The 72089-nt window shown below is 45.6% G+C and overlaps 3 protein-coding genes across 3 annotated transcripts; 1 reads left to right on the forward strand and 2 right to left on the reverse strand.

Annotated features, from left to right (window-relative positions):
• The first annotated feature begins 10907 nt into the window (after positions 1-10907).
• On the forward strand, positions 10908-15154 carry LOC109765378 (serine/threonine-protein kinase rio2). Its single transcript, XM_020324166.4, has 13 exons — positions 10908-11227; positions 11324-11370; positions 11849-11919; positions 12008-12121; positions 12465-12640; positions 12732-12820; positions 12917-13034; positions 13449-13522; positions 13601-13648; positions 13737-13896; positions 14203-14328; positions 14463-14528; positions 14606-15154. The coding sequence occupies exons 1-13, from the start codon at positions 11144-11146 to the stop codon at positions 14894-14896; spliced, it is 1464 nt and encodes a 487-aa protein (XP_020179755.1). The 5' UTR covers positions 10908-11143; the 3' UTR covers positions 14897-15154.
• A 69-nt stretch (positions 15155-15223) lies between these two features.
• LOC109765379 (MLO-like protein 15) lies at positions 15224-19108 on the reverse strand. The gene is made up of 13 exons (XM_020324167.3): positions 18106-19108; positions 17972-18029; positions 17540-17733; positions 17127-17243; positions 16973-17027; positions 16749-16840; positions 16581-16655; positions 16411-16499; positions 16214-16263; positions 16095-16135; positions 15792-16001; positions 15618-15685; positions 15224-15500 (listed from the first exon to the last, which is right to left on the reverse strand). The coding sequence occupies exons 1-13, from the start codon at positions 18721-18723 to the stop codon at positions 15227-15229; spliced, it is 1941 nt and encodes a 646-aa protein (XP_020179756.2). The 5' UTR covers positions 18724-19108; the 3' UTR covers positions 15224-15226.
• A 25857-nt stretch (positions 19109-44965) lies between these two features.
• LOC109765376 (uncharacterized) lies at positions 44966-47583 on the reverse strand. The gene is made up of 3 exons (XM_020324165.4): positions 46955-47583; positions 46590-46858; positions 44966-46055 (listed from the first exon to the last, which is right to left on the reverse strand). The coding sequence occupies exons 1-3, from the start codon at positions 47205-47207 to the stop codon at positions 45345-45347; spliced, it is 1233 nt and encodes a 410-aa protein (XP_020179754.1). The 5' UTR covers positions 47208-47583; the 3' UTR covers positions 44966-45344.
• Positions 47584-72089: the final 24506 nt, after the last annotated feature.

Consider the following 72089-nt stretch of genomic DNA (forward strand, 5'->3'; position numbering starts at 1 on the left):
AGCATAGCAAAGTCATAGCAACATCAATCTCAGAACATAGTGGATACTAGGGATCAAACCCTAACAAAACTAAATCGATTACATGGTAAATCTCATCCAACCCATAACCGTCCAGCAAGCCTACGATGGAATTACTCACGCACGGCGGTGAGCATCATGAAATTGGTGATGGAGGATGGTTGATGATGACGATCGCGACGGATTCCCCTCTCCGGAGCCCCGAACGGACTCCAGATTAGCCCTCTCGAGAGAGTTTAGGGCTTGGCGGCGGCTCCGTATCGTAAAACGCGATGAATCCTTCTCTCTGATTTTTTCTCCCCGAACACGAATATATGGAGTTGGAGTTGAGGTCGGTGGAGCAACAGGGGGCCCACGAGGCAGGGGCGCGCCTAGGGGGCAGGCGCGCCCCCACCCTCGTGGACAGGTGGAGGCCCCCCTGACGTGGATTCTTCTTCCAGTATTTTTAATATTTTCCAAAAATAAGTTCCGTGGAGTTTCAGGTCATTCCGAAAACTTTTATTTCTGCACATAAATAACACCATGGCAATTCTGCTGAAAACAGCGCCAGTCCGGGTTAGTTCCATTCAAATCATGCAAGTTAGAGTCCAAAACAAGGGCAAAAGTGTTTGGAAAAGTAGATACGATGGAGACGTATCACGAGTCGCCGAGCTTCACCGTCCGCCTTGGGCCGCCCCGTTTGTCTCCATCACGGGCTGTTCGTGCCTCGCCGGCCCGGCTCGCCGCCGTTGAGCCGCCCGCTCCGAGCCGCCGTCGTTCCTGCGAGCCAGGCCCGCCTTCGAACCGGCCGGTTTTTGCCGTCGCCGCTTCGGCCTCGCTCTGAGTCACCAGGAGGACTTCGCGTCGAGTCGGTTCAGGCCGCCGTCGTTTTTTCTGCCAGTGTTTTGAGCCGCCTCTGCAAAAGCTGCCCTTACTTTCGTCTTGGCCTCGCTCCTTCGCCTTGGCTGCACCAAGCCACCACTCGCCACCTCTGTGGCGAGCTACCGCGCCGAGGCCTCCCCCGCCGGCAGCACCCTTGCTATCGCACCACCTCAAACAGCCTGCCGCGAACACTTCCGGGTCGCTGCCTCTTCGTCGAGCTTCAGCGACCATCTTCTTTGCCTGCAAACTGGCCGAACAGCATGGCCCAGCGCTACATGCAAGAGGCCGCCGCCTTGCCGCATCGCCTCAGCCACAGCGCCGCTCAAATCACCTAACTCCGACCTACCGTGCCTTGCCCCTTCTGCCACGGATGCGCCGAGAGCCGCCAGCGCCGGGCCGGCCCCGCAACTGCCGCAAGTCGCTGCTGCAGACTCGCTGTGAACCGCCAAGATACCTCCGCCTCGAGCCGCTGGCCGTCTCTACCTCATACCGCTCAACCCGCTGGCCTCTGAGTCCGCCGGATTGCTGTCAAGTTGTCTAAATCGTCGTTCCTACGGCCTTGTCTCTGCCGCTGAACCACCGCGGCCTCTGCTCGCGAGCCGGTCATTACGCCTTGCTCCATTCAAGTCGTCCGCACCTCTACCGTCGTTTTACCCCTGTGGTGAGTCGCCGAGCCACCACGGCCTTGAGCCGCCACTTCAAGTCGTCTGCGCCGGCTAGCATTGAGCCACCACGGGCTTACTCGGCCGCGGACGCACCGGGCCGCCGCGGTCTCACTCAACTTTGATCCAACCCACCGCACCTCTACTCCGAATCGCTAAAACGCTGCTTCGATGACGTTGTTGTTTCCAATCCGTTTCTGATCTGAGCGCCCTCGCTTCGCCGTTTCTGCCGCGAGCTGATGCGGCCCCACTCGCCTGATGAGCCTCCATGCTATGAGCCGCTGCACCGCCTCGTCAAGCCGGCCGCGCCTGAGTCGCCACCGCGGTCGCTGTCTCCCGCGGCCTCTCGGCGCCCTGAGTCGCCACACCGCGGGGTGCAACCCGCTTCACCGGCATCATCCGTGAGCCGCCCCGCTTCGCCGGAGTCGCCGTCCCCACGTCCTGAGTCGCTTCTCGTCTCCGCCAAGTCCTGTTGCCATTAAGTTGGGTTCGCCTCCGTCGAGCCATCCGACTCTGCTGCCTTGACCCGCCATGGTTCTCCTCGAGCTGCTGAGCCACCCGACTCCTTGTGAAGAAAGGGATAAGAGAGACTGGTTGGAAAGAAAGTCAAAGTGGTCAAAGCGCTAAAAATAATTACCTGGAGGATTTTTCTGAGCCGTCCGGTTTCCGCGCTTAAGCCGCCACCTCCACCGCAGCCATGAGAGAGTGGTTAAATTGCACTTAAAGTTACTGCAGGTGATCTATGGACGCTATATACGACTCATTTTTCGTCCAGACAAATCAGGTGAAAGCTGTCCAATCACTTTTTATTGATACATTTTTATTTTCTTCAAGAACAATTACTCTCGTTTGTGCAATTTCTTATGCAGAACAAGTCATCATTACAAAAGAGGCCATCAAGCTATGGCCCTTGCTTACACCGAATGGGTCAAAGGACAGGGTCAATTATAACCCGCCGAGATTCAACATATTCCAGCAATCCACTGGTCATATCATGGTCAAGCATGGAGAGTCTCAAGCCAACTCCTCGAGTAGTCTTAAGACTCGGGGGGCTACAATGACATGACTCAACAAATCTTGCCAGATTCAGCAGGCTCAAGAACTCCGGATCATTGGAGGGAAGATAACCCGGTTCCGGAGGCTGCTGCCATATTGATGAAAATTTAAAGGCCGTCAGAAAATTTCCGGCTCTAAATGAAGATTCTAGTTTAAAAACCGGTTCAAGGGAAATTTATCTACCACAAAGCTTCGAAGCTCTCAAATCCGGTTCAAAATCCGGCTCAAGGGAAAATCTATTTCCCACAAAGCTCTGAAGCTCTCAATATCCGGTTCAAAATCCCGGTTCAAGAAGAATTTATCTCTTGCAAAAAGTTAAAGGTTGCCGAAGAGGACCTGTCTCCATGATGCGCGGTTCAAACATGGGTATCCTGCCTTATTGGCTTACCATATTATTGATCACTTGGGGGCTTCCTGTTCAATCATAGGTCGTATTCGAACCAAAGAGAACATAGCTGTCGGTACCCTCTTGATCGGCGCAATGCCAAACCCACTAGGGGGCTTCTTGATCGTATTCGAATCATAGCTTAACCCCTTTTGGGTCCGACTTTGATCGTATTCGAATCAGAGTCGTTAAAAAACTCTCAAGGTCATTTGGGGGCTTCCTGTTCAAACATAGGTCGTATTCGAACCAAAAAGAACATAGCTGTCGGTACCCTCTTGATCAGCGCAACGCCAAGACCACTAGGGGGCTTCCCGATCGTATTCAAATCCTAGCTTAACCCCTTTTGGTCCGGCTTATTGATCGTATTCGAATCAGAGGCCTCGCTTTTTTCTCTTTGTTTGACTTAAGTTTTTTTTAAACAGTCTTTTGGGTTTGTCTTGAGACTTTTTGTTCATATCGGAAGCATATATGTGGTTTCGATTAACCCGGCTTGACTTTGGATGATAAGTCGCCATCATATGAAAATCATAAACATTTGGAAGTTTTGACTTCTAAAGATTGGGTTATCACCCTTACTGCACAGGTATCCTAAACCGGCAGTACGATTCAATATCACAGGAACTGGTTTTCCAAACCGGATTATATTATTCAAATCTTTAATAGCCAACATGGCTGGATTTTTATTATGGTTATCAATAGCCAATATTATGATGGAGGTCTTCAAAGTCGCTTCAGCGCAATGGTTATTATTTTATTAATGGACATGATTTATTTTTACAATGGAGGGAATAGTCCCGAGTCACTGTAGGCTTACGACCCGGCACTTGGGGGCTACATTATTCAAATTGAGATTACATCAAATATGCAAGTCCCATGTCACTGCCAGCATGCACCATGGCACTTGGGGGCTAATGTAAAGTCATTTTTTGATCAACTTATTGAAGACCCGACTCATCCCGTTGTAATGAGCCGACCCTTGGGGGCTACCAATTGCTCCTGTCAAAAATTCAAGGTACACAAGCCTCAGTCCATTATATTGAAAGATCCACTACTCAGTTGGTAGAGTACAAAGCTCTTAACCTTATGGATGTGGGTTCAAGCCCCATGGTGGAGATTACATCATATGATGTTATTATCAATGAATTATATACAAAGTCCCAGCTCAGTATTATCTTACTGAGCCGACCCTTGGGGGCTACACGTTGCTGCTCAAGTATACATGATCATATTTACAAAGTCCTTGCTCATTATTGCATAATGACCCGGCCCTTGGGGGCTACAAGTGATATGAATATAATGGAGATCTACATCTTCAAGCCGGCTGAAAATCAGATGAGTATTTCAAGGCCAATATTCTTCACAATATTTTTCTGTGAGAAATCAATGTCAGCAAATTGATTATGAAGCTGGTATATTGACCCGGACTTCCCACAAGAAGGAAATGACAAGGACTTAAGGATGATCAGGTGCCGGCTTACAAGAGTTCTTAACCCAGAGCATAATCTGTCAAAATTGTTCTTGTGTTTGTTTTACAGGATCAGCTTAACATGGATGAATCCAAATTAAACTGGGGGCTAATGTCAGGGATATACCCCGCGGTGTGACCCGGCCGGAGATATAATCCGGCTGGGATTTGATGTTTCATTGGTGACCCGGCAGACTATAAGCCGGCGGGAACAGTTAAGCAGGTTAAGCCGGCGGGAACAGTTAAGCAGGTTAAGCCGGCAGACACAGTCATGTAAGCCGGCAGACACAGTCAAGCATTGTAAGCTGGCAGTCACAGTCATGTAAGCTGGACAGTTAAGCCAGACAGTTAAGCCAGATTGTAAGCCGGCTTACGTTAAGAAGCCCAAGACGTTAAGAAGCCCATGGAGAGAAGCCCATGGTAAGACGTCAAAATAGATTAAGTCCTAATCCGAGTTTGACTCTACATGTAACCCGCCCCTTCAACTTATATAAGGAGGGGCGGGGCACCCCAAGAGGAGGGCAAGAAAAGAATCATTAAGGCTAGACACAAAGAGAGGAGAGCCGGATTTACGGCGTCTCCCTCATGAGCATAATGAGACCTAGCCACAAACAGCATGTAGGGTTATTACCAGATGATGTTTCCCGGGGCCCGAAGCTGTCTAAATCCTTGTCTTATGTGTTGCGTCTCTCGTCCTGATCAACCCCTCTCAAGCTACCACATAGATGTGTTGGCCTCACGACTAAGTCCTCACACTAGGACATCTGCCGTGATAAATCCACGACAGAGATGGAAGAACTGCCCAAAAGCTATACAAGGGCAATATCAAGGTCATGTTAAGAAGTCCACCATCATTCTTAAAGCACTTGCATCACAAGATCTCTAAATTTGACACTCTTTATTTGGCATGCCCAGGTCTCACAATGACATCAATGTGTTGCAGCGATCACCATTGTTTGCCAGGGTGACTAAAGGGACCCTCCTTGCCACTATACTGTCAATGGGCATGAATACAACATGGGCTACTATCTGGTTGACAGTATCTATTCTTCGTGAGCTACCTTTGTCAAGACCATCTCTGACCCAATTGGTCAGAAAAAGTCCCACTTTTCGCAAAAGCAAGAAGCGGCTAGAAAGGATGTTGAGAGTGCAGTTGGAGTTCTGCAGGTACGTTTTGTAATTGTTTTTGGACCTGCTAAACAATGGGATCCAAAGACCTTGTGGGAGGTGATGACATGTTGTGTGATCATACACAACATGACCGTGGATGCCGCCGTAGGTCTTGAATTTGAGAACATGGATGATCCTATTGAACTTCTAGATCAAAATCCGGCCACATTTGATGAATTTATTGAAATACATCAACAAATTCGGGATCGAGCAACCCATGAATAACTGAAGATAGATCTGATTAAGCATCTCTGGACGGTTAAAGAGGACAACATTGTTGAGGTGTAATATTTAAATTAGAACTACTGTTGCATTTGAACATTTTGTTAGCTAAGATATACGGCTATTTTGAACGTGCGGATGTATGTAGATTTTTTTTTTTAAAGTTGGGGGCCGATGTATTCGGGTAGTTTTGGATGGCCGGCTCCCACATCCATGTCCGTGAACTGATCCTCTCTCTGTCAACGGATGCGGTGTCCGGTTTGCATTCTAACATAGCTTACAAAATGGTCTTATATTATTGGACACACGGAGTATTTTCTTTCTTGTTTCAACGAATGATTTATGGATTCGACTTGATAAGCATAAATACCGTGAGGTCTCAATTGACATTGCCGGAGTTCAAGTGATTACAAAGTCAAAAAGTAGTCCTCTCTTAATTAATCCTAATAATTCTAATCTTAAAAAAAGGTTCACAGTTTGTACTACAGGCTAGATCTGGTAACAGCCAGCTCTGACCGACACGGAAAAGAAAAAAAAATGCAGCCTCCCTACAAACAAGACGAGCCGCCGACGACGACGTTGTTGTGGGCGTCGAGCGGGACGAAGGCCAGCGCGGCGAGGACGGCGAGCAGGCAGACGGGCACGAGCAGCAGCGAGAGCGGCGGCGGGGGCAGCGGCGGGAGCACGAGGGGCAGGAAGGCGAGCGACGCGGCCACCCAGAGGAACACCATGAGCAGCTGGATGGTGAAGCAGCCCGGCGGCGGCGGCGTTCTCTGGCAGCTCTTCGGCCCCCCGCGGCGCTGCGGCTGCTGCTGCTTCTGCCCCACCGGCGCCGGCGGCATCTGCATTCGCCTACGGTGATCAGAGGTGCCCCTCGCCGCTCTCCTCTCCATCCTTGTAGGCACAGGGATCGTATGAGAAGCTCAGACCAACTGACGGACCACTTCCTCCGATGGTTAGACTATGCGACGAGGGACTCTCCGGCCGGCCAGTCGGACGAGCTCGTCGTAGCCGCGGCACGGCTTCAGCGGAGGAGGGAGGAGGCTGCGATGGATTGTGCGTCTGAGAGAGGAAGGAGGCTGCGAGCAATAGAAGGGGGGATCGAGCTGGTGGTTGTTCAACGGCTTTATTAGTACTAGTAGGAGTAGGATCAAAGTGGGGCGGCTGCTTGCTTCGGGGCAGGTTCGTTGAACAACGTGATGGCTAAGCTGCTGCATGTTTTGACTGGACTCGGGCTCCCTCCCTGGTCTCCACCCCCAGCCACGCCCAACCTCGGATGATCGTACCCCCGTTCCCATGCAAGCACACGCACCGGGTCGCGGCTCCGTACGGCGAGATCGGGTCGGAGATCGCGTGCGGCCGGGGCTGTTGACGTCCAGATCTCGGGGCAGCAGGTGCAGCGTATGTGGAGGAGCCAGTGGATGCATGTGGGGAGCATGGAATTCCAAGTGCGGCGGGACGGATTAGCGGCGCATTAAGACGTGTTGGTTGAGGGGACGACGCACCTGACCAAGTGCGTGCAGTCGGCGGTCGCCTTTCCCGTTCCCGATCTGTCGCCGCCGGCCGTCCGACAGCTTGCCCGCGTGCAGGTTCAGTGTCCGGGGGCATGCGTACGGCGCGGCATCGGTGTGCCTTCCCTGTCGCCGCCGCTTTCTACTTCGGGACGCATGGATGAGCGCCGACGCATCGTCGTCATCGATCGCGAACCCACACGGTTGTTGGTGGCGTGTTAATCTAATTGGCTGATTAATTGGGGGAGACAGCATGTGTTGGTAGGGAAGAACACGTGCTGATTGCAGTAGGCGACTCGACTGAAGATTGGAGCGACGACGTCAGCTTGCACGCACGGGCTTAAGCGTGTATGCATGCATGCTGAGCTGTCATCTCGTCTGCGTGTTCGGGGTTTCAAGCGTCTGAAAAGTGTGCGTGCGTGTCGCATGGACTTTGCACAGTGAAGACAATCGCAAGTGACCAGCAAATCAATAAATCTTATGCATAACTTTTTTCGAGAGCACGCAAATTGCGTAAACTGAAAGAAGAAGAATCTTACTCAGAAGAAGAAGAAGAAGAAGAATCGCCATGTACGAGAATAGTTCGTCTTCGAAAATATATCATGCGCATGCTGATATGTGCTAGTGACATCAGAAGCCTGACCATATGTATCCAAGACGATTCGTCTAGAGTACCTTTTTCTTTTTTGCAAATTTCTCGTCGAAAGTCTTTAGTACTGCACTTTATGCTCTTTATTTTTAGTCACATTCTTTGACAGTGACTTGACGGCGCCAAAAAGTATATGCCCAAGAGAAAGGAGGACGTTCGCCTGGAAACGTAACCTTGGTGCCATCCAACGAACATGATCGGCAGTTTTCTACGCAATTTCTTAGACGGCAGGTGACTGCCTTTCTCTTTTCTGTATAAAGCGCGATCAGGCTCAACGCCAGCTCGCAAAATTTGAGCGACTTCAACGTGGAACACCTAATCGTTCGTAAATGTCCAGATCAGACGGTCTGGACACTTTTATATCCAACCAACACGATTAGATAATGTACTGTTCCGTATCTTTCTCTCAAGTATGTACTAGTTTAACTATTGCATGTAATAGTTGCAACTTGTTTATGATGTTGGATTATGAAGGAAGTTCATCTTCCATTCCTGTTTTTGGAACTGTTGTTCCGATAGGTTATGTTGGGCTGTGATGTTGAAGTTTAGATATAAATTTCAAAATCAATGTGTGTGTGTGTGTGTGTGTGTGTGTGTGTGTTGCCATAATTACGGTTACAATCTCACTACTTCAACCATGGTCACTACAACAATCATCCATTCTTGATCCTGTCAACCAAACACACAAAATGACTATCCCTAGCCAGCTCTTATCCTTCCAACCAAACACTAAAATGTGGTTATCCAACTCTCCTAATCCCTAACAACCAGACGGCAAAAAATGGATATCCCCAACAACATGGTTAAGGATATCCTCAGCCAAGTCATCCTTGATCGTGAACCGAACGCCAATGATGACGAGAAGTTGAGGAAAATGGTGGGTGCGAGGATGATGGGTTGGGTTCGTGGTGTGTAGGTAGGGATGGGAGGTGGGACGCCAGCACTGGAGAAGATACATGTCCCCCAAAAGATAGATGGATGATCGAGGCAATAACATGACTGACAACGATGGTGTCTGGAATAGGCGACAAGACAATGCCAGCGTGAGAGAGGGCGGGTCGTCAAATAAAAAATACATAAACTTTTCTAGATGTAACATATTGAGGTTGGTCGTTGCTTGATCCAATCAATTGTGATTTTGGAAAGAAGCATAACCCATAAGAGATAAACCTTAGCCATAGGAGTGATAGAATCTCAATTTCATCGCCCGTGTTTTCATTGGCCCCCTAGTCTCCGGCGGCCACATCGGCACCAAAAGATGGGAGGAACCACATATCACCATTGGGTTGTAGTCTATTTTTTTTCTCGATGCTAGTTTTATGTCTATGGTGATGATGTCTCAATGATGGAGGTAACGTCACATATAATAAAAGGCTCACTCTAACTATCTGTCCTGATGTGGTCTCATGGCCAAGAAAAACACATCATGGAGTTTGTGGTGCTTTTGTCCCACGAAATGACATATCTGTAACCCGTTGGGTTATTGTTCGGCGCTTCGATCTGTCAATGGTTATTCGCCTGATCTTCTTCCCTGGCAATACAACAACGTGCAACGGTTTGATAATCTAGCTTGCAAAGGGTGTGTCTCCGATCACAATGCATTCAACGATCTTCTGTTCTTACTTACCGGGATGGATGGTTCACCAGGCTTATTAAAACATTTGAGGTTAGTCTAGCTTATGCAGGTTTAGTCTTCTCCTATTTCGTCGAGGGCTTAAAAAAAGTGAAAATGCAAAAGATGAAGTTAGAGGTAACGACATCAAGGAACTTTGATGCAGCTTTAGTTGCATAAGAAATCTTTTTTGTAATTGTATTTTCAGTTTTTTCGATCCAACGCAATATTTTGTATTTGATGAATAAAATTGTTTTTTAAGATGTCTAAGTTGTAGGCAATCTCTTTTTGAAGGAAGGGCACCCTTAGTTTTTCTATCATTTTTAAGAGAACCCGTTATCTTTATTAGTGCAAGTACTATATTTACCTAACCGATGAAGCCCAGTCCCATCCACCTTACAACTCTAGTATTTTTTTCATTTCGAGGGTTAACTAGTGATTTGGCATAGGAAATTCCCTATTTGATGCTTATTGTGTCAAATTGCTCGAAAAACACACATGGTTTACTTCATTTGGGACAGACCAACTCGAGAAGTGACTCGGAAGCAGTTTCATTTCGTTTCAACAATTCTGGCTCATCTTTCCTTTTCTGGTTTTCATGGTTTACTTCATTTTTTCCTTTTCTTTGGTTTGTTGGTTTTTCCGCTTCCATTTACGTACTTTTTTATTCTTCTTTCTTTCTTTATTCCATCTTCACTAACCCGCAAAAAAAAAATTCCTTCTTGACTAGTTTTTTTCTCCGCCACTTCCTTTGGGCTTTTCTCGGTTACTTCGGACTTATTTCATCCTTTTCTTTTTCCCCATTTTTTTCTATTTACTGATCATGACTATTTTTTTACAAAATCATAAAAATTACTCTTAATTGTTTTAGAACTTTATGTTTTTGTGATTTTTAGAATTTATGAACATTTTTATACACACCATGAATTTTACAATAACACAATAAATTTTATGAAATGCAATTCAAATTGTTTTTAAACATGCCAACGTATTTGGACAATTTATATATATTTTAATATACAGTGAATATTTTTAAAAAATTCACAACATTTTTAAAAATTGCAAATATCTTTAAAAATTAAGGAATCTTTTCATATTGTGAGTATTTCATTTTTCAGTTTTTGGGAATCCTTCAAAAAATGTTAACATCTTTATTTATTTTTTAAGGGATTTTTAGTATGTAAAATGTAAAAAAGATTCGACAGCCGGTTATCGGGCTAAAACAGACAGGAAAACCGAACAACGAAAACCGCTCAAGCAGCGCTGCGCTTATCGTCAGAGTGGGCCGGCCCACTACACTCGTGGTGTCTCGCCTCACACCAACCCTAGCCGCCAGGAGTCCAGGACGCCGCCGAGCCCATCCACCATCCCAGTCACCGCCCGTCCACCGCCGCTTTCGTCCTCCCCCACCGCCGTTCCAAGCCGCCGCCTCCTCCTCCGCGACCACCTCCTCCTCTCCATCTAGCCCTAGCGCCGCCAGCCAGCCCGCTCGCTCGCCTGCCACTCCCGTCAGCCGCTGCGAGGAGGAGACCATGAAGCTCGACGTGAACGCCCTCCGCTACCTCTCCAAGGATGACTTCCGCGTCCTCACCGCCTGCGAGATGGGCATGCGCAACGTAAGGCCTTAAACCCTACACCTCAGCAAAGCCTCCACCCGACGCCATGTGAGACTGTTTCGCGCTGACGCTTCGGTTTTGCTTTTGGATTCGCAGCACGAGATCGTGCCCGCGGAGCTCGTCGACCGCATCGCCGGATTGAAGTGAGTTGTGACGCATGCTCTGCTGTGAATTTTGCTGTATGTGGTCTGGGAAATTGATGCCTGTGGTAGGTGTATTTAGCTGCCAAGTGTGGGGATGGTGATTAGCGTTCTCAGCCGAGTTGATATGATAGCTCGTGGGCTGTCATTTAAGGTTAATCGTTGGGTCTGAACTTCACATAGTGTTTCGGTTAAGCTTTGCACCTTTGCAATTTGTGATGCACAATATCAATAGTTGTATACATAACCGTTGATTAAAACGAAGTTGGAATTCACTGTCAGAACTTTGGGCTGCAGTAATGTAATGTCCACTGCGTGTTGAAAAAGTCGAGGTCCGAGACCACGGCTTAAAACAACTTAGGTTCTCTCTGTGTTAGAGCTCAGTATTCTTTGGAAACCAGTTTTAAATGGATTATATTGTTTGGTTTAATAGATCTCTATGTTATCTTGGTGAGTGTATTATAATTCTTTGTGGATTTAGGCATGGAGGCACATATAAAGTGCTGCGGAATCTGTTGAAGAACAAACTGGTGCACCATGATTGTAAAAAATGTGAGTCATTGATGTCGAACCTTGCTTCATTTTATGCTTAGATGTATATCTGGATTATCATAGGTGCTTTTCCTTTTTTTGGTTATAGATGATGGGTTTCGGCTCACATACCTTGGGTATGACTTCCTCGCCATAAAAACTTTGGTTAATCGTGGAGTCTTTGCTTCGGTTGGTCGCCAAATCGGTGTTGGAAAAGAGTCAGGTACATGGATTATTGATTTCCTGCTCATTTTATATATTTTGCCTCAGTTTATGGTTGTTATCCTGTGCTTTACTTATATTTTAAAGTTGCACAAGAAAGACATTGTGAAACATGCGAGTCACTGCTTGTCCTTGCATGTTCTGTTATATACTATCTGTGATGACATATCAGTTTACAACTCGATTAAGAAAAAGAACAGCTAACTAAAGTTCTAAACACCCAATCATGTAAACACAGCCCAACCAAACTAGATTATCATAATCCATGGCAATGCCATATCGAATCCTAGATTGTACCTAGCAAATGTCAAGTGCTTTATGTGGAATGTTTATTTTTCTTATAGATATATTTGAGGTTGCCACGGAGGATGGAACAGTGTTGGCCATGAAGCTTCATAGGTTGGGTAGGACATCTTTTAGGGCTGTCAAATCAAAGCGTGACTATTTAGCTCACCGGAGGAGCTTTAACTGGCTGTACCTATCACGACTTGCGGCCTTAAAGGAATTTGCTTTTATGAAGGTTTTTGCATGGCTATACTTTTCATTCATTTTATCTGTCTAACTGCTTAATTGTTTAACACTCTTATACTGTTTTCTCATTCCACTTGAAGGCTTTAGGAGACCATGGATTCCCTGTTCCCACAGCGGTGGACTGCAATCGGCACTGTGTGATCATGTCACTTGTGCCGGGATATCCACTGTAAGTTGACATTCTTGTAAATGAATTTTAATTTTATTCATGAGTCTTTTTCCCTTTACGAAGAGACTGACGTAGGTGTTGCATTCTGTTATGCAGTGTTCAGATAAGAGAATTGCAAAATCCAGATGATGTTTTTGACAAAATTCTTGGTCTTGTAATTCGTTTGGCGGAGCATGGGCTGATACATTGTGATTTTAATGAATTCAATATCATGGTACTACTTTTACCCCCTCTTATCATTATTACACTCGGATAAGTCAGCTTGTTCATTCTTCATTTCTCTCTTTCTTGTATTGCCTTTGCAATGTTTTAGATTCTGTAGTTTCTGCATCATGTTTATGAACCAATTATGTTTTTCTCGGTGCTGCTTCTTTGAAGTATGCTCTGATGTCAGTGGTTTTGGAGGTTTCAGAGAGAAATATAGTGATTTTGGATCGTAACCTTTATCAAGGTTTGCCATGTGTACGAAACAAAACACATGCCTTTAAACTGCCATTTCGAGTTGAACAGAATGGTGTTTTCAGTATTTAATTCTTCAACAAGCATAACTGAAGTTTTTTGATTTGTCAGTATGTATCTTAGTATCTTACCCTATATTTTATCCTTCATGCGTATTGATGTTCTGCAGATTGACGATGATGAAACTGTTACGATGATCGACTTCCCACAGATGGTATCTGTTTCGCACCGGAATGCCCAGATGTATGTAGCATATTCTAATAGCTAAAGCCTAACAGAGGACTGCTTTCTGTTCAATATTCATGAGGTTTGTTTTTGCAGGTATTTTGATCGAGATATTGGGTGTATCTACAAGTTCTTCAACAAAAGGTATCACCTTACAGAGTGTAATATAAAAATACCATCTTATCCATTACAACTGATTTTATTATTAAGCTTTGTCTTCCTTTTGTATCAGGTTCAATCTTACAGAGAAAGGTGGACAAGATGGTTCTGAAACTGATGATGATGACAGTGGCAGGCCGTCCTTTCTGTCCATTCAAAAGTCTTCTGGTGCCTTGGACAAAGAACTAGCTGCCAGTGGCTTCACCAAAAAAGAGCAAGTTGAGATAGAAAAGGTGGGTCAGATGTTGGTGCAAAACTCATATTGATGAGTTTGTCATTTTGAAGATCTATAAGATTTTACTATAACGGCAGAAGTATTGTCATTTGGTTAATGTTGATAATGGGGGCGTGACCATATGGGGATCTTGTGACAATGCACTTTTTGAAGGCAATAACATTATTAGATCACAAAATTATGTTAAAGTTTTAGATAAAAATGGAGTGTTCCTTGTCATGTGCAGTCGTATTAATTTTACATTGAATATCGATAATTAGATCCTGGTGAGTGCTGACCTTCTCTTCCTTTCACGTGATTACAGTTCATTGATGAGAATGCTGAAGAACACGATTCCGGCTCAGATGATGAGGATTCAACATCAGAACAGGATAGTGAAGGTGGCGATGCCGTGTCTGCTGAAATCAGTTCCTTGAAAATAGTAGACCAGGTATTGATCTGCATCTAAATATTTTTCTAATTTAAATTTGTCGCCAAGCTTTGCCCACTGCCAAACTGTCATCCAGCAGATTCAGTTTTCTCAGTTACTAGTTTTTGAAGTATGTTTTGGTGGATATTGTTCAGGACCCTGCAGGTGTGCCTGATCTTGTTGTGATGGATTCAGATAAACATGAAACTTTATCTAAAGAGGTTAGTAATATATTCATTTGACTGACTAGACAAACTTATCAATGGATATTGCTTACTTCTGCTGATCTACCTTGCAGCATGCAACAAGCACAAGTCCCAGTGGCGAGAACAAATCGACAGATCCAGCCGACGATGGCATCGTGGACCCTAAGGGAGCCGAATCAGGAGGCGACGACGACGATGACTCGTCTGAGGATACCGAGGATGAAGATGACGCATTGCTGACAAAGCAGCTGAACAAGCAAAGGAAAAGGGCGATGGCAGCCGCCCTCGGGCGTAGAAGGCCCCTCAACTCGAGGAACGCTTACAAGGATAAGGGCAAGGGCACCATGAACTCCAAGATCCAGAGGCAAGCCTGCCAATGGTGAAAGGTTGGTTGGTCCTGCTTGTTTCTGGTTGGAGATCTCAAGAAGGTTTGGTGCGGTCTTGAGTGCGCCGAGCGGACTCGCTAGTCGTACGAGTATATTTCCGTTGTCAGTTTTGGTTGTTGTACTGGTGCTTCTCCAGGGTTTTACCCGCTGAGCTGTAGTAAAAAAAATGTGATACTGGTATCTTGTACTATTATCAGCTATAAGTACTATACACTTGTTGCTCTTTGGCAGTTTACTAAAGCAAAACCAAGCCTATATCATTCTCCTGAGGTGTAACCAGTTGCCGTTCCCGCTAGATTGTGTCTTACTGATACATGACACTTCAATCTACCTTGGCAGTGAGCGGCGGCACTGCATCATGGCGGCGGCTCGCCGCAGCATCTCCAGCCGGGAGGACGCGCCGTGCCTGGTGGGTCCGGCCGCGGCTGCGGCAGCAGCATCCTTGGATAACTCTGTCCTCATCCTGGCCTTCTGCGCCCACCCCACCAGCCCCTGCTGGATGTGCTCGTCGAAGATCTCCTTGTTGAAGAAGGTCCCCATCTGCGCCACGATCGCGTACAGCGGCAGGGTGCTGTAGCTGCACAGCAGCTGGATGACGACCCTGCAAGCAAAGGGCAAAACCAACAGCTGTCTTTGAGCCTGAACTTGAAAAACATGGCTGTTTGCTTGCTTCTTTTTCTTCATAATGAGAAGAGTGAGACGATGGATTGCCACCCACCCGATGACGAGCCTCGGCACGATGAACGGGACGTGGTCCATGATGCACGAGTTGAAGCCGTAGGTGGTCTTGCAAATGGCAAAAGGAAAACCCAACAGAGACACAGTTAGTCACTAGCATCCATCCTCTCTTCTTTTCTCTTCTACTGATATGTACTTTGCAGAGGACACTTACGAGGATCCAGAAGAAGAGCGCGATCTCGAAGGCGTTCTGGAAGAGGATGAAGTGGATCAGGTAGAGGATCACCCTCGGCTTACCGCACCAGAAGTGCTCGTCCGACGGGTTCACCACCAGGTCGCCCTCGATCGCCGAGTGCTTCTCCGCGACGTCGTGCGCCAGCTGAGCTATCACGTGCTCCAGCTTCGTGCCCACGGCCAGCAGCAGCTGCAAGCAGCAGCAGCAGCAGCAGCAGCACAAGGAGGCTTATCTACAGAAATTCACACTTTGACATGCGTGCTGGGGTTCAGGGACACTTACGATGAGAGGAAGGAAGGAGATCCAGAAGTAGGTGTGCCAGCCTGCAGGTCAATCAGCAAGTGGTATACGATGCTGCAATAGTTGTAAACACTGGAAATGGCAATGTGATTGCAACTTACCATTGACGTTCAGCAACATGAATATCACCACGAATATCCACAGGTACCACCTAAATGTAGCAATGGTAAAAAAATTGATCAGGCCACCCGGTTGCGCTGCTCAACAGCTACTGCTAAATGAACCCAGGAATTGAGAATTTTCACCCGAAACATCGACCTGGGAATTATCAAAAACATAATTTCTGAGTTTGGATTACCTTATGCCAACTACCTTCTTGAAATCAGCCTCCAGAGCCCGCACCATGTATCTGTGAAAGCCAAATTTTGGGTTTCCTCGGCAATGCGTCTGCAGAGAAAATGAGCTCCTGTTAATTCTCACAGATGAAGAGCATGGAGTGTCAGCATGCTGTTGAACTATCATCTTTACCATGATGAAACCGAGTCGCATGGTCGCGTAGTCCGATTTAGTGACTGACGCATAAAACTGCTTAACAAAAGAATGCTGAAGGAATGTTCTGATTAGTAGGTTTAAATTATTATTTTTGGTGTTTTGACTGGAAAACATATGATTGATTATATGGGATGCATTTCTTACCATCCAGCTCAACACCGTAGACTCCATGCCAACACCATTAAAACGTTCCCTGATAAATTCAAATTGTTGAACGTTGGTCAACTTCTTAGGTCCTGCAGTTCCACAGGATTGCATAAGCCATAACTAGGCAGCCTATTTTTCCTTAAATATGCATACATTTCTAGCATTAAATTATTTCTAAAGTAAAGGTATCGATTAGATCAAAATGTGGGGCAGCAACCGACCGTTTCCTGCATTGTTTTTATGAATTTCAGTCTCCCATTGTTTCCATTGGCGAATCTGAGCAATAGAAGAGTGTTCAAGTTAACTTGCAAACAAAATCAATCATTAGTGGAGTTATAAAAACACTAAACCAAAACCGGTGTTATGAAAGTTGACCTTGGCGCCTCCTAAAACCATGGTCAGAACACTGAAAATCACATGGGTGATGGCCAGAACAAAAATGAAAATATGCAACTGATGTAACGCTTCGAGCGACAGCAAAGGAACTTTTCCCTGCCAACACAAAAAACCGGAGTTAGCACAAGGTTACCTAGGATCATTCCAGCATTGCACATCTTTTATATGTTGGAAGAACTGGGGTTAAAGTCATATAGCACTCTTTGTCTTTGTGCGCACCCACTTTTAAAATTCAGTGAGCAAGGTAACATCCGTAGTTAGCAACTTGCAAACATATGTTATATATTTCTATAGTGCACTAGCATAACCTGAATTAGAGTGAAATTGTATGTATTAATTATGAAGTGCATAATTAAACAAAAGGTGACTCTTCAAACTAACGGCCCATTCACCTTGTTTCTGCAATGGTCGGACCGCGGCGCATTCCTAGGAAGCAGCCTGCGACCGCCGAGAGCGGCAACAGAATGCTCCTCCATCTTCTTGCAGGGCAGCAAGTAGTTGGTCCAGCTGGGAGGGATGCATGTCCTTTGGATCACGTCTTGCGACACCGTCATCAGCAGAGAGATGAACCCCAGAAGCATCAGCTCTGCATCATCATCACACCCAAAGACAGTCTGAAACTGGAAATGCAGCTCATGCTTATGCAGAAGGCACCATTTGTTCTCATCTGATTGAGGCCAAATGAGACGGTGAACGAACGAGCCCTGAGCTACCCCCTCATTTTGCAATCAATAAGATGGATAAAGGGAGCAGAGGGGAGATGAACATTCTGCAATGAGAAATGCTGTTGAAACTCTGAAGAAAAGGTGAATGCTACTGTGTACCTTCTTTCACCTTGAGGAGGGCCTCGAAGAGCGCCTTCTGGTGCTTCCTCTTGAGCGTCTGCATGCATGCACTCCGTATTAAGCGCATCGAGGCAAGGGGAGATCATCGGCGAGACTGGGGTTGGCCGGGTCACCTTGCCGAGGTAATGGAGGCATCGTTCGGCGGCGAGGGAGATGGTCACGATGAGGGAGCAGACCCCCGCGACGATCCACGTCGGCGTGTACTCCAGCGCGTCCGCATCCACCTCCCCGCCAGCGCCACCGCCCTCCATAACCCCAGTCACCTCCGCCGCCACCGGCAGGCGATCGGCCTCACCTTCCGGCCATCTGTCTGGCCGCGAAACGCAGAAGAGACGTCGTGGGCCGCCGCAGGGTGGCGGTGGCGGTGGAGTCGCTCGTTCGCGATCGGCAGTGCGGGCTTGGTTCGTTGGGACACCGGAGCGCGTTGATCGTGCTGTCCCGATCAGAAATTGGGAAAAAAAAAAAGAAGTCCAGTGCGGCCAGCGTCGGTTCGATGTAACGTTGGCCAGTTCACTCGCTGCACAGCGTGAGCCCACGCGTCCGTGCCACTGTTTGGCACCCGTGCCGTCCGCTCCGGTGTCCGGCGCGCGCGTGATCGTTGTTCGGCCGTGTGATCTGATCGATTGTTTTTTAGGGGTGTGTGATTGGACCGATTGATTTGCCCAGCCCAGCTCAACCCGAGAATAAAATGAGCCCACTTTCACATCCCATTTCAGGCGTGTTTTTTCCATCAGTTTGTCTAATTCACATCTAGATGTTATTTAAGGATGTCACATCTAAGCTCCCACAATGTATAATGCAACAACAAGAAATAGAAAAAAACTAAAAAAAATAGACCACAAACAGAGTGGACATCAGCTTGTCACATCTAGATGTGTCCTAGACAGACCCTTTTTCTATAGGCCCCAACCCCAAAACTAAAGCTGTACATCAAATTTTTTTTTGACCCGGCTACGGAGCGCGGCTGCGCTGGTTCGTTGATTCGAGCGCACCCTCCCTCACAGGCGCCTCGAACAGAACGGCCAAAACTGCTCCGCGTGATGCGCGTGTTGCTAGCAGGCACAATCAGCACCCTCACCCGCCATGCATGCATCCATCCACATCCATCCATCACAACAGCTAAGCCATCTAGTACGCGTGTATGGCAAAGTAGCTGCTCAATGATGCCTAGCACACGCGTGTGCTAGCTTGCTTCTTTGCTACGTTTTCTCACACACTTGCAACTGCTCGTGCTGCCTAGCTTGTTGTGTCGCCGCCGGTCGCCAAACCCTCATCAACCGATTCGTCCGCGTACTGCCTAGTGTACCGTGTCGAACGCCCCCTCGCCGGATGATCCATCTGGTCACCTAGCTTATCGCTCATTGGCACCGTTGCTCGGGAGCCAGGCCGACCAATATAACGGCCCCGATGCCAGACTACGTCCCTCGTGTCCCTCCCTTTTGAGGCGTATGCTGAATCGTGTCCCTCACAACCTCCTCTACGATGAATCGATGATCACTACAGCACACTACTCGTACCTCTTGCGACGACCACCACTACTACCTCAAAATGAAGTGAGCATCGCCCCTCGGAACCACGGCATCGCTCTGTTGCGCACCGCGTCGTCACATGGCCCTCTCTATATCAAGCAAGTTCATAGGAAATGGGGATTAGCAACCACTTGTACGTCATACGAGTACATCTTCTACTACATCGTATCACAACTCTTCATCGGTCCGGACCATAGAGGTAACTATCACGACCTTCTCATCGTACTAGTCGTTGACTGTGCCACTGGCAAGGTCAGATAACGCTATCACATACCGGAGTCACTATAAACGTCCGTCGTGAGTATACCTACTTGGGTCAAGACCACATCACTCGCCCGGGGATAATTCAGTACTAAGTTACTTTTAATTGAGTTGCTTTGAATTGTTGACACAAACCTAATTGAAAGGTATCTAAAATCTTTAAATATTGATCGAAATATGGTCCTGGTGATGCTTCTGTTCATGAGGATTGGGCAACTCGATAGATGCATTTAGGCAATTGTATGGTTGATTGTGGGCAACTATATTATCTTTCATGTACGGTGCATAAGAAAGGGATCCAAACAGTATAGGGAAAACTCTGGTATCTTTCTCTGAAATTCTTAATGCATCTCTATGACACGAACCTAGTTGAAAGGTATCTAAAACCGTTAAATATTGGTTGAAATATGGTCCTGGTGATGCTTCCGTTCATGAGGATTGGGCAACACGATACATGCTTTTAGGAAATTGTATGGTTGTTTGTGGGCAACTATATTATCTTTCATGTATAGTGCATAAGAAAGGGATCCAAATAGTATAGGGCAAACTGTGGTATCTTTCTCTGAAATTCGTAACGCATCTCTATGACACAAACCTAATTGAAAGGTATCTAATTTTTTTAGATATTGGTCAAAATATGGTCCTGGTGATGCTTCCGTTCATGAGGATTGGGCAACTCGATACATGCTTTTAGGCAATTGTATGGTTGATTGTGGGCAACCATGTTATCTTTCATGTACGGTGCATAAGAAAGGGATCGAAACAGTGTAGGGCAAACTATGGTATCTTTCTCTGAAATTTTTAACGCATCTCTATGACACAAACCTAATTGAAAGGTATCTACAACCTTTAGATATTGGTCGAAATATGGTCCTGGTTATGCTCCCCTTCATGAGAACTGGGCATCTTGATACATGATTTTAGGCAATTGTATGATTGATATTGGGCAACTATGTTATCTTTCATGTACGGTGCATAAGAAAGGGATCCAAACAATGTAGGGCAAACTCTGATATCTTTCTCTGAAATTGTTAACGCATCTCTATGACGCAAACCTAATTGAAAGGTATCTAAAACCTTTAGATATTGGCCGAATATGGTCCTGGTGACGTTTCCGTTCATGAGGATTGGACAACTCGATACCTTTCAATTAGGTCTGCATATTTTTGGTTGTTCATTTTGGGAAATACTCCAGCAAAAGGAAAGAACACAGTGAAGGAAATATGCCCTAGAGGCAATAATAAAGTTATTATTTATTTCCTTATATCATGATAAATGTTTATTATTCATGCTAGAATTGTATTAACCGGAAACATAATACTTGTGTGAATACATAGACAAACAGAGTGTCACTAGTATGCCTCTACTTGACTAGCTCGTTAATCAAAGATGGTTATGTTTCCAAACCATGGACAAAGAGTTGTTAATTGATTAACGCGATCACATCATTAGGAGAATGATGTGATTGACTTGACCCATTCCGTTAGCTTAGCACTCGATCGTTTAGTATGTTGCTATTGCTTTCTTCATGACTTATACATGTTCCTATGACTATGAGATTATGCAACTCCCGTTTACCGGAGGAACACTTTGTGTGCTACCAAACGTCACAACGTAACTGGGTGATTATAAAGGTGCTCTACAGGTGTCTCCGAAGGTACTTGTTGGGTTGGCGTATTTTGAGATTAGGATTTGTCACTCCGATTGTCGGAGAGGTATCTTTGGGCCCTCTCGGTAATGCACATCACTTAAGCCTTGCAAGCATTGCAACTAATGAGTTAGTTGTGGGATGATGTATTACGGAACGAGTAAAGAGACTTGCCGGTAACGAGATTGAACTAGGTATTGAGATACCGACGATCGAATCTCGGGCAAGTAAAATACCGATGACAAAGGGAACAACGTATGTTGTTATGCGGTCTGACCGATAAAGATCTTCGTAGAATATGTGGGAGCCAATATGAGCATCCAGGTTCCGCTATTGGTTATTGACCGGAGACGTGTCTCGGTCATGTCTACATAGTTCTCGAACCCGTAGGGTCCGCACGCTTAACGTTTCGATGCCAGTTATATTATGAGTTTATATGTTTTGATGTACCGAAGGTTGTTCGGAGTCCCGGATGTGATCACGGACATGACGAGGAGTCTCGAAATGGTCGAGACATGAAGATTGATATATTGGAAGTCTATATTTGGATATCGGAAGTGTTCCGGGTGAAATCGGGATTTTACCGGAGTACCGAGGGGTTACCGGAACCCCCCGGGGGCTTAATGGGCCATAGTGGGCCTTTGTGGATAAGAGGAGAGGCGGCCAGGGTAGGGCCGCGCCCCCTCCCCCCTAGTCCGAATAGGACAAGGAGAGGGGGGCGGCGCCCCCCTTTCCTTCCTCTCTCCCTCCTCTTTCCCCCTCCACTCCTAATCCAACTAGGAAAAGGGAGGGAGTCCTACTCCCGGTGAGAGTAGGACTCCACCTGGCGCGCCCCTCCTGGCCGGCCGCACCTCCCCCTTGCTCCTTTATATACGGGGGCAGGGGCACCCTAGAGACACAACAATTGATCGTTTGATCTTTTAGCCGTGTGCGGTGCCCCCCTCCACCATAGTCCACCTTGATAATACTGTAGCGGTGCTTAGGCGAAGCCCTGCGTCGGTAGAACATCATCATCATCACCACGCCGTCGTGCTGACGAAACTCTCCCTCAACACTCGGCTGGATCGGAGTTCGAGGGACGTCATCGGGCTGAACGTGTGCTGAACTCGGAGGTGCCGTGCGTTCGGTACTTGATCGGTCGGATCGTGAAGACGTACAACTACATCAACCACGTTGTGCTAACGCTTCCGCTTTCGGTCTACGAGGGTACGTGGACACACTCTCCCCTCTCATTGCTATGCATCGCCATGATCCTGCGTGTGCATAGGAATTTTTTTGAAATTACTGCGTTCCCCAACAGTGGCATTCGAGCCTGGTTTTATGCATAGATGTTATATGCACGAGTAGAACACAAGTAAGTTGTGGGTGATACAAGTCATACTGCTTACCAGCATGTCATACTTTGGTTCGGCGGTATTGTTGGATGAAGCGGCCCGGACCGACATTACGTGTACGCTTACGCGAGACTGGTTCTACCGACGTGCTTTGCACACAGGTGGCTGGCGGGTGTCAGTTTCTCCAACTTTAGTTGAACCGAGTGTGGCTACGCCCGGTCCTTGCGAAGGTTAAAACAGCACCAACTTGACAAACTATCGTTGTGGTTTTGATGCGTAGGTAAGAACGGTTCTTGATAAGCCCGTAGCAGCCACGTAAAATTTGCAACAACAAAGTAGAGGACGTCTAACTTGTTTTTGCAGGGCATGTTGTGATGTGATATGGTCAAGACGTGATGAGATATGAGTTGTTGTATGAGATGATCATGTTTTGTTGAAGTTATCGGCAACTGGCAAAAGTTTTATGGTTGTCTCTTTATTGCATAAGATGCAAGCGCCAAATAATTGCTTTACTTTATCGCTATGCGATAGCAATAGTTGGCGAGACGACCATGTGACGACACATTGATATAGATCAAGATGATGGAGATCATGGTGTCATGCCGGTGACGATGGAGATCATGACGATGCTTTGGAGATGGAGATCAAAGGCACAAGATGATGATGGCCATATCATGTCACATATTATGATTGCATGTGATGTTTATCTTTTATACATCTTATCTTGCTTTGATTGACGGTAGCATTATAAGATGATCTCTCACTAAATTATCAAGGTATAAGTGTTCTCCCTGAGTATGCACCGTTGCGAAAGTTCTTCGTGCTGAGACACCACGTGATGATCGGGTGTGATAGGCTCTACGTTCAAATACAACAGGTGCAAAACAGTTGCACACGTGGAATACTCAGGTTAAACTTGACGAGCCTAGCATATAACAGATATGGCCTCGGAACACTGAGACCGAAAGGTCGAGCGTGAATCATATAGTAGATATGATCAACATAAATGATGTTCACCATTGAAACTACTCCATCTCACATGATGATCGGACATGGTTTAGTTGATATGGATCACGTGATCACTTAGATGATTAGAGGGATGTCTATCTAAGTGGGAGTTCTTAAGTAATATGATTAATTGAACTTTAATTTATCATGAACTTAGTCCTGGTAGTATTAGCATATCTATGTTGTAGATCAATAGCTCGCGATGTTGCTCCGTTTAATTTTTATATGTTCCTAGAGAAAACTAAGTTGAAAGATGTTAGTAGCAATGATGTGGATTGGATCCATGATATGAGGTTTATCCTCATTGCTGCACAGAAGAATTATGTCCTTGATGCACCGCTAGGTGACAGACCTATTGCAGGAGTAGATGCAGACGTTATGAACGTTTGGCTAGCTCAATATGATGACTACTTGATAGTTTAGTGCACCATGCTTAACGGCTTAGAATCAGGACTTCAAAGATGTTTTGAACATCATGGACCATATGAGATGTTCCAAGAGTTGAAGTTAATATTTCAAGCAAATACCCGAGTTGAGAGATATGAAGTCTCCAACAAGTTCTATAGATAAAAGATGGAGGAGAATAGCTCAAGCAGTGAGCATGTGCTCAGATTGTCTGGGTACTACAATCGCTTGAATCAAGTGGGAGTTAATCTTCCAGACAAGATAGTGATTGACAGAATTCTCTAGTCACCATCACCAAGTTAGTAGAACTTCGTGATGAACTACACTATGCAAGGGATAACGTAAACGATTCCCGAGATTTTCATGATGATGAATCAAGAAAGAGCATCAAGTGTTGATGATTAACAAGACCACTAGTTTCAAGTAAAGGGCAAAGGGAAAGAAAGGGAACTTCATGTAAAACGGCAAGCAAGTTGCTTCTCTAGTGAAGAAGCCCAAGTCTGGACCTAAGCCTGAGACTAAGTGCTTCTACTACAAAGGGGCTGGTCACTGGAAGCGGAACTGCCCCAAGTATTTGGTGGATAAGAAGGATGGCAAAGTGAACAAAGCTATATTTAATATACATGTTATTGATGTGTACTTTACTAGTGTTTATAGCAACCCCTCGGTATTTGATACTGGTTCAGTTGCTAAGAGTAGTAACTCGAAATGGGAGTTGCAGAATGAACAGAGACTAGCTAAGGGTGAAGTGACGATGTGTATTGGAAGTGGTTCCAAGATTGATATGATCATCATCGCACACTCCCTATACTCTCGGGATTAGTGTTGAACCTAAAATAAATGTTATTTAGTGTTTGCGTTGAGCATGAATATGATTGGATCATGTTTATTGCAATACGGTTATTCATGTAAGTTAGAGAATAATTGCTGTTCTGTTTACATGAATAAGACCTTCTATGGTCATACACCCAATGAAAATGGTTTGTTGGATCTCGATCGTGGTGATACACATTTTCATAATATTGAAGCCAAAAGATGCAAAGTTAATAATGATAGTGCAACTCATTTGTGGCACTGCCGTATAGGTCATATTGGTGTAAAGTGCATGAAGAAACTCCATGCTGATGGACTTTTGGAATCACTTGATGCTTGCGAACCATGCCTCATGGGCAAGATGACTAAGACTCCGTTCTCCGGAACAATGGAGCGAGCAACTGACTTATTGGAAATAATACATACTGATGTATGCGGTCTGATGAGTGTTAAGGCTGACGGCAAGTATCATTATTTTCTGACCTTCACAGATGATTTGAGCAGATATGGGTATATCTACTTAATGAAACATAAGTCTGAAACATTTGAAAAGTTCAAAGAATTTCAGAGTGAAGTTGAAAATCATTGTAACAAGAAAATAAAGTTTCTACGATCTAATCGTGGAGGAGAATATTTGAGTTATGAGTTTGGCCTTCATTTGAAACAATGCGGAATAGTTTCGCAACTCACGCCACCCGGAACACCACAGCGTAATGGTGTGTCCGAACGTCGTAATTGTACTCTACTAGATATGGTGCGATCTATGATGTCTCTTACTGATTTATCACTATCGTTTTGGGGTTATGCTTTAGAGACGGCCGCATTCACGTTAAATAGGGCACCATCAAAATCCGTTGAGACGATGCCTTATGAACTGTGGTTTGGCAAGAAACCAAAGTTGTCGTTTCTTAAAGTTTGGGGCTGCGATGCTTATCTGAAAAAGCTTCAACCTGATAAAGCTCGAACCCAAATCGGAGAAATGTGTCTTCATAGGATACCCAAAGGAGACTGTTGGGTACACCTTCTATCACGGATCCGAAGGCAAGACTTTTGTTGCTAAATTCGGAATCTTTCTGGAGAAGGAGTTTCTCTCGAAAGAAGTGAGTGGGAGGAAAGTAGAACTTGATGAGGTAACTGTACCTGCTCCCTTATTGGAAAGTAGTTCATCGCAGAAACCGGTTTCTACGACACCTACACCAATTAGTGAGGAAGTTAATGATGATGATCATGAAACTTCAGATCAAGTTATTACTGAACCTCGTAGGTCAACCAGACTAAGATCCGCACCAGAGTGGTACGGTAATCCTGTTCTGGAAGTTATGTTACTAGACCATGACGAACCTACGAACTATGAAGAAGCAATGGTGAGCCCAGATTCCGCGAAATGGCTTGAGGCCATGAAATCTGAGATGGGATCCATGTATGAGAACAAAGTGTGGACTTTGATTGACTTGCCCAATAATAGGCAAGCCATTGAGATTAAATGGATCTTGAAGAGGAAGACGGACGCTGATAGTAGTGTTACTATCTACAAAGCTAGAATTATCGCAAAAGGTTTTCGACAAGTTCAAGGTGTTGACTACGATGAGAGTTTCTCACTCGTATCTATGCTTAAGTCTGTCCGAATCATGTTAGCAATTGCCGCATTTTATGAAATCTGGCAAATGGATAAAGAAAACTGCATTCCTTAATGGATTTATTAAAGAAGAGTTGTATATGATGCAACCAAAAGGTTTTGTCAATCCTAAAGGTGCTAACAAAATATGCAAGCTCCAACGATCCATCTATGGACTGGTGCAAGCATCTCGGAGTTGGAATATACGCTTTGATAAGTTGATCAAAGGATATAGTTTTATACAGACTCGCGGTGAAGCCTGTATTTACAAGAAAGTGAGTGGGAGCACTACAACATTTCTGATAAGTATATGTGTATGACATATTGTTGATCGAAAATAATGTAGAATTATTCTGCAAAGCATAAAGGAGTGTTTGAAAGGTGTTTTTCAAAGAAGATCTATAGAGATAGATCAAGATGCTTGATAAGTTTTTTCAATGAGTACATACCTTGACAAGATTTTGAAGTAGTACAAAATGGAACAGTCAAAGAAAGAGTTCTTGCCTGTGTTACAAGGTGTGAAATTGAGTAAGACTCAAAGCCCGACCACGGCAGAAGATAGAAAGAGAATTAAAGTCATTCCCTATGCCTTGGCCATAGGTTCTATAAAGTATGCCATGTTGTGTACCAGATCTATTGTATACCATACACTGATTTTGGCAAGGGAGTACAATAGTGATCTAGGAGTAGATCACTTGACAGCGGTTAAAATTATCCTTAGTGGAATAAGGATATGTTTCTCAATTATGGAGGTGACAAAAAGGTTCGTCGTAAAGGGTTACGTCGATGCAAATTTTGACACTGATCCAGATGACTCTAAGTCTCAATCTGGATACATATTGAAAGTGGGAGCAATTAGCTAGAGTAGCTCCGTGCAGAGCATTGTTGACATAGAAATTTGCAAAATACATACGGATCTGAATGTGGCAGACCCGTTGACTAAACTTCTCTCACAAGCAAAACATGATCACACTTTAGTACTCTTTGGGTGTTAATCACATAGCGATGTGAACTGGATTATTGACTCTAGTAAACCCTTTGGGTGTTGGTCACATGACGATATGAACTATGTGTGTTAATCACTTGGTGATGTGAACTATTGGTATTAAATCACATGGTGATGTGAACTAGATTATTGACTCTAGTGCAAGTGGGAGACTGAAGGAAATATGCCCTAGAGACGTCATCGGGCTGCAAAGCATAAAGGAGTTCGAGGGACGTCATCGGGCTGAACGTGTGCTGAACTCGGAGGTGCCGTGCGTTTGGTACTTGATCGGTCGGATCGTGAAGACGTACAACTACACCAACCACGTTGTGCTAATGCTTCCGCTTTCGGTCTATGAGGGTACGTGGACACACTCTCCCCTCTCATTGCTATGCATCACCATGATCCTGCGTGTGCGTAGGAATTTTTTTGAAATTACTGCGTTCCCCAACACATAGCACGCCTGGTCCTCTCCTGTCACGTACCCACGGACCAGTGCGTGCCCGCCCGAACCGCGTGCCCCACCTGGTCCCCTTCTCCCCTCCTTTTCTTGTCTACCCGCGCCAAGCACCAAATCCCCCAACATGTCGTCCTTCTTCCTCTCCTCCCACCTAACAGTTCCAGAATCCTCTCTCCTTCCGACTAGAAAGCTTGGCAATCATGACGCTTTGAACAGTTCATCTTTCTCCCGTCCTCAAACGCACCAATCAAATGGTAGCAAAAAACAGCTGGCTGAAACATGCACACCCCTCTCCATCCCCTCCCCTTCCTTCCCTTTTCACTTCTTTTAATGACCGGGGATACTTGAACAGCCAAAAAAAACAGGTTGATGATCAGCAAAAACTTGGTTTGTCTCCTTTCACACATAGATAAGCTATTGGGCAAAAACACAATTTCCTGTAAGAACTTCAAAAAGACACACCAAAAAGCTAGGCAACTATGTGCTACTAGTATAGAGCCTTAAAACAGTTCATGCATGTATGGCCATAGATCATGCTGTTTTCAAAAGAGTAAAACAACACGAGGCAAACTTACCTGTGATTTTCAGGCAACTCATAATAAAATTTGAAGCAATTACTATTAGGCATGTAAAACAGGTATGCTCACATATAAGTTCCTTGGAATAAAAATTATCATGCATCCCCCTATGCAAAAGTAAAAAAAACATGCAACAACTTTGCCTGCGATTTTAGGCAACTCATGATAAAATTTGAAGCAAATAGTGTCACACGTTAAAAAAGGGGTTGCCGCCCCTATAAGGTCCTTGCAGTAATATCAGGCAACCCATTGTGCAAAAAAATAAAGAACCACAAAGACAGCAAAGAGGATGGTATATATAGGTGACAGTATCACATATGTAGGTGCATTATATACATAAGTAAAAATGAAAAAAAAACACGGTTGGATAACATCAAAAGTGTACTAGCCATGTGTCCCTTCTCCCAGCAAAGACATACTGGTTCTAAGCAACTATCTTGTGTGCTATAAGCAGCTTTGTCCATGCAAAAAATGTAGAAAGCTTGTTCAGTGCAAATACAATCAATCTTTGCCCACACAAAATTAGGAACGGTTTTGTTACAGCAAAAATATGCATAATTTTTTTTAAAAAATATTTATGTCCTACTACTTAAAATGAAGCAACTTCCTCCCAGTTTCGCTGGTGCCTATGATCCCAATGATGTGATTTAGCGGGCAAGTTTGTGGAGTTTTTCAAACAAGTCCACTGTTTTCCTTGGGCAAATACACACAACCACACCCACACATGCATAGCCGTGTGCCTCGTATCTCCAGTTATGACACCTGAAAAAGAGGGATGAAGAACATACATATGTTCATTTTTGACAGGGTTCATAGATAAGCTTAGTCCCCTAAAAACACTTTGTCCCCATGACCAGCACCACCCCCTCCTCCTTTACGATCATTCTCGCACCAAGGATCCCACCCTGGGGAGAAGAAATTCTTGACGCATCTCTATGACACAAACTTAATTGAAATGTATCTGGCCAAAATATGGTCTTGGTGATGTTTCTATTCATGAGGATTGGGCAACTGGATACATGGTTTTAGGCAACTGTATGGTTGATTATGGACAGTATGACACCTGAAAAAAAGGATAAAGAACATACACATGTTCGCTTTTGAAGGGGTTCGCAGAAAAACTTAATCCCCTACAAACACTTTGTGGTTTAATTTATGTCCCCATGACCAGCTTCACCCCTTCCCCCTCTATGATAATTCACCAAGTATTTATGATCGCGCCAAGGGATCCCATCCGAGGAGAAGAAATTCTTAACGCATCTCTATGACACAAACCTAATTGAGAAAGGTATCTAAACCTTTAGATATTGGCCGAAATACTCTCTTGGTGACGTTTCTGTTCATAAGGATTGGGCAACTTGATACATGCTTTTAGGCAACTGTATCGTTGATTGTGGGTAACTATGTTATCTTTCATGTACTGTGCATAAAAAAGGGATCGAAACAGTGTAGGCAAAAGGGATCCAAATAGCGTCCTGAAAAACTAACATGCTCCATTTATGACAAAAAACACATGTGTGCGAGAAAAGGCTACCCGCAACTCCTATCCAGAGAGGAAAAAAGCTACTGCCGATTGTGCATTGAGAAACTCCTAGCCGGCATTTATGCAACTCCCCAGTGAACGAAACTCCTATCTAAAGTGGAACAATGCCAACAACCAACATATGTTTTCAGCAACTCCTGGCCGACATATAGGCTACTTCACCGAAAAAGAGTTCAATAACCCTCCTCCCTCCCCCATTTGTCCCACCGTACCCTGCCCTTGATGATGCCCTTGATCTTGTTGGGCATTTCTTCTGGTTGAGCGCACCATGCTTTACCCCCCGTGAAAAAATGGATGGGATAATTAGCAAATGAAATAATACAATATCACGCAAAGGAAAGAAGCTGTTCGATTGCACATAAAAACATTGTTAGACCGATAAAATCACGACTCTGTGCATAAGCTTTGCATAACTGAAAAAATCTACAAGAACAACTCAAACCACGACTCTGTGCGCTATGTCTTCATTTTTGAGCAATTCTTATGTCACCATGCAGCAACTACTATAGTAATTTTAAGGTATGCAAAACATATGCACACATTCTAACAAACAACACGCCCATGAGACTATCACCTTTTACTTAGAGCGATGGAAGAGATATCAACATGGCATTGTGTTCGTGGCATCTTAACTGGTCCCCTGTAATTTTTCAATCAGAATTGGTGTGTGTTGACTATTGACCATGCACAACTTATATATAAATCTAGTTGTACATGGAATTCCCCTGATTGATTTTGAGCGGCTCTTATGCCCCGGTGCGGCAACTACTAATCCCAGTTGTTGCAACATCCATACTTCTTTATAGAAACGAATGTCATAGCTGCCCGAAGATAGTTAGCTAGCTACCTCATCCATCCATCGACATGCTACTACATACTAGTACCAACCAACAGTCTACAGACTGAAATGTTCAGAATTTAAACTGAATTTCCAGTATACGCTTTGATCCTTACCAACCGCAAAACTTGCATCATGTGAAGAGAAGAAATAGCATTCAGTACGAGAGAGTATTTTTCCATAGTCCAAATGCTTGGTTGTGCAGGAACTGTACTGAAGTAAAATTAACTAGCACGGGCAATAGCGCATTCAAGGCTTCCAGCGATTTGCATGTCCTTGATGGTGCTGAACCCGACGACGTTGCCGCGCGGCCTGGTGAGCAGCAGGTACGACCGTACGAGAGCTACGTGCCGACGGCGTCGAGCACCATGAGGAGGCAAAATTTCGTGTTTTGACCCTTTTTGGTAAGAAATTCAGGATCTGACCCCAGTTTGATTTTTTTTGAGATTTGACCCTTTTTCCTACCGCCAGGGCCTCTGGCGGTAGGGTTACATAGCCTACCACCAGGGACCCTGGCGGTAGGAAACTAATCCACGTCAGCGCGCGGAGACGCCGCCGTCCCCCCTCCGTCGCACCCTACCGCCAGGGGCCCTGGCGGTAGGCTGTGTAAACCTACCGCCGGAGCCCCTGGCGGTAGGGTCCGGGCAGTTATTTCGCCCGAGACCCCCGCGCCCCTTCCCTTCTCCCCACCCCTCCCCTCCCCCAAGTCGGCAGTTCATCCATTTTCTCCCCCAAGTCGCGCCCCTCTCTCCCTATCTCATCTCCTCCACTCTCCCCCTCCGATCTTCACCGTTTCTTCACCGTTTTGGCGGATCGAGATGGCCCAGAAGAGAGAAACGTAAGCTCCTCTGATCCCTCCAATTAGTTTTTGCAAACTTGCTTCCGATTCGACGCATTATTTGCTTGAAATCCCTCATGTTTTTGAACTTAGATTGGATTTTTTTTACCTAAGATTGATTGTAGTTGTAGTTCTTAGTTCTTTAGTAACTAGTGGTATTGGATATGAACTCTAATCAATAGTTCATATGTTAGTGTGAAGATGAACCCTAGTTCATAATTTGTTTAAAAAAATTATGATGTAATGTTGATATGAGGATGAACCCTAGTTTGATGATGCATGTTGATATGATGATATGATCTAGTGTGAAGATGAACCCTAGTTTGATGATGCATGTTGATATGATGATATGAAGATGTTGTTTGGAAAAAAATATTTAAAAATATGATGATATGATGTATGTTGGAGGATTTTTTTTGATATGATGCATGTTGATATGATTTGATCCATCATGTGTAGTAGATGTTGTTGGAGAAATATGCTTAAAATTTTATTTTGATATGATGCATGTTGATATGATTTGAGTTCATTTTTTGTTTATGTATGCTTTATGCTTATGGTGCTTTTGTTTATGAAATTTTATTAAGGCGGCCACCTCTTGCGGACAACATCGGCCCACGGTACTCCATGCTGGACTGGGCATTCAACAAGGGTCATCGTGCCCGTTTCATAGAGAACGGAGAGGTAAGTTATATGAATGAAATTTTGATCAAAGTTTTTGGATTGATGAAAATGATTTCCTAACTTTTGGCGTTCACTTTTTGACAGATGCTCCAGCCACTGCGCATGAGGGGTCACGGGGTTCATGGGCATATGGACTACGACGAGCGCTACGCGCCGTTCTTCAAGAGAGCCCGTCTGTTGGGTTTTGTGTTGCAGTTCAAGCGTCAGCCGCCTACGCTTGTCCACGCGGCTCTCACAGCTCTGATTGACCGGTGGCGACCGGAGACCCATTCTTTCCATCTGCCATGCGGGGAGATGACGGTGACCCTAGAGGACTATGGGATGATTACTGCCATGCCGATCGAGGGTCATGCACTCACCGGTCGAGTGGAGAGGACCAACTGGCAGGAGAGGGTCACCACCCTCATCGGCGACTGCCCCGGTGCCAAGAGTAACCGTACATCCGGTGTGCCGTTTCCCTGGCTCTCGGAGCACCGGAAGACATGCCCCCAAGGCGCAGATGAGGCGACTGTGGAGTTGTACGCGAGGGCCTATCTGTGGTATATTCTCTCGGAGGTCATGTTTCCAGACAGCTCCGGGAACTCTGCCAACTGGGCGCATCTGTTCTTCCTAGCGGACTGGGATGCAGGGTACAGTTGGGGGACCGCATCTCTCGCCTACCTATACCGTTCGGTAAGAGAGTGTCTAATTGCCTACCTCCCTACGAAAGTGTGTCCATGACATTTTCTTATATCTGATCCTCATTTGATGTTTTGCAGCTTGACGACGCAACGCAGAGGACGGGAGACAAGTCCAATATGGGTGGCTTTGTCTGGGCCTTCTCCATTTGGATATGGTTGTGGCTGCCGGTGGGGCGTCCGGAGAAGTTGGGAAGACGCCCATGGGAAGACTATAGCGAAGACGGCGATGAGACTCGAAACCCCACCGTAGCTTACGAGTGGGACGTTGTCAAACTCTACACGGGCCTAAACAAGACTTCGTACAAGACCTACACCAACGAGTTGGACGCTTTGACGCATACGCAGGTATATGAACTCGCTCAACACCTTTCTCTTTGATTCCACTTTTGACCGAGAGTGCGAACTTACCAAGGTATATGTAATAGGTAAACTGGTGGCCGTATCGACAAGACCGAGATTGGGACTTTGATCTAAACATGATGTGCGATGCGGACCGTGGTCTCTGGCGGTGCATCGTGCCCATGATCTGTGTGTACGCCGTCGAGTGGCACTTGCCACACCGCGTGGCCACGCAGTTTGGGATTTATCAGCATACCCCACCGGGCCAGCCCACCGATATCGGCGGCCACACGCTCCACCTGTGAGCGCTTTGTTCTCCGTGCCCATGATTTCATTAAGATTATCATGTTTCTTGTTGCTTATGATGATCTTGTTGCGCTTATGATGATTCTTGTTGCTTATGCCTTGCAGGATGAGCCGGCAGAAGAATCAGTCGATCACAGACTGGGGAGAGGAGCATAAAACTCATGTGACGGAGTGGAACCGACGGAGGTTCTGTAAAGATGGGGAGAGGAAAGTGACTGACTGGGATGCTTACCTGGACTGACACATGAGGTGGTACGATGATGGCCAGAAGCACCGTCTTCGTCTCAGGCCTCGGTGGACGGCGGAAGACATCGCGGAGCTGGAGAGGGATGACCCCGATGAACAGGCATACCAGACCGGCATCAGAGACATGCACAGTGGATTTAGGGAGTTTGCACCCCTCATCAACAGAGTGGTAAGTTTGAACCGACGGTTGTATTTAAAATATTTTATTCGTCATCGTGACTGACTTATGCCGTTGCAGTCCGGTGAGCTGAACAGATGCATCTTTGAAGCCTCAGATGCACTAGGTGATATTCCCGGAAGCGTACAATCGGAGAACAGAGTGAGGGGGACGATGAAGGTACAATTTCAGCCTCCTCGGAACAGATGCATCTTGTTCACTTGCAATCAGGCCATCTGATACTTATTATGACCTTGTTTCATTGTGAGTGCAGAAGTTCGTGCAGCGTTGTCGCAAGCTGGTAGGGCTGCTTGGGTGTGCTGGAGCTGGGTCAGTTGAAGCTTATCAGCGTGTAGCCACACAGGGTCTCATCGGCTCATCGAGCCATGCTCCCTCGTCGTCTAGGTTGGTTGGGGAGGAGGAGGAGGAGGAGGAAGAGGATGAGGAGGAGGAGGCCACACATGAAGAAGAGGAGGAGGAGGAGGATGAGAGCAACGGGGAGGAGGAGTACGATGAAGATTATGGACCTCCACCAACTCAAACATCTCAAGCATCTCAGCTGCCGAAGAAGAGGAATCCGAAGAAGGATTTGCTGAGTCCGGACCCTTTCCAGAAACCGGTTCCTCGCCGGCCCAAGAAGAAGACCGTAGAGACTCGTTCAAAGAGTAACGAGGACCGTACCTCCAAGATGGGAAGGAGGAACTGATTATGCTCTTCGATACTTGGCTCTTTTAGTTTGGTTGAACTTGTCTAGTGGTTATGAAACTACGTGGAACTATGTGTTTGCTATTTGTGGATCTATGTGTTTGCTACTACGTGGAACTCCGTTGAAGTTCGTTTGAAATGTTATATGCACAAGTTATCTAATGTGGATCTATGTGATGTCCAAGTTTAATTGTTTAAAATCTGTGATATTGCTGTCATATTTGAAAAACTTGCTGTGATATTGCTGTCATATTGAATTTGAAAACAAGCAACCAAATGAACTAGAAACAACAAAACACAGGACCCTACCACCAAGTACCCTGGCGGTAGGGTCAGATACCCTACCGCCAGCCCCCTTGGCGTTAGGGCGCACCTACCGCTAGGGCCCTTGCACTTTTCGTTACAGAAACTTTACACTGGAAAACACAGGACCCTACCGCCAGGGGCTCTGGCGGTAGGGTCACACAGCCTACCGCCAGGCCCCATGGCGGTAGGGTGTACCTACCGCCAGGTCCACTGCACATTTCGTTACAGAAGGGTTGTACGGCAAAACCCTGCCACACCCTACCGCCAGGGGCTCTGGCGGTAGGGTTAGACAGCCTACCGCCAGGCCCCCTGGCGGTAGGTACTTATCCACGTCAGCGCAGTCAAACGGCCGCCGTCCCCCTCCGTCGCACCCTACCGCCATGGGCTGTGGTGGTAGGCTGTATAACCATACCGCCAGAGCCTCTGGCGGTAACAAAAGGGTCAAATCCCGAAATTTTTTGCAACCGGGCTCAGATCCTGAATTTCTTACCAAAAAGGGTCAAAACACGAAATTTTGCCCCATGAGGAGCAGCTGGTGCACGCCAATTGATTGCGCAACTCTGCCAACAGCAGCAGTACCAGCAGCGTTCTGGTGGCGCCCCAGGCAACACGAACGCGCGCGTCGCCGCGGGCCAACCTGAGCACCAGGTACAAGACCCAGAGTCTCCATAGCCTCGATTCTGCGTAGCCTCGTCTCCTCCGTAGCTTCAGTTCTGCAGTGTGGCGGGTTCGTGGATGACCACAACGCTGGTGGCCGCGGCGGAGAGGCAGATGTACCTCCAGCTCATAGAAAGATGGGGGAGGGGAGGAGATGACGACGCTGTTGCTCCGGCCGACCGGCTCGCCTGGATCCCCGTCGACCTCTAGGGATTCGCTGCCGCCGTTCTCCTCTGGTTCCTCGCCACCATCGTGAGAAGATGAAAGGGGATCGGGATACGGCGTTCTTTTCTACAGAGAGATAACCAAGGATTAGCTAGCGGTGGTTTTTTTAGCGACTTGTGCCAGGCTTGTCGGGTAGCGCGAGCGCTCGCAACAACTGAACAGCGCAGTTGCACTTTGAAGTATTTGGGTTTTTTTTGCGAGAAAGAGTTGTACATCATCCATGCACCAAATCATGTATGACGCTTTAAGCCCGGTTTTAGTATGTTTTGCAAATCGGCGCACACAGTCTGCAAAAAAAAACGGCGCACACCCTCGATCCAAACGGGCCAGCCCATGTAAGCCAGCAAGCGGAGAAGTTTATCCAGGTTTTGTGAAGCTTCTGGAAGCTTCCCAGCCCGGTTTTGCGAAGCTTCTTTAAGCTTCCGGTTCTTTTCTTTTTCTAGTTTTCTAAACCAGTTTTTGTTCAGCTTTATCTATTTTTTTTTCATTTTTCTTCTTTTTGTTTTCTCTTTTTTCATCTTCTTTCTTTTATAAATGTGTGAACTTTTAGAAATTGAAAAACATATACAAATTCATGAACTTGTTCTCAAATTGAGATTTTTTCCTAAACTTCGCGATTTTTTTAGTTTCATGAATCCTTTTCAAATCCGTGAACTTTTTCAGTTCTGCTAACTCTTTTTAGTGAACTCTTTCAAATCTGCAAACTTTTCCATTTTTGCAAACATTTTTTTGTGAATTTTTTCCAAATTTACATTTTTTTCCAAATCCGTGTTTTTTCAGTTTTTCTAAATATTTATATTGATTTTTTTCAAATTTATGATTTTTCTAGAAAAATATTTTTGATTTTTTTTCAAATTCACGAACAAAATTGGGATTTAACAAGCATTATTTAAATTCAGGAAAAATTTCAATTCTCTAAACATTTTCCAAATTCATGAACTTTTTTGAATTCGGGGACACTTTTTTGAATTCATGAACTTTTTCACAACACATGCTCACAAGAGAGAGAGAAAAACGCTAGCAAGCAATCCCACATAGAGATGGATCGGACGAGCACGTCGTGCGAGAATGAAGGAAAAATAGCCATCGAGCGAGCTATGTGTGCCATGGCCCACTAGGGGAGCGCGTGAGTGCCAGTAGTCTTCGTGGCGCTTAAGGCGCCAACGAGGAGCTCTCCCTACTATGCCAAGACTATATCTTGCTTCATGCGAGTGTTCCTTCCGTTACGCTGAAGGAGAGCAACTAGTTAACAAGCGCTCCTTCGGGAGCCTCGCAACGATCAGAGCCACTTGTCACACTCTCAGCCATTCGTCACGTGTCGCGCCCTGGACGCTCCCTCCAGATTTTTTTTTATTTTTCCGCACGCGTTTTCGGCTTTTTAAACTGTTTTTTTCTGGGTTTTTTCGACGTTTTGGTTTTCCCCCGATCTTCCTTAACTTTTCGACCAAATTTTTTTCTTTCAAAAAACGGGTTTTTTTTTCTTTCGCGAAAAGTCACCGTTTTTCTTCCGCGAGAGGCACGGTTGTGCTTTAGTGAGAGTCACGGCCGTGCCTTTCGGAAACGAAAAAAAAACATGTTTTCTGTTTTTTTTCTTTCGCGAGAGTCACAGTTTTTACTTCCACAAGAGTCACGGCCGTGTCTCTCGGAAAGGGAAAAAACACGTTTTTTGTTTTTTTTCTTTCGCCAGAGTCACGGTTTTGCTTCCGCGGGAGGCACGGTTGTGCTTTCGCGAGAGTCACGGCCGTGCCTCTCGGAAAGGGAAAAAAATACGTGTTTTCTGTTTTTTTCTTTCGCGAGAGTCACGGTTTTGCTTTCGCCAGAGGCACGGTTGTGTTTTCGCGAGAGTCACGGGCGTGCCTCTTTCGGAAAGGACAAAAAACGCGTTTTCTATTTTTTTTTCTTCCACGAGAGTCACGGTTTTGCTTCCACGAGAGGCACGGTTGTGCCTTTTTCGGAAAGGAAAAAAACCGTGCTCCCGGTTTGGTTTTTTCGTCCGGTTTTTTTGTAAATTTTTTCGTCAAAACCTATCAACATGGGATCTAGTTTTGAAGATCTCGACGCGATGAATCCAATGCTGAAAACGGTTTGAGATTTGGACGCACGGTTTAAGAGATAAAACGTTTTGAATAAACGGATCTACGAAAAAAGGGAAATCTCCCAAGTTGCGACAAGTGGCGTGCTGCATGTGCGCCACTTGTCGTGACCTGGGAAGGTGGAGTGTTCTTTGCAACGAGTACTCCTTAATTAGTGAGACGCTGAAGGGATTCCTTCCCACTCATAGCTATTAGGCCGGCCCATATTCGTTATTTGTTTTTCGTTCGCTGGATTTCAATTGCGGTCGCTGTGTTCGTTCGATGGGTTATTTCTCCTGTTTTTGTGTTTCTCTCTTCCATTTTTTTGTTTCTTCTTTGGTTTTCTCTGGTTTTTATTATGTTGTTTTTTCGCTGGTTTTCTTCGTTTTATTCATGGTGTTCTTTGGGTTTTTCTGTTTTCTTTGCTTTTTCCTTGGTTCTCTTTGTTTCTTTTCTTGGTATTCACTGGTTTTTTTGTTTTTCTTCATTTTTATTTGTTTCTTTTTCGGTTTGAATGGTTTTTTGCCTTTCCTTTTTTCTTTCATTCTTTCTTCCTTTTTCTTGGTTTTCATCGGATTTCTTTGTTTTTCTTTATTTCTTTCTCAATTTTCTCTGTTTTATTCTTTGCATTGGTCTCTTCTGTTTTTCATTCTTTTGTTTGTTATTTTAATCATTGCTCTCTTCATTTTCTTTGTTTTTGTGTTGATTTTCATTGGCTTTTTTTTTGTTCAACACGTGTTAACTTTTTCAGTACCAAACCAAAATTTTTCTTATGCATTAGAAATATTTTTATATACACCTTGAACATTTAAAAAATATATTTTTGAAGATGTCTTATTTTGGTATATATCTAATACATGTTAAACATCTCTCAAATACAAGTTTAACATTTTTTAAATATGTGGTCAACATTTTTGCTTATCATATTTAACATTGGTTCATATGGTTGGTTAACATTTTTCTAGTACAAGATTAACATTTTCCGAATACATGGTCAACATTGTTTCTATACACATTTAACATTTTTCAAATGCTTGATTAACATTTTTCAAATAGAAGATTTTTTTTAATACATGGTCAACTTTTTTTATATACACATTTAACATTTTTCATGTTTGATTAACATTTTTCATATGTTTGATTAACATTTTTCAAATACTTGTTTTATTTTTTAAAATGCTTGATTAACATATTTAAATACATGATCAACTTTTTTCATAAACAATATATTATTTGTATACATGATAAATATTTTCTCTGTACATATTTAACATTTTTAAAATGCTTGGTTAACATTTTTTTCATATGTTTTATGTAAAGTTTTTTCGTAATATATTTTATTTGGATTATTTAGAAGTATACACAATTTTAAAATAGAAGCAAAAAAAGTGAAAAAAAACAAGGTTGTGGCTCACGCACGCCTGGGCCGGTCCATCTTGTGCTTGCCTTCGCGCGAGAGTTCCCTACATCTCTCGTGAAGCGAGACATGGGGACGCCCGAAAGCCCATAAGGCGCTTGAGGCGCCAACGAGGAGGTCTCCAGGTGTATAATGGGAGAATAAGGGGTGTAAACGGGCCTGGCCATCTCATATGCCTTGTGCAAAGTTCGATCGTAAGTGTTACGCCCAATGTAGGCCCTCAGTTCTTGCGGATTGAGACGTGCCTTGCAGTGCTACTCGTTCAGTTGCCTCCTGCACAAACGTGAAAAAAAATTAGCCTCCTGCATAGTACAGTGATGCTTCGAATAATACTATTCCCTTCCCGTTTATAAGGCATGCACGTATCTTCAGGTTGACAAACAGACGAACATAATACAAGTTATATATCACAAAGAATATAACATTAGAAATTTCAGATCGTATACTTTATAAAAAGGGCAGCCCGGTGCATGTAGCTCCCGCTTGCGCTGGTTTTGGAGTAGGGTCCGACCACTTTGGGTCTATGACCTCATGGTCACAAGGTAGCAGCTTTACGACTGCATCAGGCTCCCCTTCTCAAATCGTATATTTTTTAATGGTATACTTTTTAGACTATACAACTCATCTTATGTTGGTCAAATTATAAATCTAGACATACACGCATGCCTTATAAACCCGAAAGGAGATAATAGTCCCCTGGATTCTTGTACTCCCTCTGTCCCGAAATAAACACATTTGTGCTATATCTGTGACACTTATTTTAAGACAAAGGAAGTAGGAGTACTGTATATGAAACATAGGTTCACTTTTCAGCGTTAATAAGTAGTACTTAATACCGACAAGTCATATCGATCTATGACGTCCATTCAAGCATCCTGATCTTTAACAACTGGTCGGGGGAGTACGGATCCCCTGCGTCTGATAGGAGGATCTGGGTGGATGGAGAACGAAAGCCCATGGCCATGGCTTGGCGGTCAGTTACAGGTAGTATGCGCGTTCGATCCTGTCTTAAAAGAAAGGGCGGTGGCTAGAATGGACCCGCCTAGTGGCACGCTTGCAGTACGGAAGGAACCGGGCACAGTGCTGACATTGTAGCAGCTCACCGCCGGAATTGAATGCCTCGCTGGCCCAGTGCCCTCCCGTATCAGTGTTATAGCAACCCTGCATCCGTTGGATTCACTGCCAGGGCCAAAAGAACATCGCGACCGAGCAACCGAGTGCCGTCGCTTGTGTCTTGTGTGTGTCCTTTGTCAATTGCCATGTGCCTGAACAGTCGTGCAACTGTAGGAACATTCGATCGGCAAAGTACAGAGCGGGCTCCGGAAACCCGGAGAGTCTGCATGGCGTATAATCATTCCAGAGGCCGGCACCACTCCAAGTCTCCAGCTAGCACCGCTCGCGACACGAACTGTGCAAACCCGTGAACCAACAGCCGCAGTTAAGTCCTGCTCCACACACGGCCGCCACCGGCGCGCGCGCACCGCTCGTCTGGGCCGCACCGGCCGTGCCATCTTGGGCGTAGCCAGACACGGAGCCACCGATCGAATCGCTGTACCTGGCTGGCCGTATGGTGCATGGACGGATCTTTTCCGCGCACCGGCCGGCCGGCACGCGCGCGCGCATGCATGGTTGGCGCGCGGGTGGAGACGTTTCTCCGTCACGAGCGCGCGCGCGCGGGGGAGGCGGACGGGGACGGTCGAGCGCGATCCGTCAACGACCACGTACTATACGTGCGTCCATGGCCACGGTCTAGCGTGCGCGCGCGCGTGCAGTGTGTTGTCTGTCACCTGGCACGCATCTCGGGGACACCCGGCCTTTCCACCCTCTGTACCTACGATCTTCGTCCCGTCCATCATGCGCCCAATCGATCGACCCCCATGGTCCCGTGGCGGCCGCAATACAGTACCCCAACGAGAAAAGGCAATACGTAGCTTGCTGCAGCTGTTAGTTAACGAACCTTTTTTGGCCAACGAGTACACAGTTTCAACGAGTTCATCATGCTCATGTCGATCCGGTGCAGGACAGGGCGGTATAGTAATCGCGCGAACCGCGCGTGCGCGGAAAGCCGGCCTTTATCGCCTCGGAAAGCGCGCTTTTCCGCCTAAACTTGCGCCTAGTTAGTCATCATCATCAGGCCGGTTCGGTCGATCGGCTCGATCGTTGGACGCACACACACATGTGCGAGTGTAGGAGAAGGGCGCGGGAGAGGGCACGGGCGCCATCGATCTGTGGGCCAAAACAAAAAAGCGATCGGTCGACCGGCTTGGCAAATGGGGCGGATCCGAAATGCGACGGGGGGTTGAGGTGCTGGTGGTGGCGCTCATCATGGCGCGGGCGAGCTCGCCGATCGATGGGTACGTACGTGGTACACTCGAACGCACGCGGGCCCGGCCGAGCTCACGCTCACGCGCGCTTTTATCGCGTGTGCAAAGCCAGGGCACGTACGTACGTACCGGCCGGCCGGTTTGTGTTTGTTTGCTCCGGTCCATTCCATCGCGCGCGCGTCCTTCGATCGCCGTCGTCTTCCTCGTCCTGTTCCACAAAGGCGTTCTAGAGCTAGCACATGCCACGTGGTCGATCGTAGTTCGTCCATGCTCTCTCTCTCTCTCTCTCGGACGTACTGCGAGTCCCATTCGATGACGTCACGCACCAAGGCTTTCACCACGTACGAGAGTGAGCTAGCCCGCATGGCATCTTCCTAGACAAGATTTGGATACGTATGGGTTTTGTGTGGACAGGTCGATCGAGACGTGTACAGTACACACCGGGTTGAAATGATAAAAAAAATCTTTGTTTTTCTAATAGACGTGTGATATTATTGTTGGTGGAAGTGAATGTGAATCTGTCAATTTTATGCCAAGAAAATACACCGGGACATCGCACAAATTGACATTTTTTAAACTAAATTTCAAAAATAACTTGACCTTTGTTTAAACAGAAATTGGTCTAGTGAAACAAGTGTGTGTGCACCTATGTGCACTATTGCAATTTAAGATTTTACTCCCTAGTTATGGCTCTTACCCCACTTACAAAACCTATAACCCCTCCCCCCCCCCCCCCCCCCCCCCCCAACCCCCTCTTACTTTTTGTTGATAGGAAGACTGTAAGGGAGGCCCTTATAGTATAATTGGTGCAACAAACCCAAATTGCAAGTATCATACCTTTAACCTGGGTGGGAGGGAATGCATCAACCCCTTTCAACCACTAGGCTATGCCTTAGTCTGCACCCCCTCTTGACATTGTAGCAGGTTTTACCCTGTCATATCATTTTCTCCATACCGAAAAGCTAAATACACTTGTTTTTTACATAAATAAATCCACTTGTTAGGAGAACATGCTAGTACTTGCTAGGGGCATTATCAAATTATGTCAAACACCATCCAACTAAATTAAATTATATGAAACCATGTTAATTTTGTCCAACAGATACTGCATCACCACACTAGACCTCTGCCATGTAGAATAAACCCGCATCCAAAACGCGCCCGAGTTATCGACCTATTCAGCTGCCACGCCATCCTAACATGTATTGGTCATGACAGTTTGAGGAAAATAATACTTCCTCTATCCAAAATATAAGGTGTACTAGTTTTTTTAAGTCAACCATGTGCGAGCTTTACCAAGTATTTAGAAAAAAAAGGTATCAATATGTAAATATCACAAAAAGTATTTTATTATTTTATTTATTTTGGATTGAAGATGTTGATATTTTATTATATAATTTTGGTGAACACATAAAAGTTTGACTTGCATTAAAACCGATGCATCTTATATTCTAGAATGGAGGGAGTAAGTATGAAGATCAACACAAGGTCACACTAAGGGCTAAAATGTTGCAAAATTTTCTAAATAGGTTAATGTTGTCACAAGGACAAGAGGGTATAAGCTGGAATTTACACCAAATTCCTACCGTGCCTCCACATTATATTTGATCTTTTGTTGTATAGCCTTGAAAGTGGTTTTATGCAAATCATTCATTTATTATTTTGTGCAAGATATGAAGTACTCCCTCCGTTTAAATATTTGTCTTTTTAGAGTATGTATGATAGGCACATCAAGATTACTTTTTGTGTGATAAGCTGTCAAAACAACCCTAATCATTTTCAATCAATTTACTTTGATTTGTGTTAACATCAACATGTAGCACATGCTAGTTCAATATGTAGTATATCTGCATATGGGCAGAGGATGGGCAATGTCAAGGCGGGAAGGTCCCCATAGCACATTTTTTTAAGAGTATCGTTCTCCAATGATACAATAGTATTGCGTGGAATTGCAAAATAGTTATATTACCCTACCTGGATCTCGCAAACCTTATTGCCGCATATATAGACATGGACATATAACTAGGGGAGGGATCAAGGCCCTCCCTTGGTACAAGAATTTCAGTTATATGTAGTCGTTCATGCTTGTTCAAGGATTTTAGTTTTCATGTGATGCTTTATATCAACTGATTAAGAAAGTCGTGGGCTCCCAAGATCTTAGTGATAGTGTAAGAACATCCTCCCTCGTTGCGTTGTACACATGTCGACATATGGGTATACACTATACAGCATGGGTCGCCGCATATGGGCATGTTATCACACTAGTCTTGAGTACCACATTTACCTATTCAACTTCAGATACACAACTTTATTACCCGAACTGAAAAGTAGTTCTCGTGAGCACCTACATACATAACATAACAAGAAGAAGAGAATCTAAAAGTACCAAGACCAGCAATATATATTTGAGAAAACAGCTTGCTCCCTACGAGTATAGACTGTCCTCTCCAAGTTATCGATCTCATGCACGGGCCAAGTAGCTACTAGGTAGACAGGAGGTATCTTATCTCCCCACACCAATTTGGCGGTGCATTTCACCTCCCTTTCCATCCCCACACACGTCTGCGAGGCGCAAACCGGGACGACACCGCCTGGCCGTAAGTACCATCCACCGGTGAGTGAGTGTGAGTCCATGACACGCTCTGACAAGCTCATCCAATAATCCATGATAGCACTAACAAAAATCCAACAAACCATGGCAAGAGAACACAGTGCTCCGACTGTATATACAGAGAGCATGCAGAGAGTGGGAGAAGAGAGAAAAGACAAATGTTGCGCTCACATGATTGCAGCAGGCCAGTATAATCCTCACATCCATCTCTGACACGGTCCTGTAGTACACCCCGACAGCACCTCCGGCCTGCAAGTTCTCTCCTCTCTCTCTCTCTCCTAATCATTCCGGTGAGGCAATCTCTGCCATGGTCATCGCCCAATCATGCAGCTGGCGGCATGGCATTATTTTATGTGTCCAAAGTCAGACAGTTAAAAACGAGGCACTTTTGACTGGACACATGCAAGTACATGCGCCCATCCAGGTCCTACATTGCCAGTGAGTAACACATGCATGTGTATCATGTCAAATCGACGAGGTTATTATATGGAACTCATCAGGAATTACAAATTATCTATCCTGAATTCTCTTGATCATACTGGAGTACGTAGTACCTGAGAAGATGGGGTGATCTATATATGGACTGGCCAAGAATGCTATAATGGTCTAATTGTTCGTTTACTCAGAAGAATAATAACTGTGGAGAGAGAGAGGGAGAGAGTGAGAGAGAGAGAGAGGAGGTGTACAAGGTGGAGTGGTACCAATTGCACAGCTAGCCATGCACGGGTGCATGCACTGTTGCCGCGCACGCGCTTCCCTCTTGATCCGTCACTTGAAGCCGGCGCCACCGTAATCTCTGCCCGCCGCCGCGTCGGGGATCGGGTTCCAGTCCCAGATCTTGTCGGAGATGGCGGCCAGCGACATCGGCAGCGTCCCCAGCGGCGTAATTGGCTGCGTCGGCGGCGTCGGCAGTGGAACGACGAAGTGGTCGTGGTGGCCGCCGGACGACGCGGGGCTGTGGTAGGACGGCAGCTGGGCGGCGCCGTGGCCCACCAGCGTGCTCAGCTCGTCGATGGCCGCGGCGGAGGCGACGCCCATGGACGCCGCGTTCACCAGGTTGAGCAGCGAGTACGTGGACGCGAAGGTGTTTGTGCTCTTGGAGTACTGCTGGTACAGCAACGCCGCGGCTGCCTCCTGCTGATGATCGCCGGTCGCTGCGGTTGACTGTAGGTATCCTAATGAGCCACCCGAGGGCTTTAAGGTGGCTGCTAGGTGCTGCCTTGGAGCCGCCGGCCTGTGCGTTTGGGCGTGATCGGTCATGGGCGCCGGCGGCGACGTGCACTCGCCTGCTTGTAGAAGTTGGAGCTTGGATGGAGTCGGCGGTGGCGTGGGCGTGGACGTCGACGATGACCCTTGTCTGTTGTCCTGCCGTGCCTCAGCGCCGCGGCGGGAGGGCATCGTCGACCGCGCCGAGGAGGGGTGGCCACGGCCGTCGTCGATGCCGGTGCGCTTGTAGACACGGCAGAGAGAGATTTCTGTCTGCAAATTCATGGAGGTGTAACACGTGAGGATCGACAAGGAAATGTGTGGCATGCGAAGAATTGAGGATGTCTACTCTCTGCTGAAAATTTAGTTCTAAAGTCGATACTACAATTGATTCCGGTCAAAAAGATTGAGGAATCTAGGATGGAATTCTAGGTTCCTCATATGTTCAAGATTCTAGCTATAGTGCTATCTAGAGAGATATCCAATCGAGTGCGTAGGTTGTTCATGGCAAGAACACCATGGTGCAAGTAATAAGATAAAGAAGATTGAAGCCCTAGCTAGCTGATTACTTGTAGATCTGAAACGGCGTATATTTATGCACAAGAAGTACAATAAAGGCAAAATTATATGCCCCAAAATTGGTACTACCCAAAATCAAAGAACTAGTACAGGCGCAGCACAAACCCTAGTTCATGTCTTCTAATGAAATTACCTGCAGATTAATCATTCCGGCCGGCCGTTTCTTGTGCAGATGGATAGATCAGGAGGGAAATTTCTATGAGATGCTAGAATACAGGTACTACGTACCTTGTGGTATCGGTCGGTGTCGGCGGTGGGGAGGCGGTACTCGTTCATGATCCAGCTGCTGCGGACGCCCTTGGGCGCCTTGCCGGAGTAGAAGACGAGCGTCTTCTTGAGCCCGATGGAGCGGTTGTTCTCCGCCCGGATCATCCTGTCCGCCCCCGTCGCCTTCCAGTACCCCGACGCCGTCACCCGGTTGGGCCTGTCCCCGTTCCGGTACTTGCGGTCCCTCGGCACGTAGAAGAACCACTCCTTCTCCCCAATCGCCGCCAGCGCTGCGGTCGCCGGTCAGCCACAGCCACGCATAAGAAATTCAGCACAAAGATCTGAATTCTGAAAAGAGGCAATTGAGTAGAGTGATTGTTCCAGACCTGGGAGCTCCCAGGGGTCGTAGCGGTAGAGGTCGAGGAAGGTGATGAGCTCGACATTGAAGCGCTTGCCCTCCACCTTGCGGCGGAGGTAGAACTCGATCAGCTCCTCCTCCGTCGGGTGGAACCGGAACCCGGGCATCACCAGGTCGTCCTCGTGCGCGTCCCGGCCGCCGCCCTCCTTGATACTACCCACGCCAGCTCCCGCCGCCGCCGCGGCGGCGCCATGGCCGCCGCCCTCGTGTCTGCTGCTCATGCCTCCTCCCCAATTCGCATAGGTTGCTAGATAGCTAGGGGCTAGGGCAGCTGGGTGTTAGCTAGCTAGCTAGGTGAGCACGAGAGCAAGTTAAGTGGCCAGCTGCTTCCTCTCGCGAAAAGGAGCTCGGCCCGGCCGGGGTGCGCGTATTGCAAGTGGAGAATCGATCGAGGGGGGGAAGGGATAAGATTAGTGTTTGGGCCAATATATATATCGACGAGAAAGCACAAGGATTAGTCGATCGTGGGATACATCCAGTATCTTTACCTAGCGTGAGTATTAACTGGACGGCTGCTACTGGTCGCTCTAACCACTAGTCTACGCTAGCTAGAATCCCGAGCTACGCGCGCACAGTGGAGTGGCAATGGCGATATGTGAGCGAGCCGTGACGCATCACACACACACGGGAGAGGTGGAAAGCGACGGAGGAGCCGAGTTAAATAGGGGGAAAAGGACGCCTCAGGAAGAGTACAGCCATGGGCGGTTGCCCGCTTGCAACCCTGTGATTGTGCCCCGGTGAGGTGAGTGATGGATATGGAGTGCGTCTGCATTCTTTGCATTGATTAATGCGGTGGCTTTGGTGATTTTCTGTACTCTTTCTTTGGGCCCGGCTACTCTCTTGGGTCCACAATGTAAGTCTGGTATTGGTAAATATTTTCAACTTTAACCAAAATATAAGTTCTTCCGCACCTATAATGCATATTTTTCCTATATGTTGCACCAATTTATCCTCCTCAATTTCATCTTGAATGAGGTTATTACTCTACTGGCATGAATAACTATAGTGTGGCATTGGCATTTTGCTAGCATCTCCGTAAGTCCAAATGAGAGAGTTCCACTAGCACAAACAACATTTCCTTAGAGCTAATCAATGACGTCTGGTGAAATGGAAGCTTGTGTGTAAACCTAAAAGCCTTGGGGGGGAGGGGGGCTAGGCATCATTAACACCTCTATTGGGAATCTATGCTTGATCATCAAATGGTGGTGGAGGATCTTTAACACTCCGGAGGGGACTCTTTGGCTTATCTTCCTAAGGCTAAATATTTTCCTTCTTGCAACCCCATGTTCGCTTCACCTTCTGGCGGCTCTCAATTTTGGCATGACCTTGTTAGGGTGAGGGGCATTTTCCGTTCCCATGTCAAGTTTGTGGTCGGCAATGGCGAATCCATCTGATCTGGCTTGACTGGTGGCACAAAGATGGCCCACTTTGCATTTCTTTTCCGGTTTCTTTTCTCGTATTGTTCTTCTCCTAAGATTTCCATCTCGGATCTTGCTGGTTTAAACTGGGACCTCCAGCTGCATCGTGCTCGCTCTCTCCCGAAGAGTTGGTTTAGTGGCAGCGTCTTGCTGAGCTTTTCCCTTTGCTCTCGGAGGAGGCTGACAAGGTGATGTGGCCTCACTCGGCCTCGGGCCATTTTTCTGTGAAATCGCTCTATTCCACGTTGATTATAGGTTCTCCTTCCCTAATATTCAAGGTTGTTTGGCGTGCTAGAATTCCCCTTAAGATCAAAATCTTTATGTGGCAGGCCATTTGTGGTCACCTTCCCATGGCGGATCAGATTTTCAAGCATAATGGTCCTGGGACCAATTTTTGCAAACTTTGTGGGGGCTAGGGAGGACACCAAACATGTGTTGTTTAACTGTCATTTGGCTAAACTCCCATGGAGCTGTATTAGATCATGGATGGCTGTTAATTGGTCCCCTTCTTCCTTCTTGGAACTTCGATCCTCCTCTAACTCCCTCTACGGTCTAAAGAAGCGAATGCTATGGTTTGCGTTTTCTGCAATGTCTTGGGTGCTGTGGACCACTAGAAACAAATTTACTATTGAAATATTTTTCCCAACAAACCCGCTGATTGCTTATATAAATTGATCTCTCCCAGCTTATGATACTCGTTGCAGAGATGATCATTCTCCTTCATCAACTTGGCTAACTCCTTCTCATATGCCAGCTTGTCTTTAATCCTGCCATGGTTTTACTCATGAAAACATTTCCCAAAGCTTGTTGAGGCAGTTCTTAAGTATCTCAGGCCAGACAGCATCAACCAACTTAACTACACCACAGTTTGCACATCCCTGTGCAAATAAACAACATGTAAAAAAATAACATTCAAAACTGAATTCAGTTGAAGCAGATTCCATATAAGTTGACAACAATTGCCATGCGGAAGGGATTGTACTGCTACAACACAAAATTTGGCCAATATGTTTAACTATTGTTAAGAAAATGTTTAGTCACACAACACAAAATTAATGGACATTGCAAATGCCAATAAATATCAATCTCACTTGTGCACTACAGATAACTAATGCCAAACACAAATACAATGTAGTAGGAATATGTCATATAATCAATCTATCCCTAACCTGCTACACATGCTTCTGGTTCATATGCCAGGTAATCTATCTAATTAACAACCACTTGTGCTACCAATGAACAACTACACATCAGATACTATAGCTAGTTACTCACCTACACATGGTAGCCATAAAACCTCCTACCAGTGTCAGCACCTTCAAAGGCAGCACACTTCCTCGGCATCATCTGGTGCAACATGCACTTGGGAACTTCCTCCATCATAGCACCACAAATCAGTGGCTCAGGGATGGTGTCAAGTGTTTCCTACATAAATTACAAGCTAAATCAACCTATGAATCCATTATATTGTTGCAGATCCATGAAGCATTGGCTCAGAAATCACCTATACCCCAATTCCCAAATCGAGTGAACCGTCCTAAGTAATCGGAGAAGGAGAGGAGAATGCTTACAAAGTACTCCAGATCCATAAAGTTGTTGCCCATGCTTTCATCATTGGAGCTCTCTTCCCCATCCATCCACGGCGACATCCTGGCCAACAACGAGCTTCTGCGGTGGTCGGGGTCAATGGCAAGCTCGGGTGGAGGAGAAGAGAACCAGGGAGCCGGACAGAAAGATTGGTTGGGGCCGTGGCTATGTCAACTGAACTCGGTGGCGCCGGACAGAAAGATTGGTTGGGGCCGAGTTTGACTTTTGGTTTGGGACATATGTGGATGTGAGAAAGTAGTTGAGGGTTTTGGAGCATATCACTAAGCACTTTGAGCAAGAAACTCATTAAGCAACACCTCACCCCCTCTTGATAGTATTGGCTTTTCCTATGGACTCAATGTGATCTTGTATCAAATGAAAATGTAGAGTCTTGTGCTTTGAGCTTGAGCCAATCTTTTGTCCTTAGCATTTTGAGGGGTCCACTTTCTAATCCATGCCATGCCAATCATTGAGCTTTCCTGAAATATTTATCTTGAAATAGCATTAGCTCAATGAGCTATATGTTGTTAGGAATGAAGGAAATATGCCCTAGAGACAATAATAAAGTTATTATTTATTTCCTTATATCATGATAAATGTTTATTATTCATGCTAGAATTGTATTAACCGGAAACATAATACTTGTGTGAAACATAGACAAACAGAGTGTCACTAGTATGCCTCTACTTGACTAGCTCGTTGATCAAAGATGGTTATGTTTCCTAGCCATTGACATGAGTTGTCATTTGATTAACGGGATCACATCATTAGGAGAATGATGTGATTAACTTGACCCATTCTGTTAGCTTAGCACTTGATCGTTTAGTATTCTGCTATTGCTTTCTTCATGACTTATACATGTTCCTATGACTATGAGATTATGCAACTCCCGTTTACCGAAGGAACACTTTGTGTGCTACCAAACGTCACAACGTAACTGGGTGATTATAAAGGTGCTCTACAGGTGTCTCCGAAGGTACTTGTTGGGTTGGCGTATTTCGAGATTCGGATTTGTCACTCCGATTGTCGGAGAGGTATCTCTGGGCCCACTCGGTAATGCACAACACTATAAGCCTTGCAAGCATTGCAACTAATGAGTTAGTTGCGGATGATGTATTACGTAACGAGTAAACATACTTGCCGGTAATGAGATTGAACTAGGTATTGAGATGCCGACGATCGAATCTCGGGCAAGTAACATACTGATGACAAAGGGAACAATGTATGTTGTTATGCGGTTTGACCGATAAAGATCTTTGTAGAATATGTAGGAGCCAATATGAGCATCCAGGTTCCGCTATTGGTTATTGACCGGAGACGTGTCTCGGTCATGTGTACATAGTTCTCGAACCCGTAGGGTCCGCACGCTTAAAGTTCTATGACGGTTATATTATGAGTTTATGTGTTTTGATGTAACAAAGGTAGTTCGGAGTCCCGGATGTGATCACGGACATGACGAGGAGTCTCGAAATGGTCGAGACATAAAGATTGATATATTGGAAGCCTATATTTGGATATCGGAAGTGTTCCGGGTAAAATCGGGATTTTACCGGAGTACCAGGGGTTACCGGAACCCCCTGGGGGTTTAATGGGCCAAGATGGGCCTTAGTGGAGAAGAGGAGGGGCGTCCAGGGCAGGCCGCGCGCCCCTCCTCCTCTAGTCCGAATTGGACAAGGAGGAGGGGGGGGGGCGCCCCCTTTCCTTCCTCTCTCCCTCCTCCTCCCCCCTTCTCCTACTCCAACTAGGAAAGGAGGGAGTCCTACTCTCGGTGGGAGTAGGACTCCTCCCTGGCGCGCCTCCTCCTGGCCGGCCGCCTCTCCCCCCTTGCTCTTTTATATACGGGGGCAGGGGGCACCTCTAGACACAATAATTGATCCCTTGGATCTATTAGCCGTGTGCGGTGCCCCCCTCCACCATAATCCACCTCGGTCATATCGTAGCGGTGCTTAGGCGAAGCCCTGCGTCGGTAGAACATAATCATCGTCACCATGCCGTTGTGCTGACGGAACTCTCCCTCAAAGCTCGGCTGGATCGGAGTTCGAGGGACGTCATCGAGTTGAACGTGTGCTGAACTCGGAGGTGCCGTGCATTCGGTACTTGATCGGTCGGATCGTGAGGACGTACGACTACATCAACCGCGTTGTGCTAACGCTTCCGCTTTGGGTCTACGAGGGTACGTGGACACACTCTCCCCTCTCGTTGCTATGCATCACCATGATCCTGTGTGTGCGTAGGAATTTTTTTGAAATTACTACGTTCCCCAACAGTGGCGTCCGAGCCTGGTTTTATGCGTAGATGTTATATGCACGAGTAGAACACAAGTGAGTTGTGGGCGATACAAGTCATACTGCTCACCAGCATGTCACATTTTGGTTCGGCGGTATTGTTGGATGAAGCGGCCCGGACCGACATTACGCGTACGCTTACGCGCGACTGGTTCTACCGACGTGCTTTACACATAGGTGGCTGGCGGGTGCCAGTTTCTCCAACTTTAGTTGAACCGAGTGTGGCTACGCCCGGTCCTTGAGAAGGTTAAAACAACACTAACTTGACGAACTATCGTTGTGGTTTTGATGCGTAGGTAAGAACGGTTCTTGCTCAACCCGTAGCAGCCACGTAAAACTTGCAACAACAAAGTAGAGGACGTCTAACTTGTTTTTGCAGGGCATGTTGTGATGTGATATGGTCAAGGCATGATGCTATATTTTTTGTATGAGATGATCATGTTTTGTAACCGAGTTATCGGCAACTGGCAGGAGCCATATGGTTGTCGCTTTATTGTATGCAATGCAATCGCCCTCTAATGCTTTACTTTATCACTAAGCGATAGCGATAGTCGTAGAAGCATAAGTTGGCGAGACGACAACGATGATACGATGGAGATCAAGGTTTCGCGCCGGTGACGATGGTGATCATGACGGTGCTTTGGAGATGGAGATCACAAGCACAAGATGATGATGGCCATATCATATCACTTATATTGATTGCATGAGATGTTTATCTTTTATGCATCTTATCTTGCTTTGATTGACGGTAGCATTATAAGATGATCTCTCACTAAATCAAGGTATAAGTGTTCTCCCTGAGTATGCACCGTTGCGAAAGTTCTTCATGCTGAGACACCACGTGATGATCGGGTGTGATAGGCTCTACGTTCAAATACAACGGGTGCAAAAAAGTTGCACACACGGAATACTCAGGTTAAACTTGACGAGCCTAGCATATGCAGATACGGCCTCGGAACACTGAGACCGAAAGGTCGAGCGTGAATCATATAGTAGATATGATCAACATAGTGATGTTCACCATTGAAACTACTCCATCTCACGTGATGATCGGACATGGTGATCACTTAAAGGATTAGAGGGATGTCTACCTAAGTGGGAGTTCTTAAGTAATATGTTTAATTGAACTTAAATTTATCATGAACTTAGTACCTGATAGTATTTTGCTTGTCTATGTTGATTGTAGATAGATGGCCCGTGCTGTTGTCCCGTTGAATTTTAATGCGTTCCTTGAGAAAGCAAAGTTGAAAGATGATGGTAGCAATTACACGGACTGGGTCCGTAACTTGAGGATTATCCTCATTGCTGCACAGAAGAATTACGTCCTGGAAGCACCGCTAGGTGCCAGACCTGCTGCAGGAGCAACACCAGATGTTATGAACGTCTGGCAGAGCAAAGCTGATGACTACTCAATAGTTCAGTGTGCCATGCTTTACGGCTTAGAACCGGGACTTCAACGACGTTTTGAACGTCATGGAGCATATGAGATGTTCCAGGAGTTGAAGTTAATATTTCAAGCAAATGCCCAGATTGAGAGATATGAAGTCTCCAATAAGTTCTATAGCTGTAAGATGGAGGAGAATAGTTCTGTCAGTGAGCATATACTCAGAATGTCTGGGTATAACAATCACTTGATTCAACTGGGAGTTAATCTTCCGGATGATAGCGTCATTGACAGAATTCTTCAATCACTGCCACCAAGCTACAAGAGCTTCGTGATGAACTATAACATGCAAGGGATGGAAAAGATGATTCCCGAGCTCTTCGCAATGCTAAAGGCTGCGGAGGTAGAAATCAAGAAGGAGCATCAAGTGTTGATGGTCAACAAGACCACAAGTTTCAAGAAAAAGGGCAAAGGGAAGAAGAAGGGGAACTTCAAGAAGAATAGCAAACAAGTTGCTGCTCAGGAGAAGAAACCCAAATCTGGACCTAAGCCTGAGACTGAGTGCTTCTACTGCAAACAGACTGGTCACTGGAACCGGAACTGCCCCAAGTATTTGGCGGATAAGAAGGATGGCAAGGTGAACAAAGGTATATGTGATATACATGTTATTGATGTGTACCTTACTAATGCTCGCAGTAGTACCTGGGTATTTGATACTGGTTCTGTTGCTAATATTTGCAACTCAAAACAAGGACTACGGATTAAGCGAAGATTGGCTAAGGACGAGGTGACGATGCGCGTGGGAAATGGTTCCAAAGTCGATGTGATCGCGGTCGGCACGCTACCTCTACATCTACCTTCGGGATTAGTTTTAGACCTGAATAATTGTTATTTTGCCAGCGTTGAGCATGAACATTATATCTGGATCTTGTTTGATGCGAGACGGTTATTCATTTAATCAGAGAATAATGGTTGTTCTATTTATATGAGTAATATCTTTTATGGTCATGCACCCTTGAAGAGTGGTCTATTTTTGTTGAATCTCGATAGTAGTGATACACATATTCATAATATTGAAGCCAAAAGATGTAGAGTTGACAATGATAGTGCAACTTATTTGTGGCACTGCCGTTTAGGTCATATTCGTGTAAAGCGCATGAAGAAACTCCATACTGATGGACTTTTGGAACCACTTGATTATGAATCACCTGGTACTTGCGAACCGTGCCTCATGGGCAAGATGACTAAAACGCCGTTCTCCGGAACTATGGAGCGAGCAACATATTTGTTGGAAATCATACATACAGATGTATGTGGTCCCATGAATGTTGAGGCTCGCGGCGGGTATCGTTATTTTCTCACCTTCACAGATGATTTAAGCAGATATGGGTATATCTACTTAATGAAACATAAGTCTGAAACATTTGAAAAGTTCAAAGAATTTCAGAGTGAAGTTGAAAATCATCATAACAAGAAACTAAAGTTTCTACGATTTGATCGTGGAGGAGAATATTTGAGTTACGAGTTTGGTCTTCATTTGAAACAATGCGGAATAGTTTCGCACCACACGCCACCCGGAACACCACAACGTAATGGTGTGTCCGAACGTCGTAATCGTACTTTACTAGATATGGTGCGATCTATGATGTCTCTTACTGATTTACCGCTATCATTTTGGGGTTATGCTTTAGAGATGGCTACATTCACGTTAAATAGGGCACCATCAAAATCCGTTAGATGACGCCTTATGAACTGTGGTTTGGCAAGAAACCAAAGCTGTCATTTCTTAAAGTTTGGGGCTGCGACGCTTATGTGAAAAAGCTTCAACCTGATAAGCTCAAACCCAAATCGGAGAAATGTGTCTTCATAGGATACCCAAAGGAAACTGTTGGGTACACCTTCTATCACAGATCTGAAGGCAAGACTTTTGTTGCTAAATTTGGATCCTTTCTAGAGAAGGAGTTTCTCTCGAAAGAAGTGAGTGGGAGGAAAGTAGAATTTGATGAGGTAACTATACCTGCTCCCTTATTGGAAAGTAGTTCATCACAGAAACCGGTTCCTGTGACACCTACACCAATTAGTGAGGAAGTTAATGATGATGATCATGAAACTTCAGATCAAGTTGTTACTGAACCTCGTAGGTCAACCAGAGTAAGATCCGCACCAGAGTGGTATGGTAATCCTGTTCTGGAGGTTATGTTACTAGACCATGACGAACCTACGAACTATGAAGAAGCGATGGTGAGCCTAGATTCCGCAAAATGGCTCGAGGCCATGAAATCTGAGATGGGATCCATGTATGAGAACAAAGTGTTGACTTTGGTTGACTTGCCCGATGATCGGCAAGCCATTGACCATAAATGGATCTTCAACAAGAAGACTGACGCTGACGGTAATGTTACTGTGTATAAAGCTCGACTTGTTGCAAACGGTTTTCGACAAGTTCAAGGGATTGACTACGATGAGACTTTCTCACCCGTAGCGATGCTTAAGTTTGTCCGAATCATGTTAGCAATTGCCGCATTTTATGATTATGAAATTTGGCAAATGGATGTCAAAACTGCATTCCTGAATGGATTTCTGGAAGAAGAGTTGTATATGATGCAGCCGGAAGGTTTTGTCGATCCAAAGGGAGCTAACAAAGTGTGCAAGCTCCAGCGATCCGTTTATGGACTGGTGCAAGCCTCTCGGAGTTGGAATAAACGCTTTGATAGTGTGATCAAAGCATATGGTTTTATACAGACTTTTGGAGAAGCCTGTATTTACAAGAAAGTGAGTGGGAGCTCTGTAGCATTTATGATATTATATGTGGATGACATATTGCTGATTGGAAATGATATAGAATTTCTGGATAGCATAAAGGGATACTTGAATAAGATTTTTTCAATGGAGGACCTCGGTGAAGCTGCTTATATGTTGGGCATCAAGATCTATAGAGATAGATCAAGACGCTTAATTGGACTTTCACAAAGCACATACCTTGACAAAGTTTTGAAGAAGTTCAAAATGGATCAAGCAAAGAAAGGGTTCTTGCCTGTGTTACAAGGTGTGAAGTTGAGTAAGACTCAATGCCCGACCACTGCAGAAGATAGAGAGAAAAATGAAAGATGTTCCCTATGCTTCAGCCATAGGCTCTATCATGTATGCAATGCTGTGTACCTGACCTGATGTGTGCCTTGCTATAAGTTTAGCAGGGAGGTACCAAAGTAATCCAGGAGTGGATCACTGGACAGCGGTCAAGAACATCCTGAAATACCTGAAAAGGACTAAGGATATGTTTCTCGTTTATGGAGGTGACAAAGAGCTAGTCGTAAATGGTTACGTCGATGCAAGCTTTGACACTGATCTGGACGATTTTAAATCGCAAACCGGATATGTCTTTACATTGAACGGTGGAGCTGTTAGTTGGTGCAGTTCTAAACAAAGCGTTGTGGCGGGATCTACGTGTGAAGCGGAGTACATAGCTGTTTCGGAAGCAGCAAATGAAGGAGTCTGGATGAAGGAGTTCATATCCGATCTAGGTGTCATACCTAGTACGTCGGGTCCAATGAAAATATTTTGTGACAATACTGGTGCAATTGCCTTGGCAAAGGAATCCAGATTTCACAAGAGAACCATGCACATCAAGAGACGCTTCAACTCCTTCCGGGTTTCAAGTCCAGGTGGGAGACATAGAAATTTGCAAGATACATATGGATCTGAATGTTGCAGACCCGTTGACTAAGCCTCTTCCACAAGCAAAACATGATCAGCACCAAGGCTCCATGGGTGTTAGAATCATTACTGTGTAATCTAGATTATTGACTCTAGTGCAAGTGGGAGTCTGAAGGAAATATTCCCTAGAGGCAATAATAAAGTTATTATTTATTTCCTTATATCATGATAAATTTTTATTATTCATGCTAGAATTGTATTAACCGGAAACATAATACTTGTGTGAAACATAGACAAACAGAGTGTCACTAGTATGCCTCTACTTGACTAGCTCGTTGATCAAAGATGGTTATGTTTCCTAGCCATTGACATGAGTTGTCATTTGATTAACGGGATCACATCCTTAGGAGAATGATGTGATTGACTTGACCCATTCCGTTAGCTTAGCACTCGATCGTTTAGTATTCTTCTATTGCTTTCTTCATGACTTATACATGTTCCTATGACTATGAGATTATGCAACTCCCGTTTACTGGAGGAACACTTTGTGTGCTACCAAATGTCACAATGTAACTGGGTGATTATAAAGGTGCTCTACAGGTGTCTCCGAAGGTACTTGTTTGGTTGGCGTATTTCGAGATTAGGATTTGTCACTCCGTTTGTCGGAGAGGTATCTCTGGGCCCACTCGGTAATGCACATCACTATAAGCCTTGCAAGCATTGCAACTAATGATTTAGTTGCGGGATGATGTATTACGGAACGAGTAAAGAGACTTTCCGGTAACGAGATTGAACTTGGTATTGAGATGTCGACGATCGAATCTCGGGCAAGTAACATACCGATGACAAAGGGAACAACGTATGTTGTTATGCGGTTTGACCGATAAAGATCTTCGTAGAATATGTAGGAGCCAATATGAGCATCCAGGTTCCGCTATTGGTTATTGACCGGAGACGTGTCTCGATCATGTCTACATAGTTCTCGAACCCGTAGGGTCCGCACGCTTAAAGTTTGATGACGATTATATTATGAGTTTATGTGTTTTGATGTACCGAAGGTAGTTCGGAGCCCCGTATGTGATCACGGACATGACGAGGAGTCTCGAAATGGTCGAGACATAAAGATTGATATATTGGAAGCCTATATTTGGATATCGGAAGTGTTCCGGGTAAAATCGGGATTTTACCGGAGTACCGGGGGTTACCGGAACCCCCCGGGGGTTTAATGGGCCAAGATGGGCCTTAGTGGAGAAGAGGAGGGGCGGCCAGGGCAGGCCGCATGCCCCTCCCCCTCTAGTCCGAATTGGACAAGGAGGGGGGGGGGGCGGCGCCCCCCTTTCCTTCCTCTCTCCCTCCTCCTTCCCCCTTCTCCTACTCGAACTAGGAAAGGAGGGAGTCCTACTCCCGGTGGGAGTAGGACTCCTCCCTGGCGCGCCTCCTCCTGGCCGGCCGCCTCTCCCCCCTTGCTCCTTTATATACAGGGGCAGGGGGCACCTCTAGACACAACAATTGATCCCTTGGATCTCTTAGCCGTGTGCGGTGCGCCCCTCCACCATAATCCACCTCGGTCATATCGTAGCGGTGCTTAGGCGAAGCCTGCGTCGGTAGAACATCATCATCGTCACCACGCCGTCGTGCTGACGGAACTCTCCCTCAAAGCTCGGCTAGATCAGAGTTCGAGGGACGTCATCGAGTTGAACGTGTGCTGAACTCGAAGGTGCCGTGTGTTCGGTACTTGATTGGTCGGATTGTGAAGACGTACGACTACATCAACCGCGTTGTGCTAACGCTTCTGCTTTTGGTCTACGAGGGTACGTGGACACACTCTCCCCTCTCATTGCTATGCATCACCAGATCCTGTGTGTGCGTAGGAAATTTTATGAAATTACTACGTTCCCCAACAAGGAATTATCGAAACCACCCAGGGATAGTTGCACTTTCAATCTCCCCCTTTTTGGTAATTGATGACAACATATAGATCAAAGCTTCAACAAAGAATAATAAGATTGAAAAACATCGTCGCTTTGAGAAGTATGTGATAAGCAAGAGCTCCCCCTAAATTTGTGCATTATTTAAAATTTGCTTTTGAATGCAAATGCACAATCGATTAGGATCATGGGTTACTCTTCCATGTCACGTACATCTTGGTGGAGCGCTCAAAATGATAGAAATTAAAAGCATGCACTCATCACCAAACAAGTGAATGATCATATATGAGATATAAAAGATAGTATCATCCAACAAGCATTAAGGGTAGTATATGATCAAACAAGTATCTCACAAGGACATAAAGTATCTCACACAAGCACACAATAAAAAGTTCCAACCAAAATAGCAAGAGAGATAAAAAGCAACACTCTCTCTCGAAGCCTATGATCTATACATTTTTCTCCCCCTTTGGCAACAAGCTACCAAAAAGTTCAAAAATGCATAGTGCTAAACGTCTCTCAGGCTTGATCTTCGGGAGGTGGTGTTGAGAGAACTCCAAGGACGAAGGCTTCAGATGATGTAGCTGGAGCTGGTGGAGTGGCCGCTGGAGGTGGCACTGGAGCTGTAGCTGCTGGTGCTGATGCTGTAGCTCGAGTATCTGTCATGGGCACTGCAGCAGATCTTTGTCCTCTGGGCACTCTAGCAAAAGCATCTGTAGTAGACTTGCCCTTCTTCTCCTCTGCTTCCTCCTGAAGCTGCTCAACTGCAGTTTGGATCTCAGTTACCTTCAGATTAAGATCATAGAATTTGGTCTCTATAATCCTCTCCAAGCTCTCCTGGTTTTGAGTCAGGGTGGCCAAGCCCTTCTCAATCCGCAAGGTGGATTGGATTAGATATGCTAACTGATCTTGCTTGCTCTTCAGGAAAATTTGAGATGCCTCTTCAACAGTTGGCATCTTTGCAGCTTTCTCTGCCCTTGCCTTTTCTCTCTTCTCATGTGCTTGAGCTGAGGATGGTTCATTCTCAGTCATGACTACAGTGTTGTCTTCAAACTCAGGATATAAGGCCAGATGCTCCTTATCCAACAGATATGTGCATGTGCCCATCTTTGAGTTGATGAGCTCCCGAATGTGTGGGGCATACCCACAACTTCTCTTCTGATCAGCTGCTGCCCTTTTGATTGTTTCCACAATCAGACTCATGACTTTGAACTTTTGAGGCACATCAAAAAAATGTAGCAAGTTGATAGCATGTCCTCTGATCATCTTGTGATCACATGACTTGGGTAGCAAAGTGTGCCTTAGGATCCAATTTATGGTAGGAAGACCAGATAACAAGAAGTGGACAGATCCAAACTTGTGATTCTCCAGAGCATCATCTGGGATCTCTCTGTACATGTGTGCCATAGTATTGTGGTCTTTCTTCTTCTCAGCATATACATCCAAGTCATCCTCATTTTCTTCCGGAGCATTGATCAACTGAGCCCATTCTTCCACAGTGGATTGGTACCTTGTACCTTCAGACATCCAAACTATCTTTCCATCTGGATAGAAGTGGGCAGTGGAGTAAAACTGCATGATCAGCTCATCATTCCACTTGGTGAGCTTCTGGGCAACAAATGTATCAACTCCACATGCTTTGAAGCTGTCATATACTCCTGTATAGTGATCTTCATTCTTCTTGATGTACTCCCAGTCAACCCATCTCATGTCACACACAATGGGCTTCTTGTCAAGCAAAACTGTCTCATAAAAGTCTTGTTGTTCCTTAGTGTGAAACCTGTAGTCAACAGCAGTTCTTCTCCTGACAGCATATGGATCAGACTGTCTCCATAACCTCAGTCCTGCATCCTTCCTGATCTTCATGTTTTCTGCAACGGGATGTGCATCATTGTGGTCAGGGATCTTGGGCTTGAGCTTTCTCAAAACAAGTGAGGCATTGTCCTCTTCTTCAGCAGCCTCAGGCACTGGGGCCTTGTTTTTCTCCTCAGCAGGAATGTTTCTAGTGCTTCTCTTGGGTTTAGGCTTTGGAGCTGGAGCAGCAGCCTTGGGAGCAACTTTGGGCTTAGATGGAGCAGCCCCTGATGTGATTGCATCTCCCATGAGCTTATGAGCTTTGGGTGCTGGTGCAGCATCCTCTTGTTCTTCTTCTTCTTCCTTGTCCTGGTAGATGCCTTTGGCAAGTTACTAGGTGTGTTCCTGCTGCCCTCATCATAGCTGCTAGAGGGATCAGAACCCTCACTCATCTGCACCTGCTGTTCAGACTTGTTCTGGCTGTCACTTTGGTCAGACATCTTGCAGGCAAACTATCAGCAGACACTGTGAATAGATTATAGATGATGTAGAGAAGATGAGTATCACAAAGTACAGGAGTTTTGCAAAACAATTGAGTCAAATTTTTTAGTTTTAGTTCTCTACAGAATTGATCTCGGAGCTACCGAATTGACAAACTCAGTGATACCGAAGCAACACTTGGAACCTAAACTAGTGAACTCGGTAGGGCCGAGTAACAGTTCGGTGGCACCGAGATTGCTAGGGTTTCACAGAATTTTGAACTCGGTCACACCGATTTGCACGTTTCGGTCAGACCGAAGAGCACATGTGCAATGGCCAAGGCCGAATCGGTGAGACCGATTTCTACAGTTCGGTCGGTCCGAGATGAGTTCTGCGAAGAGCTAACCCTAAAATTTTCAAATCAATCTAGACCTAAGGAAGTTTTAGCTGGATGGATCAATCTCAATCGTGGCAAGAAACATGGCATTGTCCTTGTGCTAGGAATCAGAGTGAAAAAGACAGCACAAGGGATCGAACACTTACCCTAGAGCGGCGAGTGTTCGCTACGGAGGCAACGGCGGAGCAGATTGCCGTTGACGGCGGCGGAGACCAGCGGCGGGAGGTCGCTGGCGGCAAGAAGACGATCCGGAGACCCGAGAAGGCAGAGCAGGTTACGCGCGGGGGAAGGGTTTCAAAAAAAATTCCAAAATTTGACCCGTCGGTATATATAACCTGACCCTGTCGGTGTGACCGAGTGGAACAACTCGGTGGCTGATACGTCTCCAACGTATCTATAATTTATGAAGTATTCATGCTATTATATTATCCATCTAGGATGTTTTATATGCATTTATATGCTATTTTATATGATTTTTGGGACTAACCTATTAACCTAGAGTCCAGTGCCAGTTTCTGGTTTTTTTCCTTGTTTTTGAGTTTTATAGAAAGGAATACCAAACGGAGTCCAATTGACGTGCCAATTTTTGATGATTTTTTATGGACCAAAAGAAGCCTCCGGAGCAAAAGAGTTGGGCCAAAAGAGTCCCGAGCTGTCCATGAGGGTGGAGGGCGCGCCCACCCCCCTGGGCGTGGGCCCCTGCCTCGTGGACGACTCGGGAACCTCCTTGACGTGAGACCTGCCAAAAATTCCTATAAATACTGAAACCTCCAGAAAATAAACTAGATCGGGAGTTCCGCCGCCGCAAGCCTCTGTAGCCACCAAAAACCAATCGGGACCCTGTTCCGGCACCCTGCCGAAGGGGGGAACCCTCACCGGTGGCCATCTTCATCATCCTGGCGCTCTCCATGACGAGGAGGGAGTAGTTCACCCTTGGGGCTGAGGGTATGTACCAGTAGCTATGTGTTTGATCTCTCTCTCTCTCTCTCGTGTTCTTGAGGTGATACGATCTTGATGTATCGCGAGCTTTGCTATGATAGTTGGATCTTATGATGTTTCTCCCCCTCTACTCTCTTGTAATGGATTGAGTTTTCCCTTTGAAGTTATCTTATCGGATTGAGTCTTTAAGGATTTGAGAACACTTGATGTATGTCTTGCCGTGCTTATCTGTGGTGACAATGGGATATCACGTGATCCACTTGATGTATGTTTTGGTGATCAACTTGCGGGTTCCGCCCATGAACCTATGCATAGGGGTTGGCACACGTTTTCGTCTTGACTCTCCGGTAGAAACTTTGGGGCACTCTTTGAAGTTCTTTGTGTTGGTTGAATAGGTGAATCTGAGATTGTGTGATGCATATCGTATAATCATACCCACGGATACTTGAGGTGACATTGGAGTATCTAGGTGACATTAGGGTTTTGGTTGATTTGTATCTTAAGGTGTTATTCTAGTATGAACTCTATGATAGATCGAACGGAAAGAATAGCTTCATGTTATTTTACTACGGACTCTTGAATAGATCGATCAGAAAGGATAACTTTGAGGTGGTTTCGTACCCTACCATAATCTCTTCATTTGTTCTCCGCTATTAGTGACTTTGGAGTGACTCTTTGTTGCATGTTGAGGGATAGTTATATGATCCAATTATGTTATTATTGTTGAGAGAACTTGCACTAGTGAAAGTATGAACCCTAGGCCTTGTTTCCTAGCATTGCAATACCGTTTACGCTCACTTTTATCATTAGTTACCTTGCTGTTTTTATATTTTCAGATTACAAAAACCTATATCTACCATCCATATTGCACTTGTATCACCATCTCTTCGCCGAACTAGTGCACCTATACAATTTACCATTGTATTGGGTGTGTTGGGGACACAAGAGACTCTTTGTTATTTGGTTGCAGGGTTGTTTGAGAGAGACCATCTTCATCCTACGCCTCCCACGGATTGATAAACCTTAGGTCATCCACTTGAGGGAAATTTCTGCTGTCCTACAAACCTCTGCACTTGGAGGCCCAACAACGTCTACAAGAAGAAGGTTGTGTAGTAGACATCAGTGGCACCTAGATGCAAAACTGCAGGCAGTTACTGCAACTCGGTGTGACCGAAAGGTTCTAATCGGTTGCACCGAGATTGAAAACCTAGATCAACTTAGTGATCTCGGTAGGACCAAAAAGGATGAATCGGTCAGACCGAAATGCACAAAGAGGTTTTGGAAGTTTAAGTCTATGACGAATCGGGGACTCCGAGTGCTCCTCACACAGAGTGGTTCGAATCTGACTTGATCAAACTTTGTGATGTAGCATGAATAGAGTTTGAGACGAGAAAAGCATAGATAGCTAGAGGGAGTTCTTAGGCATTCTTGTCCATCCATTTGGCAAAAGAGAAAAAGCCAAACAATCAAAGCAACAAATGGATGTCCTTTAATGAGTAAAATATGCATCCAACATGCTCACACAATAAACCGACAAAAGAAATATGTGACAAAGCATGCACAAAACACTCTAGCATCTATCAAGCAATCTGGCGATGACTAGGTCATCTATATATGAGTATATTGACTTAGGAGTCAAATGAGAACATTTGATCATAGGTCATACTCATCGTTTAAGCACAAGTGGGTTGCCACTCTTACATAAAGCATTGTTGTGCTCACATCATTAGAGTTGCTTTAGCTCAGTTGATTAGAGTAAAGCTCCCCCTAGATGTGATATCCCCCCTAAGAGGGATGAACTAACCTTGGGTTTTGTCGATGATGACTTCATGTAGGTGTTGAAGATGTGGATGCTCAATGTTGATGTAGATCATTCGGAGCAATCCATTGGAGTGAGTTGCACTTTCAATACCTACACGGGTTAGTCCCACAAGGAACAAACAAGGATATCCATAGACATAGAGTGATGTGTACACAAGATGATGTCCATGAAAGCATTAGGTTACCTTGTGTTGGAACACGCGGTATGCTACGCTAGCACCAAACAAAATTTTCTACCGCGCACCCAAGATCATGCTGCTGGAAATAGATCACGGCATCGGGTTTACCACTAGACGCGCAGTCACCACAGCGGAAGTAGAGTTGGTGATGCGTGTAGCCGATCTCCCGGGTCATCTCCTCCTCGCGTTGCCGATCTCCCGCGAACAGCGAAGACCCGTGAACGGTGATCTCCTGCGAACGGCACCTCGCGGTTCCCTCGAACGGTTCGTCCAAGCACCGCAGATGCGATGCCTCCAAGGTATCCACACGTACGGGGAGCAGCGTCGAGCGGCGGACTGCTAGGTCTGGTCGCGCGGCATGGGCATGGGGAGTGGCGGTGGCTAACCAGGGTTCAATCCGATCAACCCTAAGTGGTGTGCCCACTCCCCTTTATATAGACCTTCGAGGTGGGCTCAACAGTTGAGCCCACTAGGAGTCCACATCCATTTTCCACTCAGATCCAATCCGAATGGGCTGCAGCCCCTTAAGTGTGTGACCCTATAGGTTCACGTACACATGGACACGACCATAGTCGATAGTTCATAGCGGCTCCTAGCAGAACGTGCCAACTCCCATGTGGGCGTAAAGTCGTTTGACGAACCTCAACAATGTGGCATATGCAACATTCCTTTTGCCTCACGATATTTGTTGTCGAGCTCAAGGCGAGTACTTGTCACCCTTGTGTTAGCTCGACCTCTCTTCTCGAAACCATGATACAGATTCCCGAACTGGGTTAACACTTAACCCAAGTCGCATGGCCATGCTTTCCGAATCTGATCACTCGAGAGGGCCCAGAGAATATCTCTCCAAATAGGAGGGGCAAATTCCATCTTGGTCAACCATGTCTCGCGGCATGTCTCACGACTCGCCTGAAAGCTACCTTTATAACTACCCAGTTACGGAGTAGCGTTTGATAGACCCTAAGTGAGTCGATCCTCATCCCGAGAACATGCGAGGACCTCAGGTCTGGGACATGGCATAGACATTGCACTTGAGACTAACAGATGACTATATCTCACTGCGTCTCAAAGTGGGTCTGTCCGGCTCGGTGATCTCCATCCCCGAGCCCATACCATCGGTTTAGCATCTCCATGCACATGACTTGTGAAACATAGTCATCAACCGAGTTGTATACTAGTCAAGGATATGTGTCCGCATAACCTTATCAACTATGGACCATTAAAACAATCATCATACAATACATAGTTCCACAAACAAGTCACATACTTATTGATACATATCATTGATGATGTTCAAGGAAAATACAAAGGACTCATGAATACATATGGAAATATCATCATCACATGATTGCCTCTAGGGCATATCTCCAACAGTCTCCCACTTGCACTAGAGTCAATCATTTAGGCATCGTATGCCCATGGAGCTCATGTGCGCCTCATGCTTCGGACGTGGGAGAGGCTTCGTCAATGGATCAGCAACATTTGCATCCGTGTGTACCTTGCATATGTTTACATCACCTCTTTCGACAATGTCGCGAATAAGGTTAAAACGCATGAGTATGTGTTGGGTTTTATGATGGTTCTGTGGTTCCTTGACTTGCGCAATGGCACCACTATTATCACAATAGAGGTCCAATGGATTAGACGCGCCCTCAACCACAACAAGATCAGAAATAAAATTCTTCACCCAAACACCTTCTTTTGCAGCTTCAGAAGCTGCAATGTACTCGGCCTCTGTTGTAGAATCAGCTACCGTATCTTGCTTGGAGCTCCTCCAGCTCACTGCTCCTCCGTTCAGAATGAACACAAACCCATATTGCAATCGACTATCATCCCTATTTGTTTGGAAACTAGCATCGGTGTAACTATTTACAACGAGCTCATCCTCACCTCCATAAACCAGGAACATATCCTTAGTCCTTCTCAAGTACTTAAGGATATTCTTAACCGCTGTTCAGTGACTCTCCCCTGGATCAGCCTGGTATCTGCCCACCACGCTAAGAGCAAAACTAACATCGGGACGAGTACATACCATAGCATACATGATGGACCCAACAGCCGAAGCATACAGAATCCCATCCATGCGTCTTCGCTCATCAGGAGTCGTAGGACTCTGAGTCTTGCTAAGACTAATGCCATGTGACATGGGCAAGAAACCTTTCTTGGCATCTTGCATGTTGAACCGCTTCAACACTTTGTCAATATACGCACTCTGGCTTAATCCAATAAGCCTTCTCGATCTATCTCTATAGATCTTGATTCCCAAAATGTAAGCTGCTTCTCCCAAGTCCTTCATACAAAAACTATTTTTCAATGAGTCCTTGACAGATTCAAGCATTTGAACATCATTTGCAATCAATAATATGGCATCCACATATAAGATCAGAAATGCAACTGAGCTCCCACTGACCTTCTTGAATACACAATGATCACAGTCATTCTTGATGAAGCCAAACTCTTTGACAGCTTCATTAAAACGAATGTTCCAATTCCGAGATGATTGCCTTAATCCATAAATGGATCTCTGAAGCTTGCATACCATGCTAGACTTCTTTGGATCGACAAAACCCTCAGGTTGTGTCATATACACATCCTCGGTTAAATTTCCATTAAGAAAAGCCGTTTTGACATCCATCTGCCATATTTCATAGTCGAAATATGCCGCTATAGCAAGAATGATCTGAATTGATTTAGGCATCGCTACCGGTGAGTAAGTCTCATCGTAGTCAACTCCTTGAACTTGTCGATAACCTTTAGTAACAAGTCGAGCCTTATGGACTGTGACATTTCCGTCCATATCAGTTTTCTTCTTAAAGATCCACTTGCACTCAATGGCTCGAACGCCATCTGGCAGATCAACCAAGTTCCAAACTTGATTGTCATCCATGGACTTTAATTCGGATCACATAACTCGGAATCAGGGCTCTCCATCGCTTTCGCATACGTAGTCGGCTCGTTGTTCTCCAAGAACAACACATTACAGTCATGCAAATTGCGTAACCTTTCCGACCTCCGTGGAACCGGTGTCGACTCCACTACGGGTTCCCTGACTAACTCCGGTGTGACAGTATCACCTACCGGAACGTCCCCGTGTGGTTCTCGAATTTCTTCTAGTCGGACCGTCCTCCCACTAGCCTTCCGATTGAGAAACTCTTTCTCAAGGAAAACTCCATGTCGAGCGACAAACACTTTGCCCTCTTCATGGTTGTAGAAGTAATATCCCAAGGTTTCCCTTGGATATCCCACGAATATGCACTTGTCCGATTTGGGTGTGAGCTTATCCGACTGGAGTCGCTTGACATATGCTTCACATCCCCAAATTTTCAGAAAAGACAAACTGTGACTCTTCGCAGTCCATATCTCATATGGTGTCTTATCTACGGACTTAGATGGTACCCGTTCAGTGTGAAAGCTGCAGTTTCTAGAGCGTATCCCCAAAATGACAAGGGTAAATCCGACTGACTCATCATCGATCGGACCATGTCCAACAGGGTCCGATTCCTCCGTTCTGACACACCATTTCTCTGTGGCGTACCCGGAGGAGTCAGTTGTGAAACTATTCCACGATTCTTCAGATGATCATCAAACTCCTGGCTCATATACTCACCGCCACGATCAGATCGTAGAAGTTTGATTTTCTTGCCGAGTTGATTTTCCACTTCGTTCTGAAACTCCTTGAACTTTTCAAAAGTTTATGACTTGTGCCTCATCAAGTAGACATATCCATATCTACTCAAGTCGTCGGTGAAAGTCACGAAGTATTGGAAACCACCTCTGGCTGCCGTGCTCATTGGTCCACATACATCACTATGTATAAGTTCCAACAACTCGGACGCCCTCTCGCAACTCTTTGCAAAAGGAGTCTTAGTCATCTTACCGAGTAGGCAAGACTCGCATGTCTCGAATGATTCAAACTCAAACGAAGTTAGAATTCCATCATCATGGAGCTTCTTCATGCGCTTTTGACTAATGTGTCCTAGTCGACAATGCCAGATGTAAGTCGGATTTATCTCATTAGGCTTATGCCTCTTGACATTTATGTTATAGACTGATTCACCTTCAAGATCTAGGATAAATAACCCATTTACAACGGGTGCAAAGCCATGAAACATATTATTCAAGTAAATAGAACAACCATTGTCCTTAATACTGAATTCATAACCTTGTCTCATCAAACATGAGGCAGAAATAATGTTTCGACTCAAAGCAGGAACATAATAACAATTATCAAGTTCCATTACAAATCCTGAAGGTAAATTAAGTTGCATAGTGCCGACGGCCAATGCAGCAACTCTTGCTTTATTCCAGACGCGAATGTCAACTTCTCCTCTTGCGACATTCCTAGTTCTGCTTAGCCCCTGCATCGAGTTGCATATGTGAACAACCGATCCGGTATCATATACCCAAGAGCTACTAGAAACATCAGCAAGATAAATGTCTATAACATATACAACAAGTGTACCCGAAGAAGAAGTCATACTTCCAGTCTTCTTGCCCTTCTCGGCAAGCCACTTGCTACAGTTCCTTTTCCAGTGTCCGGGTTCCTTGCAATGAAAGCAAATACTCCCTGAAGCCATCCCTAACTTAGGCGCAGCGGCTGTAGTTGGAGTTGCCTCCTTCTCTTTGCCCTTTGCCTTAGCCTTTTTCTTGGACCAGCTCTTCTTGAACTTAGCCGAGTTCTGCACCATCAACACTTGACGATGTGTACCTTTCTTGATATCCTGCTCTGCCACTTTGAGCATCCCATGCAATTCAGTGAGCTTCTTTTCCATCCCATGCATATGGTAGTTCGAGATGAACGGCCCATAGCTGTCCGGAAGAGAACCCAGAATTGTATCTGTGGACAACTCATCCCCAAGTGGGAAGCCCAGCCTATCCAGAGCTTGCATGTACCCGATCATCTTGATCACATGCGGGCTCAGTGGATCACCCTCTTTCAGCTTACAATCCATCAAGGATCGCCAGACGTTGAACCTTTCGGTCCTAGCCTGCATTTGAAACATGCTCTTAAGGTTCTCGATCATATCGAAAGCCTCAATATTTTTGAACTGCTATTGCAGATCGGGCTCCATAGAAGCCAGCATGAGACAGCTGATCTCGTTTGATTCATCAATGAGTTTCTGGTAGGCATTTATAGCTGTGGCATTAGCATTATCGGCAGGTTCCTTTGGAAGCAGATTCTCTAGAACTTGTTTCTTTCTCTCATGCCTAAGAACAATTCTCAGGTTTCTATACCAGGTGGTAAAGTTTGTTCCATTCAATTTATCTTTTTCCAGGATTGATTTCAACGCAAAAGGGGTAACTTGAGCAGGTGGTGCCATTGATCTACAACAGAAATATGCAAAACATTAAGACATGTATTCATGAAGAGTAATTCATATTAAACATTTTAATAAGATCATTACTCCCACTAAAATCAACATCCCTCGGTTGATACTTAGTGATTCAAGATCCAAGATCAACATATCAACTAGTGAGCTTTTGCATCACCGCTAGAGGACAAGATCACTCGGTAAGCAACTCTTGCTAATCGTATCTCCATACGACTCTTGTTGTTGGGGACATCTCATGCCTCGCCAAATCCTATGCCTCGTAGCCCAAAACTATTTTGATAGCCACGGCAAGTCAACCAATGCTCCGCGTGTAAGTGTCCGACACAAACCCATCACTTCAAGGAGATCTAGTGGCACCCTAATTTCATAGGCCCGCCACTAAATATACTTGATATGTGAAGGTGCAGCAATTGGGGAGGCATTTGTACTTGACATTCTTTGAGGGATCACGCTACTTAAAACATCTACCATGCAAAAGGAAGGGTGCATAAAAGGGATGAACTTTCACAGGCAGTTTATGTATGTGTGATATGGTATAGCCCCTTTTCACAGCGCGTGGTGATCTCCATCTCCACGTGCGCAGTCTGCCCATGCATGGTTGTCCTCGTGGTGATCTCCATCTCCACGCCATGGTGTTAACCGCCAAGTGTTACATAAGATACTATGCTATTAAAAACTAATAGCTACTGAAAGTAAATTACATTACATGGCTTCTCATGTTGACACGCAGGTCATTAATACAATAATGGGATAACCATATGACTCCTGCCGGTTGCCGCACTAACGACACGCAGGTCATGAAACAATAATGTACAAGCAACATACATGGGCTATACCAAATCACAGTCATTCCCTGCAAAAACGAGTCACACGTTCTACCGCCGAAGATAAAACCTCCTGAAACTCTATCTTCCATGCGGATTTTGGCCAAGCCAGAAGCGCCGAAATCCTGTTCTAGTATTTCGCTGCTAGTCCAACTTTTTGTTAGCTTCAGTTTGACAGGTCGTGGAGCAAAATCGGAGTTCGTATGCAAAAGTTACAGCCGTTTTACCGAGACCGCTCCAACAGATTTCAGCACCACAGAAATCACATTTCCAAGGTGTTGATCTATGTTCCGATTCGATCAATCTCATTGATCTTCGCGTGCTGCATCCAGATTTACGTTCCACTGTCTACCCCAATGGTGGACAACCGACCGGTAGGGGTAAGTCGTGTCACGACCTCTGCATCACGATCACGGAAACAAGATCACGAAACCAACCTTCAACATTGATATGCGCCACCGATCTCATCGACCCGCACCTGAACCGATCTACATATCTCATATGCATATCATCGAATCTATTACCACACAGCGGAAGCTCTGATACCACTGTTGGAACACGCGGTACGCTACGCTAGCGCCAAATAAAATTTTCTACCGCGCACCCAAGATCATGCTACTGGAAATAGATCACGGGATCGGGTTTACCACTAGACGCGCAGTCACCACAGCGGAAGTAGAGTTGGTGATGCGTGTAGCCGATCTCCCGGGTCGTCTCCTCCTCGCGTTGCCGATCTCCCGCAAACAGCGAAGACCCGTGAAGGGTGATCTCCCGCGAACGGCACCTCGCGGTTCCCTCGAACGGTTCGTCCAAGCACCGCAGATGCGATGCCTCCAAGGTATCCACACGTACGGGGAGCAGCGTCGAGCGGCAGACTACTAGGTCCGGTCGCGCGGCATGGGCATGGGGAGTGGCGGTGGCTAACCAGGGTTCAATCCGATCAACCCTAAGTGGTGTGCCCACTCCCCTTTATATAGACCTCCGAGGTGGGCTCAACACTTGAGCCCACTAGGAGTCCACATCCATTTTCCACTCAGATCCAATCCGAATGGGCTGCAACCCCTTAAGTGTGCGACCCTA

Source organism: Aegilops tauschii, chromosome 3 (genome assembly GCF_002575655.3).
Source record: "Aegilops tauschii subsp. strangulata cultivar AL8/78 chromosome 3, Aet v6.0, whole genome shotgun sequence".
Classification (NCBI taxonomy): Eukaryota; Viridiplantae; Streptophyta; class Magnoliopsida; order Poales; family Poaceae; genus Aegilops; species Aegilops tauschii.

Excerpts from the sequence above, each read along its gene's own strand:
- LOC109765378 (XM_020324166.4), top strand. The coding sequence starts at position 11,144 with ATGAAGCTCGACGTGAACGCCCTCCGCTACCTCTCCAAGGATGACTTC. Across the intron at positions 11,371-11,848 it reads GACCGCATCGCCGGATTGAA|GCATGGAGGCACATATAAAG; the intron begins GTGAGTTGTGAC and ends TTGTGGATTTAG. Across the intron at positions 14,329-14,462 it reads CCTTGAAAATAGTAGACCAG|GACCCTGCAGGTGTGCCTGA; the intron begins GTATTGATCTGC and ends GATATTGTTCAG.
- LOC109765379 (XM_020324167.3), bottom strand. The coding sequence starts at position 18,723 with ATGGAAAAAACACGCCTGAAATGGGATGTGAAAGTGGGCTCATTTTAT. Across the intron at positions 16,656-16,748 it reads CTACGGTGTTGAGCTGGATG|CATTCTTTTGTTAAGCAGTT; the intron begins GTAAGAAATGCA and ends ACATTCCTTCAG. Across the intron at positions 16,264-16,410 it reads AAGAAGGTAGTTGGCATAAG|GTGGTACCTGTGGATATTCG; the intron begins GTAATCCAAACT and ends TGCTACATTTAG.
- LOC109765376 (XM_020324165.4), bottom strand. The coding sequence starts at position 47,207 with ATGAGCAGCAGACACGAGGGCGGCGGCCATGGCGCCGCCGCGGCGGCG. Across the intron at positions 46,859-46,954 it reads CGACCCCTGGGAGCTCCCAG|CGCTGGCGGCGATTGGGGAG; the intron begins GTCTGGAACAAT and ends CGGCGACCGCAG. Across the intron at positions 46,056-46,589 it reads ACACCGACCGATACCACAAG|ACAGAAATCTCTCTCTGCCG; the intron begins GTACGTAGTACC and ends ATGAATTTGCAG.